Source organism: Lissotriton helveticus, chromosome 3_2 (assembly GCF_964261635.1).
Source record: "Lissotriton helveticus chromosome 3_2, aLisHel1.1, whole genome shotgun sequence".
NCBI lineage: Eukaryota > Metazoa > Chordata > Amphibia > Caudata > Salamandridae > Lissotriton > Lissotriton helveticus.
Window position 1 is genome coordinate 260790812 of NC_136062.1, and position 72089 is coordinate 260862900.

Consider the following 72089-nt stretch of genomic DNA (forward strand, 5'->3'; position numbering starts at 1 on the left):
GTTATCATCGTCCGCAGGCCAGGGTCCGGTTGGGCGGTATGCGATCCGACTCGTTCGAAATCCAACGCGGCACGAGACAGGGATGCCCCCTTTCCCCCCTCCTGTTCGCCTTATATATAGAACCCTTGGCGCAGAAGGTCCGGGATAACCCCGCAATCAGAGTTATCTCCTTCGGGCACGAACCCCACACAATTAGTCTATATGCGGACGATGTCATAGTGGCCCTTGACTGCACGGATCGTTCCATCCCCGCCTTTATGGAGGAGCTTGACTCCTTTGGGGCGGTCTCGGGATTTCGTATCAACAGAGGCAAGTCTCTGGTGTTACCACTGGGCAAGAATGCACACCTTCAAAATCATGATTTGGCACAAGGGAGTGGCCTGCAGATTGCCCCCCTCGTTCCTTATCTAGGCATTTCCCTCGCCTCCTCCACGGACTCGACGGTTAAGACCAATTACGAATCCCTTACCACTGCAATCCGGAAAGACACCGCTCGCTGGTCTAAACAACCACTCTCACTTTTGGGGAGGGTGGCGGCGGTGAAAATGTCTATTTTACCTCGTATCCTATATTTATTCCACACACTTCCTGCTATGCCCCCGCCTGGGGCTTTGAACGAGCTGCAGGATGTTCTTCACCGATTTATCTGGAGCGGGAAACGCGCACGCCTCCGGAAACCACTGTCGTACAGGAGCATGGATGACGGAGGCCTGGGCGTCCCTAATCTATCACAATACTTTCAAGCGGCTCAACTTCGCTATCTGGTAGAATGGCACAGGCCGGAGTCGGAAAAACGGTGGCTCTTCCAAGACAGAGCAATGGCCCAGACATCACTATGGAGAGTTCCGTTTCTCGCTAGACAACATCGCACGCGATATCTCCGAAACTCGCCTATCACTCGCACTGTACTGCAAGTTTGGGACAAAGTCGCTCTTCCTAGAGGCCTGACGACATTCCCTTCCCCATTCACCCCTATTTTTGACAACCCAGACTTCCCTCCGGGCAATGACTTAAGCGCGTTTCCACAATGGCGCGCTTCTGAATGCCGCTCGGCTGGTCATCTTTTTGATACACGAGGCTTTCTTCCTCTATCAGATATTACCCAGGGATATGATCTGAGGAACCCCCACCTTTTCCAATATTTTCAACTTAGGCATTGGCTCACAGATCCAGCTATTGTCGACAAGGTGGGTCGCCCAATGACGCCCTTTGAGAAATGGCTCCTCACCAAAGATTCAGACAAACGCCTTATTTCCGACATTTATAAAATGCTAGCGCCGACACCCAGCCCAGATAAAACTCCGGGCCAGAGGCGTTGGGAGACTGAAATAGGTAGAGCGCTGACTTCAAAGGAGTGGAAAGAAATCTACTATAGGGCCTCACATACTACGCGCAACACGGCAGCGAGAGAGACCGCTGTGAAGCTAGCAATGTACTGGCACCTCACCCCAGTCCGACTTCATGTGGGAAATCCATCACGTAGCGAATACTGCTGGAGACATTGTGGTGAACGCGGCACTTTAACTCATCTCCTCTGGGAGTGTCGAGAGGTTCGTGGCTACTGGGAGGCGGTGCTGGATGATATTGACTCCTCCTTTGCAACTGAGGTCCCGCGCTTCCCAGCCTATACCATCCTGGGACTCCCCAATGCACTTACATTCCCCCTGAAATCACTACGGGGCCGTCAGATGGGAATTGCCATGCAGGCGGCCACACAACACATCCTGTCCCTCTGGGGTTCGGCGACTAAACCTACTCACACAGGGTGGTTACATAAACTTTGGTTCACACTGGGGATGGAACGCATGCACGCTACCCTTACACAATCCACCGCTGCTTTTCAGAAAACATGGACGCCACTACTGTCCCTTTTGTCCAAGGAATTTAATGAGGTCACCTGTCCTAAATACCTCCGACTTCTTCGCCTCACAGATCCCACACCTACTCTCTGGTGATCCCCGAACTATTGAGGTTCTCCTCTCTCAGCTGATCTGCAGACTCCGTTTGGACGCATGGCACACTGGTTGGGGTGGTTGGGGTGGCGGGGGGGGAAAAGGGGGGTTCGGGCTGTTTAAGGGTTGTTGGTTGCTCCTTATCCTACTCTGCTTTCTTGCATCGCATAATACTTGCCTTCATGATGCTGCTTATCACTCCTGGCGTATGTGCATTACTATGTATATCTCAACTAGGGAAGACTTGCTAGTCTGTCCCGCCAGCATTATATACTGCCTGCTTTTGCAATGTGTCGAAATGTTTGCTATTTCTTTTATTGACAACTCCAATAAAATACATTTAAAACTAAAAAGTTATTCTTTCTGTTCAGGGGAGAACATCATTTCAGACAGACTCTCAAAAAATTGGTCTACGGCTTCAGGTGAAAGTTCGACCAAGTTTGAAAATGCCGCAACAGTGCAGTCGTGAGAATGATTGCTATCATCGATGTCAGGATCAGCAATGCTCACAGAGGGTCGTACCTGGGTGATGTTGCTCTCATCTCGTACTTCACTACCCCCTAAACGTAGTGGTGAAGTCTCAACGAATGCCGTCATCAGAATGGGTAGCCGCTGGGGACAACACGATGCATGAGCCGTTACTGGACTTAGCAAAGTATCTGTATCCAATTGTACTGCTGATGGTAGTGTAAGACAGACGTCCAACACGCATTCTTCTCTGCATAGCATACATCGAAGCACAGGTAAGATGCAATTCTGCCAGATGGGTCTGAATGAAAGAAACCAGGTCATATTCAGATCTCTTAGCCGGGCTAATCCAAGGACTTTAGTTATGCGGTCCCGATAGTGTATAGCTAGGATCGTTTCTTCCATCGTTGCTGGGGTCTTGTCTGCGATTTGGCTTGCCATATCGGAGCAGAAGGATCAAAAATAAAATGCCTGCTACGAGTCCCAACAGAAGTGGTAGGCCGCCAAAGACAGAATGGACAAAATTAGGAAAAATGCCCAGAACTGTTTCAAAGGGTGCTAACAGTCCCGAAAAAATTGTCTTAAATATATGTGGGATACCACTGGTATCAGACATATTTAGGATTTGGCTTAGCATTTCTGCAAAATGCACGGGGCAATTTGTTGATAAAAGGGTATGTATCTCTGCCGTTGTCCTTGCAACTTGCAGATCATACGTTTCTTTTGATGACGTTAAGGGCACAGTTGTCTGTAAAAGGACAGACTTTATTCTGCTTAAAGTATCAATTCGAATAGAAGAGATATTCAAAGAAGGCCAAATTGTTGCCTCCGTATCTGGAGTGCTGTTTGGATACAATACTTGCATACAGCAAGTGACCATGGAACTCACGCTCACGAGATATGCTTTTCCTGGCACCATGCCACAACAGCTGTGGTCCACTATTAGAATGTAACTCCCGTTAGAAAGTCGTCTAAAGAATAGCTCTATTTGTGTTGCAGGTGTGCCGTGCTGGTGACATGAAAGGTTATTGAAGTCCCCTCACAGGCCCCATGCAGGTCAATACCTTGACACAGAAGTATACCGCTTGGTGATTGTTTACAATTTTTTCCACTAAGAAATACATTCTGTTTCTTTTCACTATAACATGTGTGTGTATAAGGTAATTTCCATGATGACTTAATGTACCCTTTACCCAACCTTTCATACTGGCCCGCTGGTATATATTCTTGGCAGTATTTAAATTGGAAAGTTGTTATCGGAATTGTGATTATTCCATGTATTATCCATTCAATGACAGGTCTTTCTGACATTGTCAATGGTAATCTCTCAAGTTTTTCAATGCTCAGAATCGTACAGTCTGCTCCTTTTTGTGCCAAACTGATTTGTGTATCAGTAAGGTTAAAGATAGAGAATAATGACGTTGTGTTGATTAAACGCCAGCGCACGTAGCCTGAACGCAGATTTTGCAATGTCCAGCCAAGCTGTAGAATAGAACGTAATTGGGACTGACCGTGTTGTAACATTAGTAAGTCCTGCTCTATGATGTCAATAGCAGAGGATACAATACTGTCCAGTGAATATATTCTGGAGGACAGAGTCATTAACCCATTGTCCACAACAGAAAATTTATACGATCAATTTCTCGTATTTTTTCTGCTGTTTTAATTTGCATCACTTTCCAAGCTTTGTTGTAAGTAGCATATATACCGGCCGCTATGAAACGTTTTGGACGCTGTTTGCGTGGTCCCATTATGAAATCACGCAAGTCAGCACCGTCTTTAAGTAAAGTCAAGTGTTGCTTAATTTCAGCCAGTGTGGATTTCTGTAGCCATTCGAGGCAGAGTTTCCCTACACTGTATGTTGTGACTATCCCTGGATGTTGTCTCTGGGAGTATCTTGGGTCTGGCCTGGTCATTTTTAACCCCTGTGTTTTGTTCAGGAATCTATCTTGACAGTTATTTGTGTCTGTGGGCCAGATCAACCATTTTTTCCAATCAGGATGTGTTCTGTTTTGGTTAAAAATGTGGGATACGTCTATCTCAACATCTGTAGTGCTATTACTGTCAGGTGTTGGCTTTGGAATAGACGGTTTGTTTAAGTCTTTAACTTTGGCTAGGCCAAGACAGGTTGTCTGTTGAATGGTGTCATTCAAGAATATAATTTGTTCTGGGATCATGCAGGCTCTAAATAATGCTTCTAGACCTTGGACCTGCCAATCTTTGGTACCCCAGATGGTTTTTGTTTCAATGTTGTTTTTCCAGAAATCAAAACCAAATGTAATCATTTTTTCATAAAATGTCTCCGAATAGATCAATTTAGTATTTGTCAGCATTGTTTTTATTCCTGTCTTATTTAACATTTTGAAATAAAACGTTTCTGCATCACTTGTGTTAAATCCTGAGAAGTACGAGAATTTCCCGAAAAATGTTTTTGAACTACCTTTCGGTGGAGTTGCACAATGTTCCCATTGATTATAATTAAAAACATTTCTAGGTTGAGCAGATTTATGCAAATAGTGATGTGCAAAGTGGTTGTAGCAGTACATTTCTTCATAATTTGATGAACCCTGTAAATAATCATGTTCTGTAAATTTTGCTGGCATTACTAAATCTGACATCATATCATTAATACTTTCAAAGTCCCAATCATCAGAGAATGTACTTGGTTTTACAAAGTCACTTAATGAAATCTTTAACTGATGTGGATATTTCAAGAGCTCAACCGGGCCATAGATTTCGTAATCCGTTTTGTCCCATGCTACCCCACCGGGTATTGGATTGACTGTGACATTCACCGATGATAGTTCTCTTTTCTCGATGTGAGATGACTTGTGAGGCTTTAGGACCAAGTTGATGTTCTGACTTGCTGTGTCCATTGTACTGTATTTTCCCTCAAAGAATTTTCCCTAACAAAGAACCATGATGAGCCAAAGCAGGAGGAAAAATACACCTAACACATTCCAAAATTCAATCCATGGAGAGATCAGATAGGTTTCTTTGAGTTGATGAAAGAGTTCTGTTACTTTGTCTTTAAATGTTTTTGCTGTTGGCTGTTCTTCAGGCTCGCTTGGATCCTCAGAAAGTCATCGAAATTGATGAAGTAGCCAAATGCAGTTCTGTCAATCGTTGGAATCGCTTCCGAATTTTCATTTGCTTTTGGATTTTTCTTTGTTTCACTAGCATAGTCTGAGGCTACATCGTTGTAGACTGGTGTTTCTTGACGAACTGTTGCAATTTGGGTTTCAAGAGGCACAAGTTCCATGGCATTGTTCCATAGTCCTTTTTTATTCACTGCAGGTTTATCAAATGTGATTAGTCTCTCAGTTTGAACCTCTTGTATTGTAGCAAGTTTTGGTACTCTGCTACTTCTTGGGAGTCCACTGGGCCTACTACTTATTATTGGCCACATGATTGTGGTTTTACCAGGTCGATGGATACAACTCGGTTCTCCTTTTTACCAGCAAGGGGCGGTAGTACAACTGATCTTGTTCCGCTGACAGCTAAGACAGGTACTGCTTTTCTGTAAGAAGGCCCAAATTCCTTCTTCACCGCGATCTTCTCTCTGACCAGATCCCCAATCTTTGGAATCCAGGCAGGCCTTTCTGGGACAGGTGGTTTATCTTCAGTGGCTGTTGGCTGCTGTTTTAACTTTACGTTGCTCAGGTATTTTCTTGTTTCATTCAAGTCCTGTAAAATACCCAAACGATCTTTGATATCAAAGCATTTTTCTTCTACCACTGAAGTCTGACTATCTAGGTCCTGAATATGCATTCTAGTCCCGAACAATAGTTTGTACGGACTAATACCTTTCAGAGAATTTCTTGGCAGATTATTAAGACTACGTTGGACACTTAATAAATGTTGGACCCACCCATCACCCGAACCTAATACCCTCGCCGTTATAGATTGCTTTATGTCCCGGTTTTTTCTTTCCACAATCCCATTTCCCTCAGGATGGAAGGGACAAGAGTACCGCAGTGCAATGCCCATGCTGGTCATGGCCTCCTTATAAGCTCGAGAGCTAAAAGCAGGACCCTGGTCAGAATGTAGCATGCCAATTGCGTATGTGCCGATATGGACTCGCAAATCTTTTATAACAGTTCTGGCGTCAGCCGAGCGCTGGTGTCTACATTTTAAGTGAATCCGGTCTTAAACATAAATGGGACGCATTTCTCCTATTGGATTTCTGCGTATAGATAGCCTTATGCTTTCTAAAAGAAGGGTCCTGGCAATACTCCGGCCTGTTCGCCACTTCGATTTCTGTTGCAGTTTTGACAGCCCATTGCAAATTTGTAGTTATGCAGGCTCATCCCCGGCCACCAGTATTCTGATTGTAATTCTTTCAGAGATGTCAAGATCTCCTGGTGCCTCAGACCTAATCCCATATGTGCTTCTTGAATCAAGAAGATTCTCCTGTTCGTGTTTGGAATCACTCTATCCCCCACTCCAGGGATTCGAGCAAAAGGAACGGAGTTAGCATCAATTATGTATGTATAATTGAGTGGATAGTTCACAGGTAATGCTGCACAGTCGCTTTTTGAAGACGTTTTTACCGCCAGCATGGTTTCCCCGTCTATGTATTTTTCTGAACGCTTTTTGTGGCTACGGAAGCCGGATTAGTTGCTTCCGCTGTGGCTGTGTCAGCCAATGAATTCCCTGCAGTGTGAACGCCATCACGCTGATGACTGAGTGTATGGATCACATGAGTCTTTTGTAGTTCTTTCTGCAAAAGAACTACTTGTTCCCAAAGCTTTTTATGCTTTATTGTGGCACCTGTGTCATCTTTGAAATCATTTTGAACCCAGTTCTGCAAGTCATTATTGTAAGATTTGACGCAGTAATGCGAATCGCACACTATTAGTGTTGGGAATTCGCGATCTGCATTTTCCAGCGCCATCTTTAAAGATCTTATTTCAGCTCGCTGAGTTGAACAGTTTCTGCGTGATTCAGTTTTGGTAATTAATGGTCTGAATTTACTCAAGCGCCAGCGACCTTTAACAATCGCGCACGCTTCATTGTAGGATTTTTTCTCCATCGTAGTGTTGTGCAAATCTGTCCATGTAGATTACACATTTGTATTTTTAGAGAGGCAGAATGTCGATTGGCAGAGGATATTCTTTTTCATATGTTAGATTTTGTAATTTTGTCATTTCAGGGTCAAAGTAGTATTTTACGTCTTCTGCAGCAAGAGAATTTACCCATTCGATCCATTTTGAATCTAATGCCACGTTAGTCAAATTGCGTGGGCTTGGTAATGCCTCAAAGGCTGATTCTGCCGCTAAAACAGTTATTCCTTTTACCGTGTGCTTGGGCTCTTTCTTTTGCTACAGCAGTTTGAACCGCATTTACAATGTTTTCTGTAAGACTGAATGTTTTTTCAGCTTGTGTGTACCAGTGTGATTTGTAAGCTATTGGTACCGTTTCTCCCTCATTAGAGGTCAAGTACCTGAATCCGCATCTTCCTGGGATGACTCGGATTACAAGGTTGCGTATGTTTTCGCGTGTTTGTAATTTAGTTTTAGCTAACATGTCTGCTTGCAATGATCTCAAAATTTCTGTATGTTTTTGAGTCCAATTGATTGGTTTAAAATCAGATTTTATTAATTCGTAGAGAGGTTTAACCCTCTCTGCATAATTTAGAATGTATGTTCTTCCGAAATTCAGGAAACCTAGTATTGATTGTAAGTTTTTCAGCGTTTTTGGTGCTTGGAGGACTGCGCATTTCTCTAAGAAATTGTCCGCTAGGCTTTTGCCTTCACTTGATAATTCATATCCTAAAAACAAGACAGTTAGATGGTCAATTCGTGACTTTTTAAAGTTGAATTTGTAACACTCTGCAGCAAACCCAAGTATTATGGTGTTTACCCTTTTCAAGTGAGTGTCCAAGTCATCATCTGTGAGATAGATATCATCGACATAAGATAATGCCTCATCATCATATATTTGTAGTAACTCTGTTACTCTTGCTGAGAATAATCCTGGGCTATTCTTGAATCCCTGTGGGAGTCGACAGAAATTTACTGTGACCCCATTATTGAGAAAGCGGTCAAATACCTGCTTTCAGGTGCAATGTTTTGACAAAAGAATCCATTAGAGATGTCTAATGTCGTTTTGTATTTTTTGCGCACGATGTTATTCATTAGTGCTGCACTGTGTGAGTTTTGTACTGCAAATGTCTTGCAACATGAGTTAAGGTGTCTGTAGTCCAAAACTAGACAATATGAATCGTCTGGCTTGGAGACAGGAAACAAAGGATTGTTCATTTGAGAGGTGCATGTTTCAATCACCCCTTGGTATTCAAGTTGATCTAAGATCTCCCTGACTTGTTTTTTAGCTTCTTGTTTAATTGGGTACTCCCTTTGTGCAGTTGGTTGACATTTTAACTGGATTTTGTGAGGAGGAGAGTCCTCATCCCATCCTACATGATTTTTGTATAATGCAGGAGCTTGAGCTACTGCCCATTTTCTTGCATATGTATATTTTTTATGAATTGGAATATGATTTGAGAAGGCAGGCATAATCATTTCTTCGCCATGAGGGCACTCCCTGACAAACTCTGGTGGCCAGTCTTTCTCAGCTAAAAGGATGTCATAGCCGTTGGAAAGGTTATCCCAAAATAGACCTCTTACTTTCCTAGTCTTATCTCCCTCTATACGCAGTGTTATTTCGTATAATTTATGAGGTTTGCTAACTCTGGTACCTGCAGTTTCCACTTGAATGTATTCATTCTTGTCCACTGTCTCCAGATGATTCATCAGGATCTTGCGAGCTATTGTCACTTCTGCTGCGCTGTCTAGCATTGTCTGGGCCCACTCTCAGTTGTGTCCTCAGTATCCTCGGCATGTTTAATTATTTTAATACTGGCTACCTTCTTTCTTGGAAATTGTAATTTTTTACTTTGATGAGCAGGTTCTTTGTCTTTGGACTTGATGTGCTCTTCCGTTTGTTCTGACCGTCCTCTTCTTTCCGATTTCTGCGAGGAAGTCTGAAAAGATCGAGAGGGACGTGTATCAATATCTTGATATCTATCAGGTTTTTTCAAATTATCCTTATTTCTAAGGTTGTATCTTTTCTCAGAGGGCTCCCCCTGGGGAGACTTGTGTCCTTGGTCTGGAGATCTTTCTCTCCGCCGAGGAGACCTTCCTCTGGACTGGAATCTTTTTTCTTTGGGAGTGGATTGTTTATTTCCATCCCAGCTCTTTTTTGGATTGTTTAGATTATTTTTAATAAATATATTTTCAGGATTTTCAGTTAGTTGGGGTTTTACTGGCTTCCCACCCAAACTATCTCTACCTAGTTCTTCATAGGATATTTCTATGATTCTGGCAAGTTCAAATGGCTGTTCTGCTATATCTGTTTCTTTCAATTTCTGGCGGATCGCCACAGATGCTGCATCTCCTTTTATATTGGCTAATAATATAGCCGAGACCTGCTTGAAGTCTTTCAGTAGTTTCATACCCAGAGTTAAAGCAGGTTCTGGACCGTATTCATTTTGAATCTGTCTTAGCACATCTGGTATAACCGCCATGGACGGAACACCATGTGTTTTTGTGTAAATGGAAGCAAAGACTGTGCCCCAAGGCTCACAGTCCTCCACATGTGGTGCGATCCCCATTGGAAGACAGATAGTCAGAATTCTGTTTTTTCCCAGTAGGGGTAGTATCCGGAAATACTGCCTCTATTTGAGTGATTTTTTGTGCTAACCAGAATGGAATTTGTTCCTGTTTTGCGGGTGTTTTACCAAGACATGATTGTATATTCTGTGGTGTTATTTTGTTTGTGCTCCCCTGATGAGGGGTCAGCTGTGGAATGTTAATTGCTGGTTGGACTGTTGAAGTCCGCATTACATATTGGACTAATTGTCTATGTGTTTTAATCAGTTGTTTTAGCTGTGCTAAAAGTTCTGGTACTGGCATTTTTTCGATGTCTGGATGTGGTGTGTAGCTGGCTAGAACCGGCCACGTTGCTCCTGGTCTACCTAGTGGACCGAGCCTGGTGATGTGATTGTTATGTTTTAGGGCGCCATTAAACCAGAGCAGGTGCTCTTGGTAATTTAGTGCGATTTCCACCTCCTCGAAAGGGGTGTACTCTTCCGGAGGTTCCTCTATTTTGTAATAGTGGAAGTCGTGTGTGACAGCGTTTGCTGCTGGAAAGTTTTTCCATGAATAGAATACCTCTGTCTGCCGATATTCATGGACATCTATCACGAATATGACTATACCACCTCATGATGTCAGTCCGTTTTCTATAAGTTTAATAGTTATAGTTCTTCTTATGTTGACCGGAATGAGTATAGCATTCGGGTCATTCTGTTGGAGAGTTGTGTCTTCCAACAACAGTTAAGACGCTGTAGCATCTCTTTCTTTGTGCCCGTCAGGCATTTTACTGACAGAAAGTCTTTTTAATATGCAGATCAAGTTTCAAGGAAACAAAGATTAGGTGCACAATATTTTGGAACACTGTATCCTTCAACGTTGACTAAACCAAAAACTATAAATAGGAATCTCTTCCTACTAAGTTCCGGCGGATTTGAACCTTTTACCTACTCCAGACGTCTTTTGAAGTATTTACGGAAAAAGGGTTCTGTGTGAAAAAGCACGACCGAGTTACTCTAACGTCTTGCGTTAGATTTATCGCCTTACCAAACGTTGGGCGCCATGTAGTGTAGTTCCTATATTCCCAATAGGCTCTGCGTATTGGAATAATATATTCAGCAGTGTAGACGTAGAACTGAGGTCGACTAGGTCTCTACTGACTATATTAGACTTAAGTTTTTGCCAGCTAGCTCAGAGGTCACTAGAAACTTTCTCGAATAAATGAGGAGGAGTTTAACCTCCCTGGATACACGAGAAGGGATTAGCTTCTGACAACCATATAACATGACAACTTTGCTCCCTCAGAATAAGAGTGTATCTCTAGAGTCGTGTGAAAACAATAGACAGCTATTTCACTCAGTCAAGTGTGCATACTTAGTTTCACCAGAGTGCAGAGAAAAGAGAGACGGGCGTTTTCAATAAAAGGTGTTATTTATTGAGCAGTCTTCTTTCTCATGCAAGAGAAATGAATTGCCACAATTGCAATACTTAGCATAAAGTAAAGTGCGTACAGTAAAAGGAGGATTAAGAAATAATACTGTAAAAGCATTGATATGGTTTCTTAGCCATATGATACTTTAAAATGGATAAAATATATACATATTTATATACATTGACTAACGTACTCAACTGGTGCTTCTAAATACGCCTAACCCGGTGTACCTGACCTAAGCCTAATACGTGGGAAGGAGTAAGTAAGTAGCAGTTTAAGTTAAGTTGTTTTTGCCAAGAATCTGAATCAAGAATTCTCTCTAAGGTTTTAGTCAGCTCCGTACCTGGGTATTAGAAAGCAGGAGGTCTGGTATCTCTCTCTCAGGACTCGATATCCCAGTAACCCGCGAAGGTATCTGGAAACACCGGAGCTGGATTTCTCGGCAGGAGAAAAGACAGCGTCTCTCTCAGTGCGTCAAAGAGGAGGGGCAGCGTCCGTGGGCTCTCGCATCAGCTGGGCTCTCGGGCAAGTAGATAGCTGCTCTGCTCCAAAACCACCACCGTGTGTTTGCTTAAGGCAGCGCTGGTATATTTATACCTGAAAGGTGCCGGGTTTTGACGTAGGGTTGGACCTAAGACGTCAATAAAGATGTCACTAAGAACTGGCCATTCTTAGAGTGCTCACAGGAGTTCTAGGACAAAATCAAAACAAAAGCAATGGGGAATTCCCAGGTTGCTGGAGGTTTGGTTTGTTTAAAGAACTCGTTGTACTTTCTAGGAGCCTGGGGAAGTAGCCTTGCTTAATTTGGACAGCATGGGCTATGACTAAATATGGATATGATTCTTATGCCTTTATAAGGATATTATTGATTATAACCACATAAGGGCATAAGTCAGGACTATCGAATTTAGGGTCCTAGATAGAACTACAACACAAGAGCAGGGAGAGCCAGAGCGACAGTCTCTATTCAGTAATGCATTGAGGTGTTGCAGGTGCCCAAGGCCGTTATCATTCACAGGATAGGTCTGGGAAAATCTTCTAATGTTGCAGCTCACAACGTGACACTGGAAAGGACAATGGAGCTCCTGATGGTGTGACTAAGAGGTGTTACCCAGAAGATTTGTGTGGTTATAACTGGTGTTCTCACAGGTTGATGTTGTCCACTTTTCCTTTGGACTTTGAGAGGTACAGACATCTGTGCTTACCCTTTAATTTTTTGCTGAATGTGGCTTATGGTAGAATTTATTTCCCTATCCCGAGAAGACTCTTGAGCAAATTTCTGAAATGCTGACACCTTCTCAAAAGTTTTGCTCTTTCTTCATGCCCAAACTTTTTTAGATTTCTTTAGATTTAATCATCTTTGATGGATTTCGACCCTAAATTAGACGACTTTAGGCATTACTCGAGAGTGAATTGGGCACTCTTCTTTGAGCATCTGATGCTATTGTTAATTCTTTGCCTTGCTGTGACTGAACTTCATGTTTGTCTCATCCTCATGCACCTGAACTTCTTCAGGAGATTTGGCTATCCAGTTGTTATTCTGAACCTTTACAGCATGATATTGAGATTCCACTAACCTAACTGCAAGTTTGTAATAAAATGTCTTGACTTTATTAACTGATTCCTAGTCTTTATTGTGTAGCCAAATGGGTAAATCTGTTAATTAGATGTGTTTGACTAAATGCTAAGAGGCATATGTATCAAGCTTTATTGCGAACGCAAACACTGCGAATCGCAAAAAAACAGTGTTTGCAACCGCAAAACAGACTTGTGCTATGTATGACACATTTTCGCATCGCAAAATGGAAATTTGCAAATTTAGCTAATACATGTTTTGCGAGGCCCGAAATCTGTGAATTCCCATAGCGAATTCACAAGCTGCGACATGCAAACAGCGAAAATCTCAAATAGAGAAATAGCAAAACGCGAATTTGCAAATCAATGTATGAAAAAATCGCAAATTGCGATTTAGTGAAAATCGCACTTTTGCACATTTATATTACCACCAAATCAAAGCAGGTGGAAACCAGGTGCAACCTATTTAAACAAGCCCACAATGTAACAGGGACTTCCTCAATGGCAGCGCTGTGTGTGGTAGCCAGGAGGCTGCGAATTTGGGCTGCAGCACAGAGAAGGAGTCAACATGAACGGATCTTCAGAGTGCGCATTACTCTCTTTCAGCAGACTGAAGTGGAGATCCATGAGAGGTATAGGCTGGACTCAGCTACCATGTTGGACCTGATATTAGGAGCTGGAACACCCAACTAGGGGTGGGCGGAATTTGCGTAATCAAGTTACGGAAATCTCCGCAAAACGGTAAAAAATATCTGCAAACACGCAGAAATTCCGCGAACACGCAGAATTGCTTGTTCGTGGAACACGCATTTGAGAACGCGAACAAGCAAAAAATTTAATTTCACGAAGTCGCGGAATGCAGAATTTTGGGTAATTTCACGTTCTCCGTGGAACGCGAAATTACCCAAATTCCGCAAATTCCACGAGCGGAACGGAATTTACCGCCCAGGCCTACACCCAACACGCAGGACCCAAACAATTCCAACCCTGGTGCTGGTACTGTGCACACCGCACTTACTGGCCTCAGGGAGTTTTAAAGAGGTGATAGCAGCAGCAGGTGGGGTCTCCCAGAGTTGCCTTTCGTGCTTCTTCCATGCATTCCTGGATGCAATGTTACAGAGGCTATGACATCACATACAATTTTGTTGTTTATTGATATATCTAAGGGGACAGGGAGTCCTTCTCCTGCCTCACAGGCAAAAACCCTTTCTCTCCCTATTGATTACCCATCACATACAATTCCCCAGCACACAACAGGCATAACAGCAAACAAAACTGCACTTCTACAAGATTACATAATTCCCCCACGTAATTGGCTGCATAGATGGAACCCATGTGGCCCTCACACCCCGATCAAACAATGAATATGTATTCAGAAACCAAAAAACATATTATTCGCTAAACATACAGGTCATATGCAATGCAAAATATATCATCAATGATATTGTAGAGAAATACCCAGGCAGTACTCACAACTCATTTATCTTTAGACATAGTGGGATATACAGACATCTCAATGCTGGTGAATTTGGTGAGGGCTACCTGCTAGGTAAGTGCATGTCAAACATTCTAACATACAGTAAATCTCTGGGGTGGGAGGAAAGTAACTTACCTCTTGTTTTCAATCCTGTAGGTGACAGTGCATATGCAGTACAGGACTTCATCATGACACCATACCTCAATTCAGCCAATGCAAGGGAGAGGAGATTCAATCCCACACACAAATCAACGATCAGTGTAATTGAGCGGACATTTGGGATCCGGAAGAGCCGGTTCCGATGCCTGCATAAAAGCAGAGGAGCACTCCAATACAGCCCTGAGACCTGCTGCAAGATTGTGGCTACCTGTGCAATGCTCCACAACATAGCTATGAAAAAAGGCATTCCAGTAGAACTAACTGATACAGATACATCTGAGGATGAGGGCCCAGGCCCGCCTTGCAGACCAGCAGTTGGGGTTGGGGCAGCTGCCGGATGACAGAGACGGGATGAGATCACACAGAACTATTTCTAGGTGGGAAATAATGACATAATGCAAAAGATATTTTGGTGCATTTCTGTGTTTATTCAATCCTTAAGCTGCAGGATTAATTTAATCACACAGCCTGACAGACACATCATGAGTGTCACAAGATGTAGCACATGTTATGGCCACAGTGCAGGTATGTAGGCAAATCACAAGTCCAGAATGATACGTGGTGGCCACCGGCACTGGGAACAGCCCCCACCCCGAAACAGTATGCCAGAAACCTCGGCATTATGATGGACAATGCATTATCCATGAAAGACCATGTACGCATACTCTGGGGCAAAGGATTTGCAATCCTGAAACTCCTAGCCAAAATCTTCTCCTGGATCCCACTAGACTGTCGGCGCACAATCACTCATGCCCTTCTGGTTAGCCGCCTGGATTATGGCAATGCCCTATTCGAAGGGATGAACGAACAACTGTTCTCCCGCTTACAGGTTCTTCAGAATCAGGCAGCCAAACTGGTATGCAATAAGGGCAAACGAGATTCAGCATCAGCATGCCTGAAACAACTCCACTGGCTGCCAACGCGCCAGCGAGCCACCTTCAAACTACTCTGTCATGCGCACAAAGCCCTCCACAAGACAGGCCCTACAATCCTGCAAGGGAAAATTGAGTTTTACATTCCAAACAGGAACCTAAGATCCAACAACTTAGCCCTAGCTAAACCTAAACGCATCTACAAAACTAGAACGGGTGGACGAGCCTTCTCACACCTAGCGGCCAAACGATGGAATGATCTGCCCATGGATCTTAGACACACCACAGATCTCCTTCAGTTCCGGCAAAAACTTAAAACTCACCTCTTCCCTAAAGATTAACTCCCCCCGTATGAACTCAGCAGTCCCCTTTTTCTTTCAGCGCCGTGATATCCCTTGGGATGAGTGTTGCGCTCTACAAATACCACAAATAAAATAAATAAATAAAATAAAGTTACAATGGGTTGCTTCACACATTTACTATCCTCAGTGATGGCAGTTTACCTCTTCGTGGAATGGCCTGCTGGTGCACGCTCAAGGTGCTGACTACCCTCCCTTGACTCCTCAGGTATTGCACCCTGTCTCCCACTGCGCCGTCTTGTTTTGGGCACTGGTGGCGTTATTCTGCTCCTGCTGGACAGATCCTCACTCTCCCCTAATCCCAGGAGTCCTGTGCCACCTCTGGTTGCAGTATATAAAAAGAGAAATAGGTAGTGGTGTTCCCTAACAGGGAAACGTCCGCACATTTGTTAACACATCGTAAAGATCATACAGTAAAAGAATGCAATATACATATCAGATTTAGAGTATTAGGTATGAGTGCTATCTTCGCCCTGAACACCTACTACCTAGAGGTGTTATTAGCACACTGAGATGTGCAACAAAACAAGGAAAAATTAGGAAAAATTGTAGGGCTTTACCAGCACACCTAGTGTCAATTATTACATTTTATACAATTGTATTAAGACCGCCTGTTTGTACAATCCCATTAATTGAGCTATAGGGACATTCTCAACAATACTCTTCCACAACAGAGAATCCAGAACAAGTAATCATCTTGCTGTTCATTTGTTTTTATTCCAAAATCAGTTTCTCCATAAATAAACTCCCAGCACACGACTTGCCGACATGTGTTTCGTCGTACAAAAGACTTTTTCAAGGCATATGGTTAGTACGTATCACAAGGTCCCGGACCATGTGACGTCCTAAGTGAGATCAGGAACCATGTAGGGACCAATCCTGGTCACACCCCAATGGACTTGTAAGTATCCAAATCTCCCAAAGATGGATGCTACCCAAAAAGTCGTATCAGAATCAACAGATGCAAAGGAACAAAGTCACTGCTATCGGTGTTGAACAAATAAGTTCAAAATAGACTCAGCAGTAATGCGTAGCCAAAAACAAGTAATTCACAATCGCCGACCGTTCTACTGGTGACAGTTCACACTTCCTTCCTTTTAGTCCAGTCCGTAAAAAATAACCAGGGTAAACTGCTGGTCGCGCCTGTTAGGAAGCCGCCAAGCGCGAAAGTCACCAACTAACACGATGCTCATCTATTATTTATCCAGGTCACACCATAGTAAGCAGAAACCTGTTGGGCAGAGTGTCTCGCAGCAAAAAGGTACCTTCCTCCGATACCGAGTGCCCTGTGGTTGCTGTCTGCAGCTGTTCTAGGGTGGTGGTGACCGGCACCAGGCCTTTAGCCACATCCTAGCTGCAGTGGGCCATCTCCACTTGCATGCTCACGGAGCAACGTGACAGCAGGCTCGTGGCAGTGCACAGGCGGTTCACCGCCTTGGTGTAGGTGTCCAAACGGCTGTTGAGATGTAGTCTCCCCCTGCGCGTGGCTGCCTGCTCCTGCTTCATTGCGGCACACAGTTCTCGGATTGCACCTGCCATGTCCCTGATGCCCTCCCTCATGTCACGTAGGTAGTTGTTTACTGAGACCAGCTGCAGGTTAATTGACCGCATTGATCTTTGTTGCAGGTGCTGTATCTTCAGCATGCTGCCCTCCAGTCCAGCAAACACTGTGTGTTCATCATCTGCGGCAGTGCTGGTGGCCTGCATCTCACAGATCCTTCCTCCTTATGTTGCAGTGTGTGCTGTCCGTGGACCTGTGTTGCACGCTGAGCTGACCCAGCCTGAGCATCATCCTCCCCTATGGAATGGGTTTCAGCCTCAAGAATTGACAGTGGGGGGGCACAATGGTGTGCTTTCTCGGTGGGACAGGTGTGGTCTGCGTGGTATCATTGGTGTCCGCCTGTCCTGCATGCTCCATATGTACCGCCACCTCAACTCCTGCACTGTAATCCTGTGTTTCAGGTTGTGCTGTGAATGAAAAGGCACATTTGGATTTTGTGACATGATCTGCATTTCTCACTCAATAAAGTTTTCTTAGTTTGTAGTAGCTAACTGCTGTGTTACGCTTTTTGTATTTACTGAACTTCTCATACTGCTTCTACATTGCTGTGTCTCATTGCCCCACTGTATGATGCATCTGACTACATTTCCCTTGATGCATTTCTGTGTGTGCTGGAAAAAGTGTACTGGATTAGCATATGTACTTTGTAGTTGGTGCATTACTGAGTGTGTGAATGGGATAGTGATGTGTGTGGCTGGACTTGGCAAGCATCTTACCTTGGCTGGTGTTTGCAGGGTCGGAGCTGTCTATGTCAGCCACACCACTGACGCTCTCCACCTGAAGGCTGGACTCCAGCAACTCCTAGTGGGGTGTTGACTCTGTTGCAGTTGGTAATCCCCCACCAGTCTTCTTAGCCTCCGCCAGCCTGGTTGCAACTTTCTCCTTTGACCTGGAGCGCACGTCATACCATCTCTTCCTCAGGCCCTCCACAGTGCGCCGGGTCACACCAACGGCATTTACCTTAGCCTGGATGTACAGCCATATTTTCCTCTTTCTGGACTCTGGGACACGGAGTGACTTTTTCCCAAATAATACCAGTACCATCTCCTCTATCAGCACCTCCTGCTCCCTCTCGCTGAACTTCTGCTTTCTCTTTCTCCCTGCCTCCTGCTTGTCCTTCTCTTTCTCCTGGGGATCAATTGTGGATGTTTGGAAATGCAGTGCTCAGTTCTCTGCCTCTCCTCCCAGCCTCTGACTCAGCCAATCAGGTGCAGCATGGGCACTCCCACTTCCTGGGTGTGATGTCATCAAGCTGCTCCTGAATTGCAGATTCCCTATTATTGCGATTCTTTATTTGCGATTTCGCAAATAAGGGATCACTAATAGCGGGTTCCCAGTGTCATTCTGAGAATTTTTGAGAATCGCAATTTAGTTGCGATTATTTTATTACATCGCGGTTTGTGATTCTCAAAATGGGATTTGCTTAAAAATCGCATTTTGAGAATCGCAAAACTCTTTTTTTGATACGTATGCCCCTAACTCCCTTCACCTCTCAGTTGACAAAGAAAAGATTCAGTATCTCATGCAGTTGTGAGCTGCTGAACTTGTCTTGTCACTTCCATTTATTGCAATAAGTGTTAGTTATGTTCATTTCAGTTTCTTAGATTATATTTTTGTACTTTCTCTGTTACTTGAAAAAAGTCTTTATTACTGACACTAATGACTCTATATTCTGGACTGACTCTACCATAAACTACAAGTACCACTGACACTGAGGCCGAAATCCGATCAGAAGTACATATTATTTCATCATTGACCTCCCAAACAAATAGTGTTACCATAAACACAGCTGATTATAAAATATCCTAGCTATTGTGAAAGAAAGTTTTAATTCTATGACGGATGCGGGGGTGGGGGCAGGGCCGAGGATTATGCTTAACTCTTTTATTTTATTACTCAGCAGCCTTACAATAACAATGCAATCAAAGACTTAAGGTCCCATGAGTCTTTGAAGCAATAGTCAACACAAAAAGCCATATATTGAATCCAATATGAACAGCATCAAGGAACACTTCCTCTTTCTTTGTGCAAAGCATCCTGATTCAGGAATTTATTTCAGATTTCTTACTTTTGAGTGGATCCTAGGAAAAAACAAACATAGGGCATAAGTACTTACAATATACTAAACCTCATTCCATGAATATCAACAATGCCATTCCAGAGAAACAGTGCATTTAGCAACCCTGTCAATACATCAATGGATCAATATTGCCATCAGTTGTTCAGCAGTAACATGTCAGTATAATTGTAAGTATACTCATCCAGAACACCATAATCTCTGTCTGATAAAGGGAAAGTCATGTGATAAATCAGTTTGGGAGGGATAATCCTCGCCACCATAATAGAATTAAAACTTTCCTTCACGATAGCTAGAAAATATTATATTCTATGTCAGGACTGGAGGATCAGATTATGCTAGTTTAAAACTGATTCACAACCAGAGAAGCCATGCTTGTTATGGGCTTAAAGGTAAAGGTCTTACATGTAGAATCTGAAAACCAATCTGCTGATCAGAGAATATCTTCTAAATGGCTACCCTGGGAGAAGGCCTTCAAAGCCATAACCCCCCTTGTGGAGTGAGCCCCAAAGACCGATATGTCCACACCAGCTTCTTGTAACACCCATCTTATTAAGCGGGCGATAGTAGTCTCCGAAATCAGCATTAAGGTTTTTTGAGAGATATAAACATTGATACATCCCCTGAGGACGATACTCTTCAGTAATTGTCTCAGATGCTCTCAGACAGCGCACAACACACAATTTGGGATGGTCAGGAAAAATCAGATAGTGAATTACCCTGGTATTGGAATTGGTGTGTATAGAAATGTTAAAGGATACCCATCCGGCGTAAACATTCTCTCAGTGATATCTAATGGCCATACATCGGACACCCTCTTACAAGAAAGGCATAGCAGCATCGCCATCTTACCTGTTACTTCCTTATGGGACAGGTATTCACTACATTAACATCCCAAAAGACGTTCTTCGGTACAGGAGGAAAAGGCAAACAAATACCCCTCAAGAGACGACAGACCAATGGATGCTCCCCCATGGGAATGTCAAGGAGAGGCATATGTCCTGTTGTGATCTGTGACCTACAGGTATTATTCATGCGATACGCCAACCCTTTGCCAGCCAACTCGAACAAGAAGTTTGCGATATGCACTACATCTGTCCCCAAGGGATCAAGATCCATTCGCAGATACCAGGTGGACCATCTGCGTCGTGCCGAGCCTTATCTCTTGACCGTAGTATCAGCTCATGCTCTATTGATAAAAGAGGTAGCCTCTGTTGGCCTGGGACTATCCAATGACCCCTGTTGTCCCCCAGACCACAGTCAGGGACATCCATCCTGAACCAGCTAGTGCAAGCTGTCATAGGGATCCGTAAGCAATGAGGAGTCTGGGGAAGTGGGACTAGAAAATCAATGGAAAGTTCCAGAAGAATTGGATACCATACTTTTCAAAGAGGTGTCACCAGGATCACCTTCGCTTTCTTTCGTCTGACTAAGACCGTGGGTCTGGCAATCATCGAGAATAGATGGAACCCATACTCTCAAATCTGACCCCAGTCTTGTAGGATGGCATCCATGAATTCTGCCATCGGATGCCAACTGAAGAAGTGTGGTAGTTGATAATTGAGTCTTGATGCAAAGAGGTTGACTTGACATAGACACCACCGATCCATGATCTTCAGAAATAATGCGCGATCTAGTTTCCACACACTATAGTCCTTCAGGTGTCTGGACTGCCGGTCCACAGCATAATTTATCTTCCCCGGTAGAAATCTCTGACCAAATCCGCCAGACCCTTGGACCGAGTGCTCCCCAGGTGATTGATATACCCCGCTGCTGACACGTTTCCCATCTTCAAAAGGATGGAGCAGGACCATTTGTTGACCGCTAAACTTTGCACAGCAAAGAACCTGGCGAGGAGTTCCAAACAGTTGATGTGAAGAGCCTGCTCGTGTTTTGACCACTGTCCCCCTGTGGTAATATCCTCACAGCATGCGCCCCATCCCTGCAGTCTGGGATCTGATTCTATTGCCAGGTCTGGAACCGACTTAAATATGGCCCTGCACATGCATATGGTCGTCTTGCCACTGATGGATCGGCAAGTTTAGAGTTTATGGGGATTGGAAGGGCATGCCTGGCCCTACTTCTTACGGCCCCTCTAAAAATCTTTTGGTTAAACACCTTCTGGATAGATTGTTATGCTTTATCTAGCGACAAGAACGTATTCACAAAGCGGGAGAGCTCTTTAATAAATGGTTCCCTGAAGAGACCCTCATTCGCCACCAGCCCAGCTTCTGTGGTGGCCAACTCACCCAGTCTAGGTTACATTTTTATCAATAATGAGCGATGACGCTCTGATGATAAGGCATAGTTAGCATTGCATAGAAAGCACAGGGCTAGTTGGGCAGTGGTGGTTGCTACCAGATGGGGCTAGTGGGGCGGCGGAGGGCACGGGAGTGAATGAAAAAAAACAGACTTATCTGCAACGGCCAGCCACCGCCTCTCCTTCGTCCTCATCCTCTTCATATTTCTTCTTCCTGTCCTGGCCTAAAGCAGAAAGCACCCGGGCACACAGGCTCCCCAGAGTTGATCACAGCGCTGCAATGCAGCATTGTGATTGGTCTGAGCACCGTAGTTCGGCACTCAGACGGGGACAGGGAGGCTGTGCATGTTCCTCACCAGGCTGTGTAATGCAAAAAAGCCTGCTCAACAGGAAGTGCAAACCACTCCTCCCCCTGCTCTGCCCAGCCCGCTTGCCACTGACTGCAATTGAAAAAACAAAATGATAATAATGTTAGGTTATTATCATTTCATTTTTCCTTTTGAGCAGGGGGGCGATGCTCTTCTGCATTAGCAGAGCAGCAGCCACTGCCGTTGGACCCAGCCTGAGAGGATAGCAGGGTTAATCATGTGGCCGGAATCTTTGGCATCTTTGGCCATATTGAGGATTTTAGTAAGTGGGCCCAGGACGTTCAGTACTTTGTCCCAGCAGGACCGCCAGGAACAGTCAAGGCCTTTCTTAGCTTACTTGATGAATTTGGTAATAAACGATGTCATCTTGGGATCAATCTCAGGTTTGCATGCCACCTTACTGGCCAAGGAGTGTCTAGGGCACTCTGCGCTCAGACTCCCCGAACCTCCTGATTCAAGGGCTTCTTAATGTGGCTGGCCATGTATTGCGCTACCTGAGAGGCAGGGACCTAGTTCACAGATTGGGTGGTATTTGTCTTCCAAGTTCAACATACCCAGTAACCACTGAGAGTCCTGTACACCCTTATCCTCCAACCTGGGTTTCTTGGCACTGCTTTAAAGGTTGCCACGGTCCACACAGGTCTGGTTCTTCAGCTGAATCCCCTTCAGGGGTATCAAAATCATCCCGGCATTTTCATCTGTTCCAAGTTGTGAGAAGGAATCGTCCTCCCAGGTATCCTTTGGCTGGGAATCTCCTTGCACCTCTAGGGAGTTAAGATGCCTCTTCACTGAGGCCCGGAGAATCCTTTCGAAGATGTCAGAAGGGGGAGAGGACTCCCTTACTTTGGCGGCAGGTCTGGCTTCTCTCTTGTCCTTGGGAACCTCCTGAGTGTCAATAGGAGACACAAGCATCAAGCCTTCCCCATGCGGGGGCATAAGACTGCATTGCATAGTTAACTGAATAATCCTCTGACTCTGGAGAGCTAAGGCTGAAGAGACCACCCTCTCAAGGGGTGCATCTATGACATCCACCAATTCTTCGTGGATGGAGAGGATCATCTGCTCCTCCTCCACGGACTCCCAAACATCACAAAATGCACTTGTCATGGATGATCAGCTGATTACAGTGTTGTAACTGGAGAAATACTGTCTAGAAACACACTTATATCTGCAAATGCAATACTTGCAGGGGTCAATGCTTGTTGGTTTCCTACTGTCGGAGTAACATGGAATCGCCTTCTAAGGATATCAGAGCTGCACTGTGAGAAAAAACACTCCACGCATGATGAACACCTCTTATCTGGAGTAGAAAAAAACGTGCAAATGCCGACGCAGTCAGGAGAAACGCTCCGTCGTACATGCATGCACTGAGGAATGTCTTCCTTTCACTGTAAAATGGAAGGGGAAGATGTGCCTTGGAATTTGAGGAATACAGCAGGTGGGGTTTGTTCTCTACATCGGCAAGTCATGCCCTCAAACAACCTCCCTGCATACCGGGCTTCCATTAATGTTGTTTTGATTGAGAGCCCTGTTACAGGATGTGTACATTCAAAGTAGACATGAACATGGACAACACCATCAAGAGCCCTTAAAGTGCTGATACTTGAGTAACTATCAGAGTGGCAAAAAAACACCAATACTCAAATGTAGCCAGTAAACAAAGACAGATCAGATCAAATCTGTTAGTGGCAAACATTGCAGCGTATAGACCAGAGGCAGTAGGTCAAGGTAGGAGGAAAAAGTCTGCATATAAAAAGAAAATATGAAAAAGCAGCCATCAGTTGAGAAAATGGGTGGAAAAAGTCTTGACTGAAATAGGTTAGGTAGAATGATAGCAAGGGAATTGATAAAAAGTATGGGAGAAACCATGGAGTGGTAGTTATAATATATGGCAAACAATCAAATTAAGGGAAACATTCAAGAGATACTATGCAATGTTACAGACAACTGTTAGGTTTAGGTGCCTAAACAGTAGGATATTTAGGAACCCAATCATACTACAACTCAAAAACTGTTACAAACATAAAAAAGGTAATAGCAAAAATGTGTAGTTGAGGGATTAAATATAATTGTCAATTCATTTGTTACATACAAATAGTCAGTGTAGAAAAATGGCCATAACATTCACTCTTTAGTACATATTGCACACATGTGATCAATTTCCTTCCTTTCTATACAAGACCTCAGTTCAGTTTCTAGGGAGAGTTAATTCTAAAGTGCATAAAAAAGCCTCATACTTAGGGGTTTCCTACTTATGATATGGGGTAAGGTATTCAGTCACAGTTAATTATCTCTTTTTAGAAATTAATGCTGGGTGTCATGCAGGATACTGACATCCCTGATTGGTTGATTAACAAATCATTTCATAGATTTTTTTCTCTGTATTCAATAAGTAGTCTTACCTAATATTGAGGCATCTTAAAGCATTTTCCACCAGCTTATTACATTGCATCCCTCTATTTTTGCTGCTTATGTCTGTCATATGTACATAAAACCATGTACAATATTAGCTAGCATTTGATGCCTTAGGTGCCTAATTTGACCCTCATCAGCAAGTGACCGTCTCATTCCTAATAAGAGGCACAACAGTTTCTCTCTTCTATAGTTTTAGGATAGTTTTGCATTTGAGGAGACAGAATTATTTACTATAAAGGAAACTTAGACTATTATCATGCTTGGAACACTTTACGTGTTGATGTTTTATCCATTTGTATTCGGCTATGACAGTTCTCTGATAATGAGCACTTGAACTTTAGATCCATGAATGAACATTCTGTGACATTAGCTAATCTAGAAGAACAGATAAACATGTGTTTTATTTTTACCTTTTTTCGAAAAATGTCCCTTTTTTTAACATTAATTCTTAAAATGTTTTCTGGCATTGATTTCATTAATGTAGGTTTCTGTGAATCCACCCAGAATAAGGACCAACATGGATTGTCATCTGCATACATAATAATTGACATATTGCTTACCACTAAGGGACTGATTCTGATGCGGTTAGGAAAGCATTCCCACCTAGAGCCTGATTCTGATGTGGTTAGGAAGGCCTCCTAACACCATTTGCTCCTTTCAAATCGGATCGGGAACGTGTCTTCACGACAGAGGGCCTAATTATGATACGGTTAGGAACATCTGCTCCCATTAAAGTCAATGGGAGTCCAACCAAATTGTATCGGGAAGTATACGGATGCATCGTACTCCGTCAGTTAGATTCTCCCGATCCGAGTGGGTGGGAAACCATTTTCAAACCGATTCGGTCGGGAAGCTTTCCAACTCGCATCCGAATCGGGTCCTAAGATGCAAACGTGAAAGCTTGCAAGTCAGGCTAATAGATCAGCAATACATAGATAATAGAGCAATAGTGTCAAGATGCAAACTTGTTTTATCTGTTTTCCACCTGGATTTTTCTTGTATATGCATTCTTAACTTTTGAAGCTACATTCCTTCATTAATTCACTAATGAGATGTAAAAGCAGGACTGCCTAGGACTGTCAGACAATTAGTCAAAAGTTACTTTTATTTAGACCGTTGGTCTTTAAACAACATAAAAACATAATATTTTATGTACAAATTCTAAAATCATCACAAATTCAACAACCAACACCATTGTAGAAGTCTGATTTCCATATACTTCCTCTCAAATGTGCACAATACTCCATACATAAGTCATAAATACACCTATATATATATAAACAGAAATAGTTTTAAGAATGGTAAAATTCCTATTCTAAAATATTTTTTAAAGGTATATATCAAATAAACGTTTTCTAAAATCCCTATCCATCATAACCTCCATCCTAACGTATAGTCAACCATTTCCTATTCCATAAAAAACATTTTTACAGCTTTCATATACTTCGGAATGGCTATTGAAATTTCAAGATTTGGCATATCTGTAAGGAGTACAATAGATTGTGCATGCAAACTAGTACCGTATTTTAAAAAGATAGCATGTAAAAACTGTTTCTTCGAAGCTAACAAATTTAGGCAGTCCATTAGCATATGTATATTATCGCATTTTGTGCCCGACCTGCATGCACATTTACCATCAGATCGCATCAATTCTGTTTTCATTCTACCATTAGACACCTATTTGTCATAAATTTCACAGATTCTTTCTTTCTCAGATACTCCATGTCTTCCATCCCAGACAATTCCTTTTCTAGTGTTCTGTGTATACTCTTTGATATTTCTGTTTGAAGAGTCTACTGATCAATCCTCACCACCGAAGACACACTGAAGACAATAAAATTAATCCACTCAGGGACCCCCACGGACTCGTACTCCCACCACATCTTCAACAGAGCCGCCGACACCATCGCACCCATACTCCGCCACACCACCAACCACTCCCTGGTGACCGCCTTGATGACTGGAAACACGCAGAGGTCAACCCCCTCCTGAAGAAACCCTCGGCAGACCCCACCAACCTCAAAAATTACAGACCCATCTTCCTGCTCCCGTTCCCATCAAATGTCATTAAGAACCATCAACAGCCACCTCGCTACATTCATCGAAGAGCACAACATCCTCGATGCCTCCCAATCCAGCTTCAGAATAAACCACAGTACGGAAACCACACTCCTCACCGCAACAGATGACATTGCACCCTATTCGACAAAGCAGACTCCAAGAAGCAGGAATCCAGGAGAAAGCCCTTGGCTGGATCCACTCCTTCCTCTCCGGCAGAATGCAGCGGGTCAGGCTCCCCCCTTCCTCTCTGACCCTACACCTACCACCTGCGGAGTCCCCCAGGGCTCCTCCCTCAGCCCCTCCGCTCTTCAACATCTACATGGCTCCACTCGCGCCCATCGTCAGAACCTACAGACTCAACATATTGTCATTAGCAGACGACATCCAACTCATTCTCTCCCTATCCAACAAACCCAACGCCACCAGACACAACTTTCGAGAAGGCATGGAAGCAGTCGCCAAATGGATGAAAAACTGCTTTCTACAACTAAACACTAACAAAACAGAAGTACTCATCATGGGCTCGAGCGACATCTGGTGGCCCCCCACCCTCGGAAACCCACCAACCACCACGCACGCAAACTGGGATTCCTACTGGACTCCAAGCTCAAAATGGACCGCAAGATCAACTCTGTCTCGTCTTCCTGCTTCCACACCCTCTACCTCCTTCGAAAGACCTTCAAATGGATCCCCTCAAACACAGAAAGACCGTCAATGACGCCCTGGTCACCAGCAGACTTGACTACGGCAATGCACTCTAGGCTTGAATAAACAAAACCTCACCCGCAAGCTAAAGAACATCCAGAACGCCACCGCAAGACTGGTCCTCAACCTGCCAAAACACTGCCACATCTCCCAGCACCTGCGCACACTCCACTGGCTCCCAGTCGAGGCGAGAATTCACCTTCAAGGTACTCACCCATGCACACAAGGCCCTCCATGGCACCGGACCAGCATACCTGAACAGCCGACTCAAATTCCACGCACCCTACGATCAGCCTAGCTCTCCTACGCCGTGGGCCCCCACACCAGAAAGACCAGATCGGGAGTCCGCTACTTCTCCTTCCTCGCGGCCAAAGCCTTGAACATCCTTCCACTCCACCTCAGACAGACAACATCGCTCCCCATCTTTGCAAGAAACCTCAAAACCTGGCTCTTCGACAGACCCCCTCCTTGATGAAATGGAACCTGCATGTCCCCCACCCCTAGCGCCTTGAGACCCTTATGGGTGAGTAGTCACGCTCAACAAACACCTGATTGATTGATTGATTGATTGATTGACGTTTACATTTTCACAGACAGTATACAGTGTCTTTCTGACCACTTTGGCCAATTTTAGGTCACTATGCTGAATCTCATTCTTACACCATTGTGGCACTTTCGTGGCTACTCCTGTCCCCAATCTTTTCCAGAATCGTAATAGGCCCACTTGCACCTGTACATTCCATGAAGTCATGCCCAATTCTAAACTATTTGCCTGGCTCATAGATGAGTCCAGCAATGACATTAGAGGTTTTATGCATTGCCCTTCCTCGATATCCCAGCTGCTTTTATCACTTAAGCAGAGAATTTCTATTTCTGCTCTATAATGTAGTTGCGGGGGTATCATAGCATTATAGGCCTTTATCAGTGGTCTATGGTACATGTCCCCATATCTGCAATCACATTTTTTAACAGCCCACACACGGATGTATGGGCTTTGGCTTTTTGTGCCTCCATATGCATGCACCACTTTAGAGACTTGTCAAACCAGACCCCAAGATATTTATACTCATTTACAATCTCCAGTTTGGTTGGGCCCAAGTACCAATTAAACCTATGGTCTCTTTTCACAAAACACAGGATTTTGGTTTTATCCATATTTACTGTTAATTATTTTGCAGCACATTATATGCTAAATGCATTTAGCTTCCTCTGTAGGCCTATCTCCGTCTGGTCTAGGATTACTAAATCATCAGCATACAGTAAATAGGATAATTGTTTCCCATTCATTTTTGGGCTAGCACTTCTGCCGCCAGTATAGTTGGCAGGTCTGCTAAGAACATGGCGAAAAGTAGCAGGGCCAATACACAGCCCTGTCTTGGGCCATTATTATTCGCTATTTACGGTGTCAAAGCCCCCGCCGTATCCTTAATAACCTGGACCCAGTTCTGCCTATGTAGCTCCTGAATTACAACTAGGATACCTCCTGGAATATCATATTTTCTCAGTGTCTCCCAAATGCATTTCCTATCCACCAGGTCAAAAGCCGTGCGGAAGTCTACAGAGCAGCATAACAGCTTACCTCGCTGCTCCATAGACTTCCGCGCCACTGCCCATAGAGCACAACAGTGGTCAATCGTAGAGTGTCCCTCCTTAAAGCCTCCTTGTTCCACCGGCACAATCGACAGCTGATCCCCCCTATTCTTCATTCTACCCAGGATTATTTTGGTGAAGACCTTCTCACCGACATCCAGCAGATTGATTCATCTGTAATTCTTCGGGCCTTCCTATCACCTTTCTTATGTATTGGTCTAAGTACTGCCAACCTCCAAATTCTGGGGATATGACCAGAGTCTAATATGGCTGAGAACATATGGGATAGGAATTCGGCCCACCAGTTTAGCTGTGTCTTTATTATGATAGCAGGTAAATTGTCGGGTCCTGCTGCACATGTTAAATTTAGCTTCCCTATAGTATCCTTTACTTTTTCTACTGTAAAGGATGTTTTTAGATCTTCAACAGTGAGTGAGTCTTTTTGCTTACTATGGGCACTTCACTTGTCCCATACAAAGCACCTAGGTATTCCTCCCAAGCTGCTTCTTCCACTACACAGCTCAAAGTCCCGGGGGCCGTGCAAATGCATCCTATATCAGCTTCCAGAACCCTCTTACATTTTTTGCTTGGATTGTATCCAGCAAGTTTTCCCAACATTTTCCTTTAAAGATCCCCTTCTGATTCCTAACTAGCGTTTTATATTCCTTTCTCAATTTAATCAGGTTAGACAGGCTACCCTGGTCATACCTTATCCTCAGACTTCTCTCTTCTCTCCTTATTAACATTTTCTTGTTCTTACACTGAGGTTCTTTGATTTTCGACTTCGTTCTGTATTCAGCCGCCATTTTGTGCCCTGTCGCCATTTTGTATTGCCTTCACTCAGGCAGCAAGGTGACCGGAGTGTTTTTGCCGTTTCCAGGTGCTACGTGTCTCTTCTGTTAAAAAGAAACCTCCTGCCCTTGCTTACAAAACCGATGTCAGGGTCTGGCCGAGTCCACTAATCCATGTCTGGACTGATTGATCCCTGTCTCGACTGACTATTTGCCTTTCTCTATTCTATCCTTATTCTATCTTATCAGACTGGCCTTCGCTATTCGTCTCTTGTATTCTCTTGTTACACAACTATCCTTTGAGGCACACAAACATGTCCTGTCACCTGCAAATTAGAATACAGGCACTAGTACAGATTAACTTGTGGGGAGGGTTGACACATGGGGTCTGAAAGAAGGGCGTATTTGAGACATTCGATAGCTTGTTTTCAAACTTTTTCTATTGGCTAGCCTTGTATGTTTTGGGAGTATACTTTGTAAATATGTGTGCTGTAAAAGATTGTGCGCCACGGAATTGAAGTGGCAGTCTCCTAAGAACCTACTTTGTACTTCTGGGACAACTGTGCTTAGCTGCAGCTAATAAACCTGATTTTCTACGCCTAACAGAGTGTCTCGTGTCTCTGTCCGACAAGGCAGGTGAACTCGGAGATTTAAGGCGTGCCCTGCGCCACCAGGCCCATAAGGCCCGGTTCTTCAATTGGCGCCCAACGTTGGACAGGATCAGTGGTAGCGGTTCGGCCCAAGGGTCGTGAGGAGCCTCGCTAGAAAATTCCGGATGATTCGCGAACCACGTCAAGCGACCCCTGTATGTCGAAGTGGACCGAAGGTCTTTTGTAGCACGGCTACTCCTTTCCGACGGCTGCTGATGACTGCTGCCCTGATTTCCGCCCTGCCTTGGCCCCTTTGGTGACGATTGGTATTGCGAGACGTTAGACGAACCTCTGTTGGCGTGAGAGAACACTTAGTTAAGTATTCTTTGTTTTCTTTGGGTTTGTTATTCGACTATTGCAATAGCTGACGCCAAGGGGTAAGTACGTTTGTGCTGTGCGATTAGCTCTAAACCGCTAGAAGTTTGTAAATAGACCAGTGATTTAAAAATACCTGGGCTTAGTAAATTTAGTAAATTTAGGAAGTTTTGTTGTCTCGATTGTACTAGGGATTCCCGGCTGGAGGATTCTTGTCCCATTCCTCCGGTTGGAACCCCCACTTATGAGCTCTATTCAAAACATGGTGTTGGCCCTATTGTCTTTAATGAAGCATCGATCCGATACACAAAGAAAGATGGTGTTCTGCAGTGGCCACAGAATGGTAGCTTTGAGCCTGATATATTAGATAATCTAGAAGCAATTTTGTTCAAAAGAAAAGCCCGGCCGGCAATGTTTGATTCTTTCCGCCTTTGGGGTAAGTAAGCCAAACAAAGAGAAATTAAGCAGGCGAAAAGAGATAAGAAAGAGAAAGGTATGACGATCATACAGGCTGCCCAACAGTTTAAAGATAATGAGATTGATCAGGTGATTGACGTCTCTGACAGACAGCATTGTATGGCAATCGATAAATGTTACCCTGTGTTGCCTACTTTCCCACAGAGTAGGGATCTTGACGAAGATCCCTTAATGTCCCATTTGTTGAGATTGCCTCCGCCCTATGTACAAGGTGCTAATGCACCCCCATTTTTACCACCTGTCCAGCCGCCTGTCGTTCCACCATTTCTCCCAGCTCTTCCACAATTGCCTCTTCCAGTATTGCCACCCCCGCCTCCTTTGCCACCGGCTCCCATTCCTCGGACTCCTGTACCTCAGTCTTCTTTACACCCGGTTCCTCTTGTAACTGTTACCCCTCCTAATGCTTTGTCTCCCGTTCTACAGTCTGATTCTCCCACAACTCGTAAACGATTGGCCGATACTGTTTCTGGCCTTTTCTCCCCCCTCTATGGGTCTTTTAACTTGACTCCTGCTCCTTCTCGAAGGCAATCCCGAAGTCAACTCCCAGGTCCCGACGAGCGAATTGTATTGAGCAATTTAGCTCACAAATGGATCATGAGTGGTCCACAGTATAGTGTGCCAGATATCATGAGCACTTTTCACCAGTGGGATGCGCCCAGACAGAGATATGTTTTTAATGTTATGTGTGACACTCTTGTCAAAGGATGGGAGGATATGGATTTGGGTTTAGCTCCCCAGGGTCTGTTAGATGTACAGGCTACATTTGATAAAGGACTTATAGTGGGTTCTGAGGTCGAAAACGCCGTACGGATACTTGTCACTTTCAGGTCTTTATTTTCTTCTCAGACTTTTCTTGAACCTGATCCTGCAGTTAGACAAAAAGTAAAACATTATCCTATGAGAGAAGTTCCTCCAATATGGAGAGATGCGGTTCCACAGGCAGGTGCTGTTGCGGGCGTTTCTGCTCATTTCCAGCGTATATGGGTACATGTCCCTTGGAAACGATCTGAAGTTTTGACGCTTAAACAGTCTTTACCGGACCCTCGTAAAAATCCTGCTGGGTATTATAAAGAGCTGTCCCAGACTGTAGATGCGTGCATCATGAATTTGGCCGATATTGATATGTTGATGGGAAATGTAGTCCCACAAGCATTATGGGCTCGGATTCGTAGGGAAGACCACAACCAAGCTTTAGGTGGTGTTTGGTCTGCCATAGTTGCCGCGGATGCAGCACAGGTAGGTGGTGCTAAACCCGATGCTTTGATTACTGAATTGCCCGGTAGGATAATAACTTTAATGAAAACAATGATGCCTGCCTTACGTGTTAATTGGGATAAGTTGGCTGCATGTAAACAGAAGAAAGATGAGAGTGTTTCTGATTTCTTTACCCATTTCGAGGAGACGTTCATCGACCACAGTGGTCAAGATATGAGTACCGAGGGTGGACAGCGATTATTCGTGGATAAATTTGTATTTAACTGACTTCCAGAATTGTCGCATAAATTGAAAGATTCCAAAAGTTCATGGGCTGGTTCTTCATCTGCTCAGATATTAGCCACTGCTCAGTATTACAAGAAGAGGGATAAGGAGGAAAAGGATAAACTCGAGAAAAAGACTAAAGAATTAAAAAAGAAGGTTCTTTTACAACAGGCTTATCCCCCTCGTTCTGCTCAGCGTCAATTTCAACAGCCTCCCCAGTTTCAGAGGTTATTACAGAAACCTGAACCTTTTGTTCCGCGGCCTTTGCTTGGTCCTAATCAATGTGCCCATTGTAAAGAGGAAGGTCATTTTAAGAATAGCTGTCCGGTTTTATTGCAGCGTAATAGTGGATTTCCAGGGCCGCGAGGCCGTGGTGGTTTCCAGTTAGCACCCAGGGGTAGGGAGCGAGGTGCGTTGTCTCAGGGACAGCGTTCCTTTCCTCCTCAGAATTCAATGAATTATTTTGACCAGCAGAATACTCAGTCTGCACAATACTACAATGACGACTATTGTATTGAAAGTGAGAATCAGAATTTCCACTCTAGTTAGGACAGCCATGGACAAAGCAAGGTAGTCGTATCAGTTCCGGTGGATCAGAATGGGCCCTATGTTGAAGTAGTTGCATTGGGTGTTTCAGAGCCATTTCTTTTGGATACTGGTGCAATGCGAAGTTCTATTATTCACTCCAAACTCCCTGGGGCACCTTTGTCTGGCTTAACAAATGTTTCTGTAGGATTCTCTGGCGCCCCAGTTCGTAACCCGGTTTCTTGCCCTTTGCCTATCTCAATTGGTCCTTATAACTTGGAGGCCCCGCTCATTTTAACGACTGGTTGCGGTGAGAATTTGTTGGGTTTGGACTTATTAAAACGTCTTCATGCAACATTGTACTGTTCTCCCTCTGGTGTACATCTTACATTAGGTGAGAAATTGGTTTCTCCTGTGTATTTGTCCATGGACCAATTCCCACCAGAATTGCATTCCCTTCCTGCTACACTTTGGGCTACAGGTCCGAATGATGTTGGTTTGCTTCAAATTCCACCTTACGTGGTTATTGTTAAGCCTAATGTTAAATTACCACGCATTCCTCAATACAAAAGTTCTAGTGACGGGGAAAGAGCTCTGTTGGCTATTATCTATGATCTGATTCAGAAGGGTGTGGTTGAGGAAACTAGAGGAAATGTTTGCAATAGTCCTGTTCTATCTGTTCTAAAACGTACTGATTCTTCTCAGCCTCCTGTATATCGATTTGTGATCGATCTTCGGGAGGGTAACAAGATTGTTGTACCTCAGTTTCCTGTCGTACCAGATATCACTGCCTTGCTCACAATGATACCTGCTTCGGCTGCCTGGTTTTCAGTTATCGATCTCAAGAACGCTTTCTTCAGTATTCCTATTGCTGAGGAGAGTAGAGATCTTTTTGGCTTCTCTCTCGGGGGCCAAAGTTTCCGATTTAAACGTGCACCCCAAGGTTATTGTGAGGGTCCCTCCATTTATAGTCAGGTTTGGAAATCTCAGCTTGATGCTTTCACTTTGCCCCCAGGTGCTACCCTTATTCAATATGTGGATGATTTGTTGATCGCTGCTGATTCAGAGGATGTCTGTAAGGATGTGACTGTTTCATTGTTGCGTTATTTGTTTGATTTACATCACAAGGTGTCACCCTCTAAACTGCAATATTGTCGCCAAGAGGTTACCTATTTAGGTCATCTCTTGTCGAAGGAGGGAAGGCGATTGACCCCAGAACGTATTCAAACAATTGCACACATGTCTGTACCATCCACACAAAGGGAGGTGCGTGCCTTTTTGGGCATTACCTCTTATTGTAGACAGTGAATTCCAAATTTTTCTTTGCTGGCTAAACCTTTGCTGGCACTTAGTTTGAAAGACACACCCCAACCTCTTCCTTGGACTGGCGAATATCAGAAGAGCTTCTCTGACTGCCTTGTGTTCTGCCCCTGTGTTAGGTACTCCGGATTACAGTAAACCTTTCCCACTCAATGTTCATGAAAGAGAGGGTTGTGCATTGTCAGTTCTAACACAACAATTTTGGAGACAAACAGCGGCCATGTGCCTATTTTTCAGCTACATTGGATCCAGCAGCCAAGGCATTGCCTAGTTGTCTTAGAGCTACAGCAGCGGCAGCGATCTCCATTCGTCAATCTGCTGGATTGGTACTGGATAACACCCTTGTTGTTATGGTACCACATGCAGTGGATACTCTTTTGAACAGAACGAAAACACAGCATCTTACGAGTGCCCGCTTGTCTGGGTATGAGCTGACGCTTTTGGCTAGTCATATACACATCAAGCGATGTAATACTTTGAATCCAGAAACATTGTTACCTATTCCACAAGAGAAAGATACCCAAGAACAACATGATTGTTTTCTCCGTACGGAGGAGGAAACGAAAGGCAGAATAGAGATACACCACTTGTGGACCCGGATGGGATCCTATGGGTGGATGGGTCTTGTTTTAAGCTCCCTAATGGTGAAACGACTGCAGCCTATGCCGTTACCACTTTGCATACAGTTGTAGAGACAGCACGCATTAGGCAGAATTCAGCCCAAGCAGCTGAATTAATAGCCTTGACCAGAGCTTGTGTATTGCTGAAGGGAAGAGAGTGAATGTGTTCACCGACAGCCAATACGCATTTGGGGTGGCCCATAGTTTTGGCCGCCTTTGGAGAGAAAGAGGATTCTTTACTTCATATGGTACTAAAATACAGCATGGTCAGTTAGTGAATGATCTTTTGGAATCACTTGTTTTGCTGACCCAGATAGCAATTGTGAAGTGTAGTGCACATAAAAGGATTACTGATGATGTGGGTCGCGGGAATGAGTTTGCCGACGAGGTAGCAAAAGAAACAGCGAGAGATGCTACAAGCCGCATGTATGTTGCAGGCCCTGCAAGATGGGTCAGAGAAAAAGGAATGTGTGAGGACACAACAGAAAGTGTGAGAATGATTCAAGAAGAGGCTACAGAGAAGGAATTGAGTAAGTGGAGAGAAAGTACGGGAATGTTGGACGCGACAGGGTGTTGGACGGAATTGTCAGAACACCAGCGTTGGTTGTTATCAGATGCCTATGTATTGCCTGTAGTTACAATGGCGCATGGTCCAGCTCACATCAGTGCGAAAGGGATATGTGAACTTTTGGCTCCAGTATGGCAGAATTAGGGAATCCCTAAATGTGCGGAAAATGTGGTGAAACATTGTATCGTTTGTTTGATGCATAATCCAGGAAAGGGAACCCCAACTCCGGCAGGTCATTTTGCTCCCCCTACGTATCCTTTTGAGATATTGCAAATTGATTACATTCATATGTAACGTTGCAATAACCTAAACTTTGTTCTGGTGGTGGTGCGTGCCTCTTCCAGATGGATAGAGGCCTACCCCTAAAGGATAATACTGCTTTGTCTACTGCCAAAGTCCTCTTGAAGGAATTCTTCCCGAGGTTTGGTTTGCCGCGAATTGTCTGGAGTGACAATCGAAGTGAATTCGTAGGCCAAATTATGCAGAAGGTGTGTGCAGGCCTTGGTATTAGGCAGAAATTCCATGCGGCAAACCACCCTCAGTCAGCAGGCTTGGTAGAGTGCTATAATGGCACTCTAAAGCTTAAATTGGCAAAGATTCAGGCCAGCACGGGTCTTGCTTGGCCCGATGCTTTACCTTTGGCACTCTTATCTACAAGAACAACTGTACATTCTCGTTTGGGACTCAGCCCATACAAGGTTGTTTTTGGGCGCCCAGCTAACGTTTGGGAGTCCCACGACCTAAAAAGTAGTCTGATATTCCGTATCCTATGTTGATTGACTACTTACATGACCTCACTGTTAAATTGCGTGTTCTTCATCAGCAGGTTCAAAACGCTTTGCCGGAGGCCTCCGCAGACCCAGGGCACTCCGTCCAACCCGGAGACTGGGTCTGTCTGAAGAATTTTCAGCGAAAGAAGAATCTGGAACCTCGGTGGGGACCGCCTCGACAGGTCCTTCTGGTGACACGTACAGCAGTGAAAGTTGTTTGAAAGAAGAACTGGATCCATGGCGTGCACTGCAAAAGGGTACCTTTGCCTTTGCCATTTGATCAGTGGGTCTGCAAGGGCATAAGTGATAGTGAGGGCGAATGGGTCCCTCGGTTGGTACCTTTCAGTAGTGCACGTCTGGATCGGATGAGATCTGAAAAAGAAGACGACGACGTGTTGCAAGAAGCTGTACCATCACATCTGCGACTGAACACAACAAACCAAGAGACTTTGTTTCGGGAGCAAACGGTACCTGACAAGATTGGGTACAACTTAAGACCTCGACTGATTAGGAAGAATTCAATATTCTTTTTTTTTTCCTTTTTTTAGTTACACTTTTAGGAGACATTCTTTTTTTACCATCCATCAAGTTGCAGAGTCACGGTAGGAGTCTTAGGCTGTGACCTGAGTAGTGACAGTAGGTCTGCAGGACTTGCAGTGTCATAGGACGGCTAATAACCACAACTAAGCGATCTAGGAAGATTACCGTGAGCAATGCCTTAGAGAATGGATATTGAATTTGAAAAGAATGATAAAAAGCAAAAAATGAATGGCCAATATAGGAACTTGTTGTTTAGTCCATGTGGCGTAACCTTGTGCATTTTAATATGTTCATGTATTTTATTGGCTTGTGTGGGTTGGGTCGTTCACACTACGCAGCAAGCACCCGTTCCTACTTCTGTTTCTTTGCCCTTGTCCACTACTGTTTTTCCACACCAGTTTTATACACTCCCAGTACATGAACAGATTAGGAGAACAGAATACTTTAACAATTCATTTATCCAGCTTTTGCATCAGCATCAACTGGCAGTCAATACTACTGACTGTTGGGTTTGTGGACTCATGCCTCATAACACAGAGAAAGGGATGTCATATTTAGTCCTTCCGTTTTCTTATGAAGGCTCCACTTGGGCTTATTTGGCTATGTTTTCCAATGCATACCAGAATCAACTTCTACATCCACTTGGTAGTCCATATGGTGGAAAAGCAGATTTTAGTCATAGTTCTGTGATAAAGGGAATAGTGGCTATGGCTAGAGTTGCTAAAATTGGTAAGATTCCCGTTGATGAGAAACGAGCGTATGATGGTTGGAACGTGACTCGTTACGTTACTAGCCTCACAGATAAGGCTAGACAAGGAAGATCACCACCAATTTGGACCATACCTCATCGAGGAAATTTGTGTTGTCAGATAAATGGTCAGAATACTAAAAATCAACAGGAAAAGAGTGTTTGTTCTCGAACATACATTTATTCATCCCAGATTTCCTCACCATTAGTACCATCTCAGGGTACATACTTTGTAAGCCACGATAGAGCCTACACATGGCTCCCCACCAATTTTTCAGGAACATGTTATGTGGCTTTTCTTCTCCCTCCAACATACACTGCTCCTTCAGGTTATCATAGAAATAGATATGGCAGAGGGGTTATCGATATTAAAGACACACCAGGACAAGAGGGAGGGGACTTTCTCAAAGGGTTCCTTCCTTTCTGGGGCCCGATGGCCAATAGCAGAAACATTAGACAGTTAGTTCGTGTTGTTGAGGCTACCATAAACGTGACTTCTGGAGCCTTGAGTAATCTAACACCCGAACTTCAGGCGGACCGCCTTATGACTTTACAGAACCGGATGGTTCTAGATATTGTTTTTGCAGATCGTGGAGGAGTCTGTAAATTGATCGGGTCTAGTTGCTGCATTTATATTCCTGATAATGCCCCTTCAGTACACCAAGCCATCTCTAAATTGCACGTAATTTCCGAGTCGACTCACCAGGATGCAGGAGATTGGTCTATGATGGGGTGGTTTTGGGGACTACTGTCCACATGGGGATGGAAGGTATTAACCTTCCTTGGAATGGTTTTGACCATCATTTTTTCATGCTGCCTTTGTGTACAGTGTAGCCCTGCCATCTGTGGTCTTTGTACCACTATGTGTGTCCCAAGACCTGTGTCACAGAGAACAGAGCACATTAAAATGATGTTGCAGCAACAGCTCGACGACCTCATGGCCATTGACATCGACTCAGACTAACTTGAGTCTTTTGTGTTTTGCCTGAGTAATGGCAAAAGGAGGGTCTGAGGTTCTTTGATTTTCGACTTCATTCTGTATTCAGCCGCCATTTTGTGCCCTGTCGCCATTTTGTATTGCCTTCACTCAGGCAGCACGGCGACCGGAGTGTTTTTGTCGTTTCCAGCTGCTACGTGTCTCTTCTGTTAAAAAGTAACCCCCTGCCCTTGCTTACGAAACCGATGTCAGGGTCTGGCCGAGTCCTCTAATCCATGTCTGGACTGATTGATCCCTGTCTCGACTGACTGTTTGGCTTTCTCTATTCTTTCCTTATTCTATCTTATCCGACTGGCCTTCGCTATTCTTCTCTTGTATTCTCTTGTTACACAACTATCCTTTGAGGCACACAAACATGTCCTGTCACCTACAAATTAGATTACAGGCACTAGTACTGATTAACTAGTGGGGAGGGTTGACACATGGGGTCTGAAAGAAGGGCGTATTTGAGACATTCGATAGCTTGTTTTCCAACTTTTTCTATTGGCTAGCCTTGTATGTATTGGGAGTATACATTGTAAATATGTGTGCTATAAAAGATTGTGCACCACGGAATTGAAGTGGCAGTCTCCTAAGAACCTACTTTGTACTTCTGGGACAACTGTGCTTAGCTGCAGCTAATAAACCTGATTTTCTACACCTAACAGAGTGTCTCGTGTCTCTGTCCGACAAGGCAGGTGAACTCGGAGATTTAAGGCGTGCCCTGAGCCGCCAGGCCCATAAGGCCCGGTTCTTCAACACTCCCGATTGAACCACCTTCAATGTCTTCCTTGTATAGATTGCTTGTCTATAGGGCCAACTTTCTTTCTTTTTACTTCTACTCTGAGGCATTGTAGAACCTGTTCTATAGTTTCGACAATCTAGGCCACTTTCTGATCTTTTGCGCATTCCACATTCCTGTTGGAAGCTTGCCAGTTTCTCTGCATATTCATCTGTTAATTTTGTTGTCAGGCATTTAGGGTACTCTATTTGTTGGGGAATAACTATTTCATGCTGACTTATTGACCCCCTAAATAATTCACAGTACAGGGAATTATGATCGCTCCCTTTACACTGGGTTACCGTGAACCCTTTTACTATTGCGAAATTCCAGGCATGGATAAACACATAGTCAATGAGGCAGTGTTGGGTACCTATCCTAAAGGTCTGTTTGGCTGGGCAGTCGGATTCCATCCTGCCATTTAAATGAAAGCAGGACTGGTATACTCACTAGGAGAAATTTGTGACACAGCCTTTACCTGTCAACTTTATCAAATGTTGTGGTCAATGCAATAAAGTCTCAGAAATGTGTTATTTCTCAGTTTACCAACTATTTTAAAATGGTGGTAAGCCACTTGCAAACAGGAAGGGCTTCCCATGGGACCCTTTCTCCTTTGTGACTTGCACCAAAAATATTTTTTAAGAGCAGGCAGTGGTCCAATGGACAATTGCATGCTCTTAAAGAATGAAACAGAAATGATTCATTTTTCTTTTTTAAATGCATCCCATTTTTCTTTAAGGCGAACGGGCGGCATTAAAAAAGGAATTGCTTAATTTAAAAACCAGTCACAGACATGGTGGTCTGCTGACCCCAGTAGGCCACCATCACTGTGAGTGTTGGCCATTCCCAATGGGGTCGCAACCTGCGTCATGAATATTAATGAAGCAGGTCATTTGTGACCCTGTTGGGAATCGCAAACAGTCTAAGACACTGTTGCACATTCCATTTTGGAAGATGCAAATTTACAAATTGCAAACCGATGCAATGGAGGGGTCGTACATCTGGCCAAATGTATTTCTCTGTAAATACAAGGTTGTTGCCAAATTTGAGGACGCCTCACTCAAGCCCAGTAGTTCATGAGGATTATTTCTCTTTTCTTCTGCTCAGTCCATAAGGCTTTGTAGCAGTTGGTGGTAAACGATTTTCATAGTGGTATCCACTAATGAAATCAGTGTATAATTTTACAGTCCTCTCTATCATACTATTTGAGGCTAGTCAACAATAGACTTACTTTCCAGGAAGATGGGAGTACCCTGGTGTCAATGCATTTGTTATGCACTTTTTTCGGTGTTGGCACATAGACTATTTTGTGTATAGATACATCGAAACACCTCTTCATTACTCAAGATATAATTACTGCTACTGTAAATGCATGCTAGAAGCCACAAGTTGCTTCTCTCCCCTGCATTTAATAGTGCCTCAATTGAAAGACCCTGTGCACATTAGTGTGGAAAACCTGTGTGTGGTAAGAAAGCACATCATGCTATTCGGACCTCAAAAGTTCACACTTAGGGATCCATTAGGATGGCGGGCGGACTTTGCCCGCCCGAGATCCCCGTGCAAAACGGGACTGCCGGCCATAGGAGTGGCGGTCCCGCCTTGGCCATTAGGATGCGCCAGCCACACTGGTGGGCGCATCCTGTATTTTTACCATTGCGGCGGGCGGTGCTGGAAGCGCCGCCTGCCGCAATGGTAAAAATGTATGTTGTGCATTTCAAAGCACAACATGACAGGCACCGCGCGGTGCCTGCCATGTTGCACTTTGAAATGCGGGGAAATGAAATGAAATGAAAGAAAACTTGTAATGCGCAACTAAAACCCTAATGGCATCAAGGCGCCTATCAAAATAATTCACAAAGAAGGCAAAACAAAACTACAGGTAGGCTTTCGCGAATAGCCGAGTCTTCAGGGCCTTTCTAAAGGACTGCATAGTGGGAAGGGACTTAGTTTCCACAGGTAGAGCGTTCCACATTTTTGGTGCTACGGTAGAAAAGGCTTTGCCACCCCATTTAGCTCTGCGAATGCGAGGTACTGATAGCAGAGACTTATTCGCGGAACGCAGATTTCTAGAAGGACTGTAAGGAGCCAGGAGAGCTCCAATCCCGGCTGACCTATTTCTAGCTAAGGCGCCATAGGTCAGGCACATAATTTTAAAGGAAATCCTGTCCTCAATTGGGAGCCAGTGTAGAGATTTCCTTGCGGAAGTGGCTGACGCACGTTCGGGTAGATCTAACACAAACTTGGCCGCCGCATTCTGGACCATTTGTAGTCGCTGCAGCAACCCCTTGTTGAGTCCTGCACACAGCGCATTACAGTAATCAAGTCGGGAGCCTATGAGTGCCACCACGACTTGCCTTCTCGCCTGCTGGGAAAGATAGTGTTTAATCTTCCTCAGGACGTGGATTATGCCCCAGCAGGTGGAGACCGTTCTATTCACCTGCTGACGCCTACTGAGGGTAGGGTCGATCAGGACTCCAAGATTTTTTGCTAGAACAGCAGGTACCGGGCAGACTCCCAATGAAGCAGGCCACCAGTTCGCCGACCAAATGTCATCCTGGCCTCCAAACACCAAGATCTCCGTCTTCTCACCATTTAGTTTCAATGAATTGTAAATCATCCATTGAGCGACTGCCTCCATACAGAGTCTAAAATTGGAGGCAGCCGAACTAACAGGCTGGGAGAGGGAGACCAGGATCTGGGTATCGTCGGCGTAGGAGACTACCTCCATCCCAAAAGATCTTATCAGTCTGGCAAGTGGGGTCACATAGATGTTAAAAAGGGTCGGACTTAATGCCGACCCCTGAGGGACCCCGCAATGCACAGACAGGGATGGAGATAGAAACTCCACCAGCTTCACTCTCTGTTCCCTCTGGTCGAGAAAGGAGGTCAGCAAACTAAGAGCGGACCCCTCCACCCCAATCTCCCTCAGGCGAGATGTTAAAACCAAGGGAGAAAGGGTATCAAACGCAGCCGTAAGGTCTAACAGGATGAGAAGGGTGGTCTGGCCCTTATCAACTCGGGTGCGGATGTTGTCCAACACTATGGTAAGGGCCGACTCGGTACTGTGTTCCCTCCTGAATCCGTGCTGCGAAAGATCCAAATGACCAGAGTTTTCCAGAAAGACTGCGAGGTGCTTGTTGAGATGGGTTTCTAGCATTTTCGCAGAAGCAGGGAGCAGCGAGATAGGGTGAAAGTTTTTAAGTACCCCTGGGTCCAGTGCTGGCTTCTTGAGCAGTGGCTTTACCACTGCCCTCTTCCATTGCAGAGGAAAAGTGCCATCCCTCATTGCCCTATTCATGATATCTAAAAGGGGGGCAGAAGAGTCTCCTTACACTGCTTAAGGAGCTTAAGAGGACAGTGATCTAAGGGGGAGCCTGACCTTGTCTTACTTAAAAGGTTCTCCAGTTCCTGAAATGAGAGAGGTGGAAAAGAGGCCAAGCGCCCCGAGGGAATATCCTCCGCCAACATTAAGGCAGAATCAGAGGGACCAGAGGCGTCAGAGATTAAGGCCTTCTGTAGCTCTAAGGCCGAATAGATGTCAGCAATCTTTGCCTGAAAGAAAAGGGCTATGTTATTACACAGCTGCTGAGAGCCAATAACGGGATCAGGAATCTGAAGGGAAGTCAGGGAATCAACAATCTTGAAGAGCTCTTTCGGGGAGGAAAGTGAGGTGGTACGGGCAGTGAAATATTCCTGCTTAGCTCTTATTACCTCCACCTTATAGCCCCTCAAGAAGATTTTGTGGGCCTCTTTATCCCTCAGATCCCAACTAGCCCACCAGAGACGCTCCTGCCTCCTAACTCTCTGCCTAAGGAGTCTTAATGGCTCCGAGAACCAAGGGGCCGACGGCTTTTTCCTAGCAGAGTAGCGCATGCGGACAGGGGCAAGTTCATCAAGCACAGTTGTGACGGCCTTTTCTAACTGAGAGACCGCCAGACATACGTCTTCCTCCTGAGAGATTGTCATACTGGGAATCCTAGGGGCAAGGATGCTATTAGAGATGTTCTTAAGGTTCCGCCGAGATTCCATCTTACTTAAACCCTTTACATTGCTATCCATAGTGAGACAGGACATTTCTATCGGAACAGCATAGTGATCAGACCATGAGAGAGGAAAAGGGTCATTCACTGTCAACCTGCCATCATTTGAGAAGACCCCATCAAGCGTATGGCCCGCTTGATGGGTGGCACCCCTCACAAGCTGGTTCAGCCCACATGCAGACAGAGCATCCAGCAGGGAGAGGGTATCACTAGACTCCGAATTCTCTAAGTGATAATTCAGGTCTCCCAGGACCGTTAGATGCTCGCAGCCAAAATATGGTTCTAAGATATTGAGCATAATTTGTCCGAAATCAGTTCTAGACCCGGGGGGACGGTAAATCAGGACACCAGTGAATGGAATCTCAAAGGAGCCTTTTAAGGAAAAGTGCAGGGCCTGAAAAGCATCCTGAAGGTCAGATAGCGGCGAAGTGTGACAGAGGAGACTATCCCTATATAAGATGCCCAACCCTCCTCCTGTACGTCCTACTCTATCCTGCCTAGCAAAAAAGTAGCCTTCTGGGTCTGCTTCCACTAGGTCAGGACCCGAGGAATCTTTTGACCAGGTGTCTGTGACAAATACCCAAGTGGGTTTTCTATCCATGACGAAATCCCTGAAAGCGACGTTGTGCTTAATTAAAGAACGAGCATTAATAAGGAAGCCATTTTACCTCAAAGCACTACCTCCCACATTACTACTCTGTCCCGTCAGAAAAGGAGCCGAGGAAAAACCAGAACCCCCATGGCCCTCTTGTAAACATCCGCAACGGGGGAAGTTTAAAAGATCCTCAGGAGCAAATCTATAATGGCAGGGAAGCCTGGATGGCTTTAGCTTTAACAGGTCGAGGCTAGAATACCTGACGCCTGTGGACTCGCCATCAGCAAGTCCAGCCGACCTGCCGTCCGGGCCGTCCTCCGCGCGGACGGGCGCAGACGGGCTGGACTCTGGCGTGACTCCGGCGTCGCTCCGGCACACACGCAGCGCGCACACGCTGCGCGCCATCATACCGGAGCTATATAGGGCTCTAGCTAGTCAACCTGACTGCTAGAGCGCTCAGTGAATGGCGTCAGCGTCCCTGAATCCCCCCAAAATGGTGCTCAAACTCGAGGAAGGCGCGATGGACAGTCCGCCAAAGTAGCGGTGCAGGGCACTATTAAGGTGCAAGAATGCGGAGGGTGATATTTAAAATCAGGGGATAAATGGAACAAAAATTAAAATAATGAAGACAAAACGGGTATTTTAAAATTACAAGAAGCGCCTACAAAGCCAAGCGCTGCGCGCAGTAATGAGATGCCTTACAGGTAGACCCTACCTCTTTCAAGCCTTTAAGTATGTGCGCCGAGTTGCCTCTAGCCAGTCAACGTGACTGCTAGAGCGCTCAGTGAATGGCGTCAGCGTCCCTGAATCCCCCCAAGATGGCGCTCAAACTCGAGGAAGGCGCGATGGACAGTCCGCCAAAATAGCGGTGCAGGGCACTATTAAGGAGCAAGAATGCGGAGGGTGACATTTAAAATCAGGGGATAAATGGAACAAAAATTAAAATAATGAAGACAAAACGGGTATTTTAAAATGGGGGGTACCATGGGTACCCCCCATGTGCACCCACCAGAGTCCCAGGGGGCTCGCAACGGGCCCCCGCAGGTAGTCTCCGCATGCCTTTTTCTGCCACGGAAAGGCATGTCTGCAAGCCCATCATAATATGGCTGGCGGTGTCTAATAGACACCACCACCATATTAAACATTTTCCGCCCCGGCCCTAAGGCGACCAGGGCGGAAAAGCGGCGGACGGTGTCTTCGTCCGCTGCAGTCCCCCCCGCCATAGTAATATGGTGGGGGGAAGATGGGTGGCGGCCCGGAAGGAATGTCGGGCAGACCGCCACCACCACCATGGTGATAGCGATCCGCCCGACATCGTAATGGGCCCCTAAAACTTTGCAATAAGCGTAGTTTGTAGCCTTGCTAAATGGGTTACAAGCAGCAGATGCTGGCATTTTTTGAAAATAATACTCTAACAGAGTAGTGGAGGTTCTAGCTTTATCTAAGGGGCCATGACACTAATTTGCCCTTGTCACTAGTTTAAATGCCTTTTGCGTTCTCTTTTGAAATTCCTTGTAGCCAGCCCATATGCCAAATGAGATATGAACTTGGCTCGAGTACCATTGGAAACATAGCAGCTCTTTAACCTGTTCTATTCTGGGCATGACTGTTGATTAATTGAGCGAATGGTAACTTTTCTTCAAGTGAAAGTTTGTTCCTTCACATCTTTGCCTAAAAGATAGTGCTTGATTATGAGAACAATTTCAACAAGCATTTACAATGCAACGGTTTCGCCTTTGGAGAAGTTAGAGCTATTGGCATTGTAAATGACAAAATGTGTACTTATGTGTTGGTTTTGAAAACAGATAAATAAATGGCATTGTCATTTACATTGCCAATAGCTTAATATCTCGGAAATGTGAGAACTATTGTACCCTACGGACGAGCTCAGCAGTAAGCAATTACTACCACACACACACACACACACCCAGAGCCACACACACACCCATAGCCAGCCCCACACACCCAGAGCCAGCCACACACACCCAGTGCCAGCCACACCCAGAGCCACACACACACACCCAGAGCCCCACACACACACACAACCAGAGCAGTCACATACACACACCCACTGGAGTAGTCACACACACACACACACTGGAGCAGTCACACACACACTGGAGCAGTCACATACACACACACACACTCTGGAGCAGTCACATACACACACACACACACCCTGGAACAGTCACACACACACACACACCCAGGAGCTCCGGCAATGACGGGCAGATCTGTCTTCCAATGGCTAGCCTCCATTTATGGAGCTATCCAATGGAAGACAGAGGCGGGAGAAAGCTCCATACTTGTTTACAAAAGTTTTCGCCTGCGCGATACTGCTTGCGCAGTAAACGCCAGGCGAAACCTAAAAATGACTAAAGCATGGGAAGTCTCCATATGTCCTGCTAGTAATACTTATTTACACACTAGGACTATTGTTAACCAGACATATTTGAAATAAGAAACAGGATAAGAAGACCACCAAAAGGTCAAATATGATTTACATTCACTCGAATTCTGTACAATGTGAACAACAATTAAATCAAAAAAGAAAACGCACTTATGAATTATGCCTCTCTGTGGACCAAACTAAAACAAAAATAAAATACACTATTTGAGTGGTATTCCGAAACATCAACTTGGACAATTCTTCCTTGATGCTTTGTACATCCACACAGTGCTATTTAGGGCACCCAAAATGCATTTGTGAGAACCCATATTTCTGAAAAGAAAACATGATTCTGCTTTACCTTTATCCATGGCCTGAAAGTAACTGAATCAGTAAGTTGTTCCCTACACGCAAAGTCGATTTCTGTGATCATCATACAGATGCTGATTCAATTGCCCAAAGTTTCAATGCAAAGGAAGAGAAAACAAAGAATTTCAGTATGTCCCAATACTTTGGAAAACCTTTTGAAATAACACAATCTGCCTACCTTAATAGAAATTCAGTAACCCTAATAATCTCCCATTTAGCTGATCATAACAACGCACAGTGTTTTAAACACACACACACGCTCGCATGTCACACAATTCTCGAATAAACGGAAGCACGCACACATTGTTATATACCTAAACGGGTACACACACACTAGCATGTACATACACTTCTTCCAGCATACATGCAATGCTCTCTTCAGACATGGCTTTTCTCTAACGCTCATGCACAATCCCCTATGTATGGATAAACACACCCCCGTGGAGCTGCAGTACCCTGGCTCCCCCTACTCGGCGTGCCCATCCGCGGCTGGCAGAGTGTGTCCTTTTAGGGCACGTGTGCTGTGACTGACACCTCTTACCAGTGACAGCCTCTGAGCTGTGGAGGGGCCGCCGTCCCTCTCAGCGAGTGTGGCTGACACTAACCGGCCTGCCTGCACTTCACCCACATCCTGCAAGCGCCTTACCCTATCCCACGATAAGCATGAGCGGGGGGTGTGGTGCGCAGCCCACTCACCCCAAGAAATATCACCAAACTTCTTAAACTGCCAGGCAAGCTTCCATGAAGTGCCAAGCTCGGCGTATCTGCGCCAGCACACACATCGCCAGCTGACCGCAGGTTCGAATCCCACCCGGCAATATAGTGCGAGGGAACATTGACACACATAGCACATGCTGACCTGCAACAGTCCACACACAGCAAGACAGTGTTGTAAAAGCGCGGCGAACCACGTCAGACTGCCTCTGTTGCGCAGTAGGGTTGGCACAGGGTCAGTCTCGCGCCAGAAGGGGCCAGAGGAGCTGTCAGGGGCAGGGCTGGAGTAAAGTCATGTCACTGCCTAAAAAGCGAAGCCGGTAGGGATGGAACAGTCGATTGCATGTTAGACTTCTTCCAGGAAGAGGCAGTCCATTCTGCCAAGTGTTTAATTTGAGCAGGTGCTCAGCACCGGCGATTATGTCGCATGATTTCCCCTGGACATTGAGGCACGCCGAGACTCGAGCCCGGTTCTCCAGCTCCGAAATAGGCAGCTTCTAGCCATTTGGCCAAGTCCTCTCCAGAATAACGAGTGCTGGGGCTCTAGTCGGGAGGCAGATTACACCTGCACATTTCTATGGTTAGCGCTGTCTCCTGATGAGAGCCCCGGCACTTTTTATTTTACAAATTAACCACTGAGTTTCTAGACAGCTGAGGTAGTCAGGCACTGGCAGCGTTTTCTCAGAGACAGCCCTACAGCCCGGAGTGATTGACTTGGCGCGGGCCTGCCCCGTGACTGACAGCCTGCCCCGTCCCCGGCACACGTGCAGACGCGAGGTGTGGGGTCGCTCACCTAGTAGCAGCAGCAGTAGGGCCCCCCTGCCGGCCGGTCCAGGGTCCGAGGTGCTGCCCCCTGCAGGCGACGCCATCTTCATGCAGTCCAGCGCCCAGAAGAGGTGAGTCAAGAGCCTAGGCGCCGAGTCAGATGGCAGGAGACGGTCAAAGGCGAAGGATAAAAATAGTGCAAGAGTAGGTAGAGGCCGGAGCCCGAGCAGTCCGCAGGGCGAGTCTGTCTAAAGTTTTAACAGGGAAATCAAGTCCACGGGCCATCTCCCTTCCCCCAACTCCTCATTCCTGTCTGGTGCTCGCTGCTAAGCCACCTCTCCCTTCTGTCCCTCCTCCTCTCTCACTTTCTCTCTTTCCTTCTCTTTACCCCTCCCCCCCATCCACTGCTACTTTGCTGCCCCTCTTTCTGTCTCTTCCCTATCTCTTTAGGACTCTGTTTTTTCTCTTATCCTTCCTTTTTCTCTTCCTTATACTTGCTTCTCCCCTCGCCCGTCTCTTCTCTTTTATCTATACTGTCGCTATCTCTCTATGTTCCTACATCAACATTCTCTTTTAACTCTGTATTGCCATGCCCCTCTTTCTCCTCTACCGACCTCTCCTCCCTCTTTTTCTACTTTTTATTCTCTCTCCACTTGTCACCCCCTCTTGCTACCCTCTAGCTGCCTTTTTAACCTGACTGTTCTCCCTCTCTTTCGTTTTTTTCTCTGCCTTTTCCCCCTCCCTCCCACTGTCTCCTTCGTCCCTGTCTCTCTCACCCTCTCTTGCGCTCTCTCTCTCGCCAGCGCTCTGACTCTCTCACTCTCCTCTAACCCCAGGAGTCCTAATCCTCCCTCCCCCCCATACCTCACTGTTCGATGAGGCGTTGATGGGCTTTTCTGCATTTAGAAGACAGTAGTAAACATCCATCCACGGAGGAGGGGAGAATGCTTACAATTCGACCAGGGGAACAAAAGGCCGTAGAAGAGCCAGGGAGGGGGCAGAGTGGCTCGAATGAAATAAGCACCTACGAGGACAGGGGGGGGGGGCGGGAAAGGACACGAACGGCGGGAGGGAGGCGGGAAGCGCGGCTCGTACCGCAGCTGTATTCACACGCTGCGGGGCTCATGGGGGGGGGGGTGGCTGCAGCTGGGCAAGGGCGATGCGAGCCTCGCTGGCAGGGCGGCTCGGGTCGCGGCGGGGCTTACAGGGCAGGCCGCGCAACTCCATTGTCTGCCGTGAGCCGGGTGACTGTGCCTGCAGCAGCCCGGGTTAGGAGAGCCAGTGTGAGGAGAGGGTGGCGGGGTGGAGGGAGCAGGGCAGGCCGAGCAACTCCATTGTCTGCCGTGAGCCGGGTGACTAATCTTCTGTCGTGGGACCCAAAAAAAATGGCGGCCGGCAACTCCTGAATTTTTTCAGATTCGGGGGGCGTGTTTACAGCGGGAGGGGGGCGGGAACGTTGCACGGACAGCGGGAGGATTTATACATGTATTTTTAAAAATTATGCTGCAAAGACAATGGGACACAAGGGTTGTTTTGCTTCTGTGGGAGGGGAAGGGGACATGGACGGCCGGCGGGAGGGAGGCGGGAATCGTGCACAGGACAGCGAGGAGGGGGGGGGGGACGGCGGGAGGAGGGACACAGAGTAAGGCAGGACAGCAGCAAGCACGGCCCGGCCGGACCAGATTCGGGGGCGTTCCCGGCTTTTGGCTGACGTATCATGACGTAGCCAAAAGCCAAAGATTCTCGGGAACGCCCCCGAATCTGGTCCAGCCATGACGGACGCCTCTCTGTTCCAATGGCTAGCCTCCATTTATGGAGCTAGCCAATGAAGCAGAGGGGCGTGTTCAAGTCACCCATACTAGAAACTACAGATTTCTCTGGAGGCGGAGCTTACAGCTCCGCCCTCCAGCGAAACCTAAAAAGGGGGTGGTGATGGACAGAGTATCTGAGTTAATCAGAACACTCCTACCCAGTCAACAGATCAGGGCTTGATCCATCACCGTTTTTTAGCTCACTGCACCATCCCAGTTCAGAACCTGGCTATATGCAAATTAGTCTGTCCCTGGCCCAGTGCATCATGGGAACAGGGCAGACCAAACTACCAAGCCAATTCTTCACTGGAAAACGGCTGTAATGCCAGAAACCGGTCTCCGGAAGCTTGTTTCCTTTCCAGTAAAGAATTGGCTTGGTAGTTTGGTCTGCCCTGTTCCCATGATGCACTGGGCCAGGGTCAGACTAATTTGCATGTAGCCAGGTTCTGAACTGGGATGGTGCAGTGAGCTAAAAAACGGTGATGGATCAAGCCCTGATCTTTTGACTGGGTAGGAGTGTTCTGCTTAATTCAGATACTCTGTCCATCACCACCCCCTTTTGAATCGTTTTGGCCACCACAAGTGTGGAAGGGTATGCTCAGATGTGAGTCCCTTGCTCACTGCACCATCAGGATTCAAGCAAGCCGGGCCGAAGACGGCTGTAATGCCAGAAACCGGTCCCCGGAAGCTTGTTTCCTTTCCAGTAAAGAATTGGCTTGGTAGTTTGGTCTGCCCTGTTCCCATGATGCACTGGGCCAGGGTCAGACTAATTTGCATGTAGCCAGGTTCTGAACTGGGATGGTGCAGTGAGCTAAAAAAAGGTGATGGATCAAGCCCTGATCTTTTGACTGGGTAGGAGTGTTCTGCTTAATTCAGATACTCTGTCCATCACCACCCTCTTTTGAATTGATTATGAGAACAACATTGTCAGACCATGATCAAGCATGTCAAATTCAGATTTTGGGCCTTCTATTGGCTTCAGTCTATCAACAAGTGGAGCTCCAATCCATTCAGTATTAAGGGCCTGATTAAAAAATTGGCAGTAAGGGAACTGCCGTCAAAACAGCGTCGGAAATTCCGCCACCTAGTTGGCAGTGCATCTACTGTATTACGATGTTGCCGGTTCGCAGAACAAAAGACCACTGGAGCACCGCCACCACTGCCAGCCATTCGCCGACCGCCTCGATGGCAGAAGGGGGAAAGCAGCTGTCAGAGGGCGGCACAGATAAGTTCACTGCCGTTTGAATTAAGAGTTGGCTTCCTGTCTAATCGACCTTGGCTTGAAGACGACCTGTTTTGAATCAGCAGAATTGGAGGATTTGGGGTACATACTCACCCATTTCCCTTTCTTCCCTTCTACCTCCCATATGGATCCCTTCCTCCAGGACCACCCTTCGCAGCAGCATCTGGACCGCAAAGACAACAGCTCTGTTGGGGCCGAAATCCAGGAAAGTCTGTTTTGCACTATTTACCCATTGACTGGACTGGACACATATGGTCCGGACTCCAGCAATTAGAAAGTACTGGTAGTAGGTATTTTTTCATGTGTCATGCTTATGTGTACATTTAACACTTGTGCAGTCAAAATATACACACATGAAGAAATATTCCCCGCCGTCAGAAATACTGCCAGTGGGCCAGTGGTGAAATTGTAATACAGCGGTCGAGAGACCACAGACGAGGCGGTATGGCGGTGGAACCACCAAACTCGTAATCCAGCCCAAAGTCTTTTGTCTATTCATATGATTAAGGATGTTTTGAAACAGTCACTTTTCCTCCAGTGTTGTAATTATTTCAGGGATAATATAAATACATGTATACTTCTCTTTATAAAGATTTTGCAATCTTTTATTCAAAGAACTTACTTAATATGTCACATAAATCCAGAGTGAGGATTTGCATGTAAGAGGGTGCATGATTTTATTTCTACTTATTTATGAGGAAAAACAGCTGCCTTTTCAAATCAAGAGGTTTAATTCGTTTTTGTGAAAAGTGGTTCTCAATCTTTAGATTAAAATCTTTCCTTTTCTACCTCCCCACTTGCACACCCAGGTAGCCTCTGTTTCTGTCCTCATTAGGATTGACTGCTGAAATCTTCTCTGTATGGACTTGGCAGACTCCTCACTGGAAAAATGTCAGAGGATTCCGAGCTTCACAGTCCAACTGGTCAGTATTCTACATTAGATTGAGCACACAACCCAGGCAAGAGTTCATTATTCCTTGCTTACTGTTGAGCAAATGTTTCTGTTCAATATGCCTGGTCTAATGCACAGTGTTTTCTACTATAAAGTAGAAAAAACGTCCATGTTGAGCATTAACTTGCTGCTCTCTAGTAAGAAGTCTTCTTTCCACATTTCAGTTCTCACATCCTTCTATCAAACAATGTTAGTTAAGTCGGTCACACTCTTTAAGATGGACCCCTCGTTTAGAATGGCCTGCCACTATACGTTAAAAAACATTCAGTCTAACTACTGTTCAGAAATATTATATGTGTCTTTCTCTTTTTTATCAAGGTGGAAAACTGGTTACGGACAAACTCATTTAAATCACTTTAAATATTTTCTATAACATACAATTAAGGAGATTGTTTAAAATGATAATCCATTAAACAACACTAAATTGTTACATACCAGACCTATAAGAGTAATTGCGAAAGGATTCATTGAGCATGTAATAAAGTGCAAGATTGGGCATCAAGTTATTTTTCAAGATGTTAGGAACCCGGAGTGAGTTACGGAGCTCTGAATTTCCAGCCAGTCGATATCCGAGCAAAATTAGGGAACACACACCAACCCAGGCTAGTTCTGACATAAGTTTCTTTCCTATTGTGAATAAAAACAGTTTGCTTTGCTTACTATAAACATGCAAACTATTGGTGTTAGGCCAAAATATAGAATAAAAAATATTGTGATACAAAAATATTGTGTCATGAATATTGGGCTTTCAAAAATGAAAAATGTGGTCGACAGGAATACAGAAAGTAAAAATATAGTTTAATTATTTTTTTGAATATTGTTGTGAAAAATATTGATTTAGAAAGTATTTTATGTAATATCATTAGTAAGTGTTACTTTTTATTTAATTTATTGTAGTGTGTCTTAGTTTATGCTTATTAAAGAAATTTTTTGAAATAGTTTTTAGTAAAATAATTTATTATTTATGAAATTGTTGGAATTTGTGTTTTTAGTCGTATTAATGTATGTAAATAATGGATTATCTGCAAATTTTTTAGCAGCAGCATATTAGGTTTTTAGGGGACAAATGTGGGGAGATTTTTTTAAAGTGGATATTTTAAAGTAAATGTAATGTTAATTATTTTAATGATCAGCAAATTAATATTGTAAATGTACAAATGTATTTTGTTAGAATAATACTTTGTATAAACATTAATGTATAACTTCATAACTATATATAATAATTATAATATAATTAATACTTTTGTAAATATTAAAAAATAAATATTTCACTTATGTTGTATTGGAATATATAAAAAAAATTATCTTTACAATATTTTTAACAAAAAAATTATTTTAATTGTTTTACAAAACATATTGTGCTTATAATATTTTTACATTTGTATGTTGGAAAGTAAAATGTAATGGTAAAAATATTTTTGGGGCATTTATTTTGTAAAAATTGGTGTTACATTTTTTTTTGATTTTATGAGTGTTAATATTGGATTGCAATTTTTTTCGCTCTAGGAATGGTTGCAAATAATTTAACAAGTAATTATTATTAATTGTTAAAAAAATATATTTTATATTTTAATGTTTAAATATGAACATATATGCATTTGTAATTTTGGTTAGTGTGCTTTTCATGTACATTTTATTCTAAGTTTTGTGTAAGTATGGATTAATGATTGTGTACATAAAATGTTTCATTTGTCACATCTTGCATAAAAGGTTTTAGATTGTAGTGGAAATAGTAAATGTCACCCTTCCAGTGTACAGCACCTACCCAAATTGGCTAAGATTGAAGTGGAAATAGTAAATGTCACCCCTTTAGTGTCCAACATCTTCCCCCAATTGAGTTAGATTGAAGTGAGAATAGAAAATGTCACCACTTTAGAGTCCAACACTTTCTCCAAGGTTGGTATAGAATGGAATGCAAATAGTAAATAGCGTCCAACACTTTCCACCAACTGGGTTAGATTGGGGTGGGAATAATAAATGTAACCCCTTTAGGGGCATATGACATTTACATGGAAATGCAGAGTGCGGAGCTGCAGCAAATTTTGCAGCACCATGCTCCACCATTTCCAAAAACGCAGGGATGCATCGTATTTACAACAATACAATGCACACCTGTGCTTTCCCTAACATTGGAGCTAAAAATAGCTGCTTAGCGCCAATGCAGACACCCTTACGCCATAGTGCAAGGGTGCCTGCGTTTCAGGGAATGCTTATTTATGTCCAGAAAGATGTCCCTTCCTGCACTTGAACAATCAATAATGGTGATGTATTACTTCTATGTGTGCCGCTTGCTGCAACACACATAGAAATAGCAAATCACCATTATTTAATGATAGTTTATGTGCAGAAAGGGACACCTTCCTGCACATAAACATTGATTATTGGCATTTTGCTGTTTCTATGTGTGCTGCAGCAAGCGGTACACATAGAAAAAGCATAAACGAGGAGAAGTAAATGTATTTCTCCTCATTGCGCCATTCTAACGGCTGCTATTGCATGGCATTAGTTTTTATAGCTGCTCAGACTTCCACCTCCTTGTCAATCAAGGGCAGCTTCAAAAAGCAGTGGGTGTTTTGGTGGAAAACCCATAGCAACAACCGCTGCATGCCCCTTTCACGCAGATACCTGCATGAAAAGGTACTAAACTTTTTAAGTGGCATTAACTCCACTTTGTAAATAGGTTCAGGGGATTGCGCCACCGGAAATTCAAAACAAGTGATGTTCTGGTGGTGCAATCTCATTGTAAATATGCCCCTTAGAGTCTTACACCTTCCCCAAATTGGTGTAGGTTGGATTGGGAATACTATATTCTACCCCTTTAGTGTTTAAGACTTTCCCCAAATTGGTATAGTTTGGAGTGGGACTGATAAATGTCACCCCTCTAGTGTCTAACACCTTCTCAAATTGGTATAGATTGGAATGAGAATAGTAACTGTCGAGCATTTATGGCCTGATTCTGATGCAGGTTAGAAAGCTTCCCGACCAAATCGGTTTGGAAATGGTTTCCGACCCACTCGGATCGGGAGTGTCCGACCTACAGAGTACGATGCATCCGGATGCTTCCAGATACGATTTGGTTGGACTCCCATTGACTTCAAAGGGAGCATATGTTCCTAACCACATCATAATTGGACCCTGGGTCGGGAAAACACGTTCCCGATCCGATTTGGAAGGAGCAAATGCCATTAGGAGGCCTTCCTAACCGCATCAGAATCAGGCCCTAGGTGGGAATGCTTTCCTAGCAGCATCAGAATCAGGCCCTAAGTGTCCAACACCTTCCTCAAATTGGTATAGATTGGAGTGGGAATAGTAAATGTCACCCCTATAATGTCCAACATCTTTCCCAAATTGTCTTACATTGGAGTGGGGATAGTATTGTCACCCCTTTAGTGTCCAACACATTCCCCAAATTGTTTTAGATAGGAGGGGGAATAGAAATGTCACCCCTTTAGTGTCGAACACTTTCCCCAAATTGGTTTAAATTGATTTAAATTATTATAAGCTGAAGTGGGAATAGTACATTTCACTCCTTTAGTGTCCAACACCTTCCCAAAATTGGTATAGATTGGAGTGTGAATGATTAATGTCACTCCTTTAGTGACCCACACTTTCTTAAAAATTGTTTATTTTGGAATGTGATTATTTAATTTTAAAATTTTAGTTTCAAATATTTTGCTTAAATAGTTTTTTATGTAATAGAAATAGTTTGTATTATTTAATTAGGATTGTTGGTGTTTAGAAATATAATAAAGAAATTGTAAGTTGTATGTTTGTAATAATTAACTTTATTAATGACATATTTTATTTAATTAAGACATTTAACACATTTTGCTAAATTTATGTTTGTTTTCACATTTAATTTTATTTATGTATTGATATTTTTAACATATTGCTTCAAATTAAAAATAAACATTTATTAAAGGATAAATAAATAAACATTTGTAATATATTTTGTATTATTCCATATAAAATATAAATCATATTTAATTTGTATTGTATTTTCCACTTTTTTCCAGTTTATTTTTTTTAACTTTTCCTACATTGTTTTATATACATAAATTTTTACCACCATTTTAATATATGTTCATTTATTATACATTAAATAATTGTATATATTCTATACCATTATTTTATTTATACTTTCTTATATTTTTTAAATTTTTTAGGGGCTTATTACAAGTTTGGAGGTCTTCATCTGGGACTACCACAGCCTTGGTCCCAGGAAGACCTCCAAGCCTGTGGCGCATCCACCTGCCGGATTATGACTTTTTTCCGTGGTGGGCGGGTGGTGCTGAGGCAGTGTCATGGCTGTGGGTATGTTAAGCTCATCGGAGAGCCTATATAAGATAGCGCCGCTTTGAGATCCTGCTGCACATATGTGCACTGTGTGGCAGGCATCATGTTGTGCATGCCACACAGTGCATGTATGAAAATGCAATTGTAGGGGGGCACAACTTGTACCTCCCAACAAGACCCCCTAAGGGCATATTCTCCCGCCACATTTCCACCACCGTCTTCATGGCAGGGTCACGGCCATGAAATGTGCGTTGGAAATAAAAGTCGTAATATGCTTGTATCCTGAAACCCGGCAGAGGCAGAGATCTTGCGGCGGTCCCACTGCCACCACCGAGTAGATCAGTCCCAAGGACCGCAGTACTTGTAATAACCCCTTAATAATATTTTTTGACGTTTTACATGCTCAATGTTTTTTTTTTTTAAAGTATACATTTGTTAAACTTTTTTACATGTTTTCCCATTCATTTCTTTCAGAAGATAGTATTTTTTAGTTTCATGTTGAGGAATTTTTTTCTGCTACCTTCTATTTGTAGTCTATTTGTGTATTTGTTTTGTCTATTTTCAGGCATCCAGGTCATTGTAAGGTGCTGCTTATGTCAGAACAGGTAAGTTCTTTTTAATGGTTTTTTTAAGGGTTTGACCATAGTGGAGTTGCAGGGTGAGATCTAGAGGTAAGTTATAGTGTTGCTTATTGGTGTTTTGTACATTTAGGACCTCATTACGATATCGGGCGGAAAGTTTCCTGACACGTCTCGGATTCGGGAACCGACCGACTTGCGAAACATCATAATCGGTCGGGTGATTGTAAACCGACGGAGTCGGTCTGAAGGGTTATGGCGTGGTCTAGGAAATTCCGACTGTAGTACATAGTAATGAGGCCCTACGTTTTTTTTACTAGTGTGTAATTTGGGGTTTACATACACTGTTTACTAATGTTTCGTTATGTAATATTATCTTATGTTATGTTACGTATTTTATGATGGTTAGGTGCAATGTATATGTATTTTTTGGAATGTTATGTATTTAATGGATGGGTTCTCTTGTTTACTTTACTGGCTTTTGTCAATTAATGTGTCCAATGGGCATTGGGAATTACTGTTTTGTGAAATAACTTTTGTTTTATATTAAACCAATATCTTTAGCTATGATTTCCTTTTTGGCGGGGTTTCCAGGAGAGTTTCTTTTTATAAACACATTTTTGGGTTTTGAATGCTTCCTACATACGTTGGTTTGCTGCGAGGAATGTCAATTGGATTTGTTTCATTTTTGCATTTTTTTAGGGGGATTTTTGGAAAATATTTTTCTTGCTTATGCTGGATAATTATTTTTTGATAAGTGAATACAGACGATGACCTGGAGCTATGGAACAGTACTTCTTTTTCTTTATATAGTTTTATAGAGCGCAAACTAGACCCGAAGATATCAGGTATCAGTATGCTTTACAATGGCACCAGTTTCGTAACAGATGGACACATTAATTTTTTTTTGTTAGGCACAGGGAGATTAAGGGGTCTATTAGTATGTCGGGCGGATCGCCACGGCCCGCATGGTGGTGGAGATCCGTCCGACATTTCCCTCCGCCCGCATCCCATTTCCCCCCACCATATTACAATGGTGGGGGTCCGCGGTGGACGGAAAGACCATCCACCGCTTTTCTGCCTGTCGACTCATCAACTAAGCGGAAAACATCTCTAATATAGTGGCGGTGTCTGCAAGACACCGCCATCCATATAAGGATACAGGGGAGATCAGCCTTTCCATGAGGCATGCGGTCTGTGGCATTGGGGGCCCGTTGCGGGCCCCCAGGGTGTTGTTGGGTAGGGGTGCACATGGGGGGTATCTATGGTACCCCCCTGCATTTGCATGCATAACATGGCAGGCACCGCTCGGTGCCTGCCACGTTGTGCATGCAAATGCACAAGGTGCATCCACAGCATTGTGGAGAGCGGTGCTGAGAGCACCACCTGCCACAATGCTGGGAATAGAGGATGCCACCCGCACTATGGCGGTGGCATCCTACTTGCCGGTGCCGAACCGCCGCATCACTGGCGGCCGGTCCCAGCACTGCTAGGGTGCCCACCATCCTAATAGGCCCCTAAGTGTTTTGCCCAGAATTACGGGATGTTGAGTGTCGTTGCCAAGACTCAAACCCAGTACCCCAGCTTCGAGGTCAACCGCTCTAGCCATAAGGCTATATCTTCTTGTGATTATTTAATTTTTTGGGGGTGGGAAATGTACAACCTCTGATAATTACTTTACTTTTTTTGGGGTGGGAAATATTAAATTTTGATTGTTTTTTGAAAATGTAGGATTTATGTGTTATTTTTATTTTGTGATTGAATGAGATGGTTCTTTGAGCTAATTTATGTATTATATTATCATCTCAGTCTTCTTTAATTTTGGAGTTTTATTTAATGTTTAGACTGATGTAACAAAAAATGATGTTTATTATTTATATCAGAACGTGATTTGCCATCTTGGTTTATATTTTGGGACTTTTGTAGGTTATTATTTATTTTGTAATATTCTTTTGGCTATTATTTCTAAGTAAGCTACGCCATTGTTGTTTAGGGAGATTTTGACATTACATTGTAGCATATCATACATTCTTATGATTTGTTTGCTACGTTTAGGTGCAATTTGGATAACAGATTGCTTCATTCATAGTTGTTGTTAGCTTTGCTCTTTTGTTAAAATTTCTATAAATGTATAGAGTGTAGGCTGAGTTCTGCCTAGTGTGGAATTGGAAGGCATTGTGCCATCCTTCCTCTGTGTTGTTTCTTTTGGCTTCATGTGCCAATATGCGGTCATAGAAATTTTGCATGGTATTTGGAATTTGGGTGGGCATCTGTGTCCGGAGCGATGCAGTCTGCCAACCCAAGTATCTTCAAAATATTTCATTTGGGGCTTAGTTTGCCTTCATCTTGTTGGTGAAAGGACTTTCTATTAATAAATTGTAGTGGTTATCTACCTCTTTGACAGGGACATAGGCTAGTGCTATCTTTGTTTTTATTTCAAAGGCAAATTGGCTGTCTAGCATATTCTACAATTAGTACATCTTGCTGGAGGTGTCTCGCTATGCTTTGATTGAAATGATAGTAACAGCCCTCTATGGCTATGTGGGGGTAAATTTTTAAACTAGTATGAATCATGGCTTTTTCAAAGTCTATGAATATTTTTTGTGGGTAGTAGAGTTTTGTTTTAGGTTTAATTTGGTTTAAGAGTGTTGTACTTTGTTTATTTGGAAGTAGGGCATATATTAAATGGATATTTGTGTTTTGATATTTACCATGTAAGGTGTATATCTGAGTGAATGGTTTGGTATACATTTTCGAAGGTCCCAGCCATCATCCCGGTTTGACAATTACTTAGTTTTATTAAGTTGGTTATTTTCAGTAGAGAATATAAGTATTTATTTCTTATTGTTCAGGTTGTCATATAAAAGGCAAGGTTCCTCATTATCTGTCATAGTTAAATGTTCAGGTATTTATATGCCTTAGTATCTTCAAGGGGCAGGAGGAGTATTGTTGGTGACCTTTTTAGTTTGTTCAATTAAAAGTTTTAAAGTGAGTATAGGTGGTAGTTGCTATGTGATGTGTTCGGGGACATTTGACAGTATGGGCCTCATCATGATGGTTGTTGGACCAGCGTCTCACCGCCACCGTGGCGGGATGGAGACCGGCCAAAAGGTAGTCGGTGGCTCAACCTGCCATATTACGATCTGACTGCCGTGAAGGCGGTTGGAAACATGACCTGTCAAATTGCGGCTTGTGCTGTGGCCCGGAAATGGGATGAAGCACAAGCTGCAATTGCAAAAGGGATGTTGTTAAACATCCATTCACACAGTACATGGATGATGGGTAGTGCATCACATGTGCCCCCCATGGCCACATTTCAGTGGCCCACAGGGCATGGGAGCCCTGCTTGGGTCTCCCAAATTCCCTTTCAGTCTGCCTTTGCATGGTGGTGAGACTGCCATGTAAAGGCTGAGTGAAAGAGATATCCTATTCCCTATGGGATATCCTAATACCTCCGCAGGCACTGCCCCCATTGTAGAGATTAGGAATCCGAACTCCTGTCGGAGGAGACAGTCCTGCCCCCCCAGCTCTGTAGTCTGACCAACTGCATTGTAATGCAGTGGTCCGACCAATGCCCTGGATGGCGCGAGGACCGTAACTGATGGTCTGTCGGTGGTGGTCTGCCTGCCATCATAATGAAGGCCTATATCTTTTAGAATTTTGGCTGTGGATTCCTGGGAACTAGTGCTTGCTTCACTTAAATCCTGCAATACTTCCTTACTTCTATTTCTGTCACATTTGGGGGTGGTTGTGTTCTCTTACATGAATTACATCTACTTTTGTAGATGCCCTCCCATATCATGCATTAGAATAACATGTAGTACATTTTCAGTTCACATTTTCTGTTGACGCACTTTCTTGGTTGTTGGTGTAATCAATGTGACTTAGGGCCTGATTATGAGTTTGGCGGACTTACCGTCGTACTGCTGTGGCGGCGGTATCGCGCCCACAGTATGACATCACCGCTGAGCCAGCGGTGGTGTTCATGACAGCAGTCTATTTTTTTAATATGTGGCAATGCATCTGTGTATATTGGGCTGTAAAATGCACACATATGCATGACAGATGTGAAAAAACCCTACCATGAATACTTTCCCATCGCTGGAGTCTGGACCATCTGTGCCCAATCAATGGGTAAATAGTACAAAATGGACTTACTTGGATTTCGGCGCCAAGAGCGTTGTTTTCTTCCGGGTCAAGATGCTACTGTACAGGGGGGACCTGGAGGAAGGGATTCACCTGGTAGACTGAAGGGAAGAAGAGGAAGTGGGTGAGTATGCACCCCAATTCCTTTGATCCCTCGAACTCGAAGCAGGCGGTCTTCCTGCCATGGTCGGCTCACTGGAAAGCCAACTTGTAATTCAGACAGCAGTAAACTTGTCAGTACCTACCTCTGACAGCTGCTTCTCCCCTTTCGCTATCGAGGCAAAGGGGAGTGAATGACTGGTGGTGTTGGCAATGCCCCAGCAGTCTTTCATTCAGCAAACCACCAACATCATTATACGGCGGGCAGACCACTAACTGTGCGGCGGGGTTTACGATGCCTATCGTCGGTGGTTTGCTTACTGCCAAACTCATAATCAGGCCCATAGTAATTGCTCTCCATTCTGGGATATTATATATTTGGATTGTTGTGCCATTGTACATGCATGTAGTGTATCAGTATGAATAAATATATATTTTTTAAAGTTTATACATTTGCTATTTACATAGAAAATGATGCAACTACTTCTATGATTCATACTTACGTGTATGTTCTTTTTTGATGCCTCACACTGTTCTGCAGCTTTTCCGTTGAGGGTGTTGAAATGTGGAGCAGGTGCTTCCTTTTCTGTCGTGATGATGATCCCACTATTACTTGAAGGATCGAAACACCGTCGACTACAGCACCTTGACTCGGTATTGTTCAAGATAACTACTGCATACTGGTGCAGTGGTGCTCTTACTATGTTTTGAGGCCCAACTGTTGATTGTATTTTGGCCATAATTTTTTATGCCTGAGTTCTTCTAACTCCGGTCTTTGACACTATCCCACTTTCTTTAGTTTTTTCTTGTTTTTTTATGATATAAGTAAAAGTGTTTATTCTTCCATAAGGAATTCTATGTCACATTTTTTATTATATCATTGTGTTGATCTTCTCTATTTATCTGTGATGTAAGGGACCTTTCTTCCTCTATAATTACATCCAAATGCTAGCAAAACACAACCCTAGGAAGAATTCCCCAAATCAGTACGCTTGAGCAGGATATAAATGCCAGTCTTTGGGTTCTGTAGGGACACTGGGACATAACCCATATGCATGAAACCCCACAAGTGGCATAGATTCAGTAGCAAACAGACTCTTTTGACACACTCTATCTGATATAAAGGCAGAGTGTGTGTGCCTAATGCCAGTTATGCGATTTAAAAAGTTTAATTACAAATTTAATCACCTGACTAGGGACTTGTCTTTTGTAATATCCTTGACCCAAATAATGCCTCAGCTGTTCCACACTGAAATCTGACTGCTATCGAGAAGGCAATCTCTTAACTCCCTCTTGAATTATTCGAGGCTAAATTACAACCACATGCTGAGCACTGCACTTGAAATAGAAATAATGTCACCTGTGATTGGGTAAGTCAGATTTCTCATAGTTTTTTCAATTTTGCATAATGGTAAATGAATATAATGTCAGTAGTTTGGTTAAATCTTTTTAACCAACATTGGCAAAAAGCCAATAGGTCTTGCCTATGCAACAGTTATTGGCTTTGCCAATATGTTTTAGCCATGTTGCACACCAGTGTGGCTGCTATTCAGCATGGCTAAAAGTGTGTGGGCTAAATGACAGTGGTGTGGCGTGGCATGGCAAAGAGTGGAGTGTTGTAAAGTGGAGTAAAATGGAGTGTTATGCAGTGACAATGAGTGCCGTAAAATGTTGTAGAGTTGAGTGGCGTGTAGTAGAGTGAGGTGGAGTGGTGTGCAGCGGATTGGAGTGTCATGGAGGGAGTAGAGTGTCAGAGAGTGGAAGGTCATCGAGTGGAGTAGATTTGAGTGGCACAGAGTGCAAGAGTGGAGTAGGGTGTTGTGCAGTGGCATAGAGTGCCGTGGACTGGTGTAGAGCAGAGTGGAGTTATGAAAGGCTGAAAGGCTGTTGCATAGAGTGGAGTAGAGTCTTGTAGAGTAGATTGATAGAGTAGAGTAGATTGTCGTAGAGTGGAGTGATGGATTTGACTAGTGTAGGAGAATGGAATGGAATAGAGTTGGGTTGAGTGGTGTAGAGTCGAGTAGCATAGAGTAGGGGGGACTGGCATAGAGTTGAGTGGCATACACTGGAGTGGAAAAGAATGAAGTAGTCTGTCGTGGAATGGAGTGGAGTAGTGCTGTTGTGTGGCATAGAGTGTAATGGAGGTGAGTAGAGAGCCATAGAGTAGAATTGAATGGTGTAGAACACCATAGAGTGGAGTATCGTAGAGTGAAGTGTCGTAAAGGGGCCTAAGTGAAGTGGTGTTAATTATAGTGGTGCAGATTAGATTGCCATAGCGTGCATTGTTTTTGAGCAAACTGGTGTAGAGTTCACTGATGTAGGCTGCAGTGACGTAGAGTAGAATGGTACTGAGTGCAGGGGCATAGTGGAGAGTGATGCAGAGTGGAGTGCAGTGGCGTAGAGTTGAGTGGCGCAGAGTAGAGTGGTGCTGGGTAGAGTGAAGTGGCGTAGAGGGGAATGGTTCGGGGTAGAGTGGAGTGATGCAGTGTAGAGTGCAGAGGTGTAGAGTAGAGTGGCATAGAGTACAGTGGCGTAGAGTAGAGTGCAGTAGCGTGGAGTGCAGTGTTGCAGAATAGATTAAGTGGTGTGGAGTGAAGCAGAGTATATTGGTCTAGAGTGCAGTAGAGTGGTGTAGAGGTGAGTGGTGCAGAGTAGAGTGCAGTGGCATAGAGCAGAGTAACGTAGAGTAGAGTGGTGCAGAGTAGAATAGAGTGCAGCGATGTAAAGCACAGTGGTGTGGAGTGCAGAGGTGCAGAGTAGAGCGATGTTAAGTGGTGGAGAGTGCAGTCTTGCAGAGTAGAGTATCATATGGTCCATTGGCACAGAGTAGCATGGCACAGTGTAGAGTGGTGCAGAGCACCTAGGCACACAGTAGAATAGAGCGGTGTAGCGTTCAGTGGCATAGAGTTCATTGGTTTTGAGTAAAGTGCCGTTGAGTGAATTGGTATAGAGTATTGTGGTTTAGAGCAGAGTGTTGTAGAGAGCAATGGCATAGAGCAGAGTGGTTCAGAATAGAGTGGCGCAGTGTAGAGTGCAATCATGTAGAGTGCAGTGCTGTAGCCGTGCACAGAGTGGAGTACTGTGCTGTAGACTGCTGTGGTATCGAATGAAGTGCCATAGAGTAGATTGTTTCAGACTAGAGTGAAATGGTATACAGCAGAGTGCCGCAGGGTAGAGTGGTGTAGGGTAGAGTGGTGTAGGGTAGAGTGCAGTAGCATAGAGTGGTGTTTCAAAGCACAGTGGCTTAGAGTTGTCCAGAGTAGAAGACAGTGGGGTAAAGTTAAGTGGTGCAGAGAAGAATGACATAGAGTGCAGTGGCATAGAGTACATTGTTTCACAGTAGAGTGAAGTAGCAAAAAGCAGAGTTGTGTAGGGCAGTTAGGAGTGGTGCAGCATAGAGTGCAGTGGCACAGAGTGCAGTGTTACAGAGTAGAGTGGCATAGCGTGGATTGGCATAGAGTGGAGTGCTGCAGCATAGAGTGGAGTGGCCCAGACTGGACTGATGTTTAGTGCAGCAGTGAAGAGTGCATAGTAGAGTGGGGTAGAGTGCACTGGCATAGAGTAGAGTGGTGCAGAGTAGAGTAGAAGGTAGGGGCGGCTCTAGGCTCATGGCGGCCCTGGGCAGGGAGCATAGGTAGGGGGCCCCGGAAGAGGGGGTCCGGGTGGGACGGAGAACCCCGGAGCTCCGGAAGGTGCTTTAATAAAACGCCCAGAAAAGATGCAAGATGACCAGTACCTGCGGCTGCTCTTACCTTTCCGAATTCCTCTCAGAACGATAAAATTTAGGAGGAGGAGGGTATTGTTACACAGATGGCTGCAGTGCCAAGGCTATGACAGGGGCCCTGGACCCACAGACCCCCCCCCCACAGAGAAAGAATGGCGGAGGCCGTGGCTTATATACGCCTGTACCAGCGGGCCAGCAGTGGGTAGGGAAAAAAAGAAGCCAATCAGGAACCAGGAGGAACGCAGGTGCTGAGGCCAGTGAAGAGGGGGGGTGGGTGTCAGGGTGTTTGGAAGTGGAACAGAGCCAGAGGCTGCCAAATCCCTGCCAGGGGCCGCCACACAAATATGTATCCATCCTCAGAGGATTATTATATTAAGGATATATATTGGCATGGCAGCCCCTGGGGTTTGGCGGCCCTGTGCAGGTGCACAGCTTGAACACGCCTACGTCCGCCCCTGTAGAGGGGCACAGGCTGAAGTGGTGTAGAGTGTTGCACCAGACACTAGCAGTACTAAATCCAGCCCTGGTGCTAGACCACTATCCACAGTGAAGGATTAGTAAATATTCTGCTGTTTAAAGTTTGCAGCAGCTCACAGCTTCTACGTAAAATAGTTCCCTAAACTTTAAGTAGTGGGAAAGCCCATTAATGCGCGAGAGTCATAAAAATGCCTCCTATTCATTATTAAATTAGTTTCTTATACCGAGACAAGAAACACATTAAACTCAAGGATCGATGCCTTCAATTGCCTTCATGTTTGTGTTACACATAATGTTACCTTTTTTATTCTGTTTTTAATTCGGTGGGGTAAACGTGTCAATATTATCTTTATGTGTGTGGTTTGTTTCTGTTCAGGGGTCAGTGCCCTTTCCACTGCATAGAAAGGTGACATCCCCTGTCATGTTTCAGGAATTTATCAGAGCAATTCCGGCATCCTGTGGGAGGCTGCCCTTGCGTTTGTTCCCATGGCTTTATTTTACCACCAACATTTACCGTTCAAACGTGGAGAAAAGGTAGTGTTTACAAATCATCGAAAATACGTTATGGATTTAAAGAAAAAAAGGAGGGGGTCAAAAACAATTCCTTTTAGTTAAACAGAGCAAATCTTGGAATAAAATGCCTTGAGTCCAGCTGGCAGAAGTCCAGGTCTAATTTAACCTCTGGTCATATGGTTGGGAGTTAGAGAGTTTCCTTTTTCCTCTTACATCACTCCTAGGGATTAGGACAAAAATAATATGGCCCGATTACATGACATTACTGGCTCTCAGAAAGCACAGGGGGGCATAGTGCTGAAACTCCTTAGAGGGGGATGAGTTAAATGAAACCTGCAGCTGCATGCCTCATATAAATGGAGTAAAATGCAATGTCGCTTTCTGTGCTCAGGCTGAGCAGATAAAGTGTGCTTTCTCTTCTGAAAACTAAATGATACGGCCTATCGCATTCATAAAATATATTTTTTTTTTAAGCTGCATTGTAGGTTAAGCCTCCGACGTATCTGGAATGTAAACAGTGGCGGCCATTTTGTCAACAATATCAATGATGAGCATGCACGTGCTATTCCCCATCATTTCTCAGAGTTGCAGTGTCTGCCCTATATGTGGCAGAGATTTATACATTCCTGCAGAGAAGCAGCTCCACTTGTAGTCCTTTCTATGCTCCAATTCGTGCATGTTCTGAATGAACACACTGCATGCACCGCTGAGAACATGTGTGTCAGAGAACTAAAGGCCCATTGTCGTGCTTCCCAGTTTTTACCCTTTAACTCCATCCCCCGCATGCCTGATCAGGTGTCCAGCACCTGCTCACTGCTGAACAGCACATGCTTTCTGTTCTGTTTGGCAAGAAGGGTGATACTTGTGTTTCAAGAAAGAGTCTATCTCAGCCTACTGAAAACTCTCTCAAACACCTTTGCAAGTACATCTGGGAAAGGCACCAGTGGGAATGACGAGAGTTGCTGCAAGAAAGGCAGTACATTGTTGCCCTCTTTTGTATTCAGTCAAAGCTACACTTTCACCAAACGCTTTTTCACTTCTGTAGTCTACATTGTGAACAAACCGTGCCTGATGGTCACAAATAAATAATTCACGTTCATTTTAATTTCAGACTGCTGTAAAATATAACAGGTATGCATTACTTAGAGAATGCACAATGTCTGTCCACATATGGCTGTAGACGCTACAGAGCATGCGCAATGATATAGCGTTTAGACACTGCAACCTCAAACAGGTCGCATGCACGCATGCGTGAAGGATTAGCGCTGTGCTTATCCGCGACGGAAGCTTTCATCATGACTGCGGCCCAATGTGAAGGGGAAGGGTAGGAGGGACTCACGATAGTACTTTAGTCCCCTACACCGTGATAGGCGGCAGTTTTAAACAAACCGGATATTTAAACCAGGTGGGTGATCCCTTCGGCACCTTCCCTTCCGCTCGGATCCAGCGCGGGGTACCGACGGTTAGGTAAGCCAGCACACGCTTGGTTTGTCTTTGGTTTTGACTGAAATAAGGCGCTTTTTCTGAGCCGAATACACTTATATATAAGTGATGGATATCTAGGTGCTTCTTTTCCCTAGTTCTTTTAATTAGAATAATAGACTAAGGCCCTACTTGCCCTCATAGATATGGCTTCCTTCACCCCCTTTTTTCGGCACATGTCTACAATTATACTGTGCCCTGCAGATTGTTGTATAGCTTGACCTTGAAGCTCACAAGTAGCCTTATCTACTACACGACCAGAGCTAATTGTCAACCCTGAGCTACTGGTATGGGCCCTTTCTTTTAGGTGTATATATAGAGGGGTAGTTTGGTGTCCATCACACGTTGTTTTGGGGTAGATGTGTAGCACAATTTGGTGGGGTACGGAAGCTTTGTGCGTTGACTGTGTCCTTTCTTTTCTACACATCAGAGCGGGGCCTCTATTTCCCGAGCGTTTGCCGGGTGAGGTGAGGTCGTCACCCACACAAAGCTGGGTGAGTATCACTAGGAGGAAATGCCTCCGTGTGATTGAACTAATATGTTCGTTGCTATGTGGAACGCAAAATTGTTTCCGCATGAGTGTGTTGTCTGTGCGTTGTCGTGAGGTCATGTGGTTTTATGTGTACAATTGAATGTAAGGGGTGTACCTTCTGTATTTTTTATCAACAGGAAGAAGATGACCTTCCTGTCTACAGCGGACATTGGGGCTCCAAGTTCCTGGCAGACATTGATTCTTCTAAGTACACTTCACGCTATTTATTTTGATGCAAATATATCCTTTTGCAATTTCACATATTTAGTATAGTTTGTTGCAGTAGCTTATTATTTATACAGGTCCTGACGAAAGCTGGAGTATTTTTCCATTTAGCTGAAACTAGTTGACCACTCTGCACAGCACCATATTGTAGTTTTACTCCCCAACTACTAGGCGTGTTTTTAATCTTGGCACCCATACTTATCTTCTTTAATCATTATTTTGAGTTTGGGTAGTTAATTTTAGTTAAGCACTATCATTAGAGCACTGCACTCATTTAGCATCACCCATTGAGCAACACTGTGGCCTAACAAGTCGCTTCCTTCTTCCGCACCGCCAATTGACGGTATGGCGGCATTTGGAGCGAATGCTTTCTTTCCCATATGATGAAATGCCGCCAAGAGGGTGGTCTGAAGGGAAATGTAACAGCCCAGTGTGACTCAACCATTGTCACACATGTATCCATGTGATCCTGTATGCCGCACATTACAGCACACCACTTCAGACCTGGTCTTCTTTCTTGTTTTTGTGCATCTAGATTGAAGGGGCGTGAGTAGACAGGTCTTTAAATTATGTCCCCTTGACCCCCCTCACATTTGTTATTAGTATTACTTAGAGAATGACCCAGTTACGCCCTGGTATTCTTCAATACTCTTAGTCCAATTTATCCTCGCCCCAGTCATTACTCTATGATGTTAATGAAGATTACCAGTAAGTATTGGAGCCATTACCTCTATGTCCCTTGACCTCTCCCCAGTCATTACTTATTAAGATATACCAAAGTAAAACATGCTATGACATAAATAATACATTCATATACATAATGCAATTCCCAATGAATTTAATTAAGTGGTAGTATACCCAATTAACAGAAAAATATAGTTCAAAACTGTCAGAAAACGCAAATCAGTTAAGCCACTACAAAATGCAGTACTCCAGAATCAAAATCCTCTTCTTTATTGAGAAAATTGTGTAAACGGTAATGTCAAATGAAAGTGTGCTTTGAAGACGAAGTTCCAGCTCAAGAGATCTCCTGTAAAGGCAACTCTGTAATTTAGCCCATGAAGCTGAATACTCTTCTAGCTGATCTTAAGTAATGATCTTCTGGATCCGCTTTAACCTAATCTGAAGAGTAAAGCACAATAGTCTTTTTAATTCACCGTCTTAATGGTTTTATTGTCATTTTAGAAATCTTCTTTACCTTTGCCAGTTAAACCATAGAAGCTAATAGACTGTATGCTTCTTCTGTACTCACTAGATCGGTATAGACATACAGATATGCACATTTTATATAAAGCAAATTCAGCAATCTCTCTTCGGTGGAAGTAGGTGAAAGAAAGAAAGATGTGAGAACGATTTTTGAGAGGAATAAAACACAGAAATTACTTGAATTGAACTTGAAATGATGGCTCAGGCTTTAGAATCACTGCATTATCCAGAAATCTAATAAAAGAAGGATGAAACAAAAAGTTCTCCTACAGTATGTGCTGAAATGATTGGCACCATGAAAATCACCTAAAATGAAAGACATGTCAGATCAGACAAAACTAAAAGTTTGAAAGGAAAGGAGCAAAGTGCTTTGAGAACTAGAGGAAGATCTGTGTTTATAAAAATCATCTAGAAGGAACTTTCTTTTGATGCAATAGAACAAGAAATAGTAGACACCATATGTGAAGAGCACCAAGTGGAAAAAGTTGCTCAATGTCTAGAATTTAATTTTAGAATTGAAGGTTTCCTTGCACCCTAAATTGCTTCAGCCAAGTGAGGAAGGATTCATTTTTTTGTAGTTTCAACTTTCCAGCCTTGACACAGATTGTAAAATTGTCAGTGGAAGAAGCAGATTGACAGCTTGCTTTTGGAAGATGTGGAAAAAGAAGACGTATCCACAGAGTTTGAACAGCCATTGTCTTGAGCAGTGGAAACCACGGCCTGAATGGTATCACCACCAACACCTCTGTTTTCTCATCCTGAATGGTTTATCAGTAATCTTGGGATTAGAGAAACCGGCAGAAATGTAAATAGTAGTAGAGGGGCGTGGTTTGCGCGCCGCTTACGATGGCGGCGTAGTGGCGGAGCTCCGTTGCCGAGTCCCGATTCCGGACTTCTTCGTGTGGCAGTTGCTGGAGTTTTCAAGGAAGAAGGCCTGTTTTCGGCTTCTCATGATGCAGTGAGCTCCCCGGTTGCTCTTTTTGCCGCTTATCACCTCTGTCGGACTTGGAATCCAGCGCGACTCGTCCTGACATCTCACTGCCGCTATTTTGTCTTTTCATCACGTAGTTTCTCTTCATTTTGGAAATGCTGTTTCTTCTTCCATTATGATGCGCTGGTCTTTTCTCTGATGGTGAATTTTATTGGAATTAACACTGCTCGCTTCACTGTTTAGCATCAGTTTCGTTTTTTGTGAAAATTGCTGACTTTACATTCTGTAAGAATTTGCTGACTCTATACTGATAACTACAATGGGTCGTGTGAAGATTTGCTGCAGAGGCATGAACTCTTATTTTCCACTTGATATGGTGTAATGTGGATTACCTGCGCTTCACTTAACAACTCTCTGCTTATCTCAGTGCATGCATATTGGCGTTCATTTTGAATTGTGTTTCATATGCTTGTCGTGAGCAGCGAAGCCCAACAGAAACGTGTTATGAGCTCACTTCTTAAATTCGTATGCTCTTTTTAAGGCACGAGTTGGTGTCATGTAATGGTGCTTGTCACCGACCCTCAGTTTTAGCATTTCAGTACTCTTTTGCAGATTTGCCACCTTTTGTCTTATCGTTGAATGCTTGACTGGTGTCTACATTGGTCTCTGATATATTTATATGGGGAAACTACGTAACCTTAAACTCTCTACTCCTACTAAGTCTATTGTAGGTTCTGACTCAAATTTTCACGACATGGAAGATTTATCGCCACAGAAATCCGATTCTCCTTCTGGCACTAGCCCTAAAACGCACAACATGAGTAAATTACCAACAACGGTTTCCACTAAACGTCCAAAATAGGACCCTCCTTCTCGGGATCTTCCTCTTCTTCAACTTCTGCCTCTATTGACCTGATACTTGAGTAGATACTCTTTCTTAAGCCCTTCATGGAGGAGACTAATAAGACATTACAATTTTTACATGATAAATGGTCCTCCTTGGACTCTTGTGTACTCATTGTGGAACAGACAACAGAATCTCTTCAGGCTTCATGCTCTCGTATTTCTGCTTTGGAGTCGGATATATCTCTTCTTAAAAGACAAGATGATTTGGAAAATCGTAATCGCAGGAACAACCTCCATCTTTATGGTCTTCCGGAACATACAGAAGGATCCAATCCTACCGCCTTCTTTCAATCTTTTCTTCCAAAGATTTTGGACTTACCAGCCTCTGCTTCCTTCAACATTCTAAGAGCACATAGACTTGGTCCGATACTCACTACTAAACCTCCTGGTGTTATTATGCTGTTTCTACAATATACTGATCTCTTACAAGTCTTGGCAGCCGCCAAGTCTACAAAGCAAATCTATTGGGAGGGTCATCGTCTGTATCTCTCTCAGGATGTGGCCAAAGTTACAGCTGATCGCCCGAAAAAGGTTCTTGATCTCCGTCCACAGTTACGTGCTCTTAATGCCAGATTTGGACTTCTATATCCCTGCCTTATTGCCTCCTTAT